This window comes from Pituophis catenifer, unplaced genomic scaffold (genome assembly GCF_029215685.1).
Source record: "Pituophis catenifer annectens isolate HBS135680 unplaced genomic scaffold, rPitCat1.0.hap2 SCAF_16, whole genome shotgun sequence".
Classification (NCBI taxonomy): domain Eukaryota; kingdom Metazoa; phylum Chordata; class Lepidosauria; order Squamata; family Colubridae; genus Pituophis; species Pituophis catenifer.
This window is the reverse complement of record NW_027256896.1, coordinates 1,062,004-1,124,197: the sequence shown is the minus strand read 5'-3', so window position 1 is coordinate 1,124,197 and position 62,194 is coordinate 1,062,004. Positions and strand designations below refer to the sequence as shown.

Here is a 62,194-nt window from a genome sequence, read left to right as displayed (position 1 = left end):
CTATTAAAGTAATATGTATTACATTATTTTCATATAATAACTCTTGAACAAGCCCAAAACTTCATGGAGGGGTTGATGGGGGACAGCTAGATTTTTTTTATTTCTCTTTTTAGCCTTTTATAAATCACTTAAGGTGGTGAATGTAACTAATCGTCCTTCCACCTCCTTGTTTCCTCACAATAACCCTGTAAAGTGGGTTGGACTGTGAGAGGGACTGACCCAAAATCATCCAGGCAGCTTGCATTTCTAAAGTGGGACTAGAACTCCTAATCTCCTGGTCTGTAGCCTGAGGTCTTAACCACTAGACCAGGGGTGTCAAACTCACGTCATTGTGTCAGAGTCATGTAACATATTGGGACTTTTTCCCCCTTTGCTAAACCAGGGGTGGGCATGGCCAACACATCACATGACACATCCAGCCCGCAGCCCAGGAGTTTAACACCCCTGCACTAGGCTAAACTGGCTTTCTGTGATAAATAGATATCATATATCATATCATCATAGAGATAACGAATTTGGGGGACCCTGGTCTTTATCTTCCACTTCCCTTAGGTTTTGGCAGAGGCAGAGGAGAGAGCGATTACATTACATTGTCATGAGGCATATGCAAGGTTTACGTGACTTCCACCAGCCCTTGCCATCTGTGTTTCTCTCTTTAAGAAAAAAGGGGAAAAAAAGAGAGTGTATATCCTGTGTATTCTATATTTTCCCTTAGCTTGGCCACCAGGGAGCGCTGTGGGAGTCCCAATATAGGATGAAACTGAGGGAGTCCTTGGTGCTGTCTGAGCTTGGTTGTTTTCTTGCAGATGTTTCATTAGCCAAACTAGGTAACAGCATCAGTGCTAGAAGTGGGTGGGTGAGTGCTAGAACAGAGAGCAAGCCCCATTCCCTTCTAGCACTGAGGATGTTTTACCTAGTTTGGCTAATGAAACATCTTCAGGAAAACAACCAAGCTCAGATAGCACCAAGGACTCCCTCATTTCAACCCTGAGCTACAAATATTCTCTTTTAAAGACAAAGTTGGTCACGTATTGCCTCTTGCTGTCCAGATCAGACAAAACAGCATCTGTTAAATCGTCTCCCCATCTGTCCCCAAAATGTAGCTCTCTGGGTTTGTGATCACAAGTGGTTTGGACAGATGTTTTTGACAAAATCACCTTGTCTCTTCTCATACCATATTGTTTCAAGTTGTTTCAAAGATGTTGAGAGTTTGGAAAAAGTTTAAAGAAGAGCAATTGAGATGATAAAAAACCTGGAGACTAAAACATGTGAAGAGCAGTTGCAGGAACTGGGTATGACCAGTCTAGATAAAAAAAAGGACTGGGGGGGGACATAGTATTTGAGAGGTTGCCACAAAGAGGAGGGGGTCAATTTATTTTCCAAAACACCAGAAGGCAGGCACGGTCTGACCTGCAATATTCAGCTATTATCGCTTTGCAATAAAAGTAGTCCTGGCCTATTTGGCCTTGGGTTGCTCATCTGGTCTCCCTTGGCAGATTCATCTGTTTATGATCTCCTGAATATCAGTGTCCAACTGACACAGCTGTAATTTGCTGGAGGTGAGGGCCACATTTGCTCTTCTCAGTCAGTTTCTTCGCTCCTGCTCCTTCCTTGAGTCAAGACCTCCTGGCACTGAGGTCATGGACAGATTCAGTTTCCTTTTCAGTGTAGCAGAAGCATTTGGCTGTCACTTTTGGCCTTATTTATTTATTTATTTATTTATTTATTTATTTATTTATTTATTTATTCCAAAAATTTATATGCCGCCCTTCTCCCTAAGGACTCAGGGCAGCGAACACAGGTTAAAACATACAATAATAAAAGGTAACATAATTAAAACCCAGTTAAAACAACGACAATAAAATAATAAAACCCAAGGATCAGGGTCAACCCATTTGTTGAAACAGCCAAGTCTTTAAGTCCCGACGGAAGGAGCGGAGATCAGGCGCTGTCCGAAGCTCGGTGGGTAACTCATTCCAGAGGACAGGAGCGCCTACAGAGAACGCTCTAACCCTGGACGTTGCCAGCCGACATTGTCTGGCCGACGGTACCCTGAGGAGGGCAGCCCTGTGTGAGCGGACAAGACGGTGGGAGGCAGGTAGGAGATGGTCCTGCAAATACCCCGGACCTAAGCCATGTAGGGCTTTAAAGGTAAGTACCAGCACTTTGAAGCAGATCCGGAGGACCACTGGTAGCCAGGAGAGGTGTTACACGGAAGTAACGGGGAGCTCCCGTAACCACCCACGCGGCCGCATTCTGTACCAGCTGGAGCCTCCGGGTGCACCTCAAGGGCAGCCCCATGTAGAGAGAGTTGCAGTAATCCAAGGAGAATTTCCTAGTCTTGCCTATAGCCTGAGTCTTCCATTATTCCAAGCTTTCATGCTTTGCTTCCAGACTAACCAAGGTCAGCTAGATGCAATGTGTACTGATGCTTTGAGTAGTAAGAATCTCAAATTTTCAAAAGTGGGGGGAGCATTAAGTGGGTGCGTTAATATTTTACTTGTTCCAAGAAATCATCTATGCCAATGAAGAGTAAAATGGGGAAGCCACATCCGGTGGTCGCTGCCGGAGTTCCAGCAGGAAATGTCATGGTGTCCCCTTGCCTTCTCTCTCCATTGTACCCTCTCTGTAAAGATCTGTCATCCTACCCACATTGCCTGGATGGCTGCTGGGTGCCAAAGAAGCCACTGCAGCGCCAGGCAAGCCTGGTCTTTGGAGAGCCCTTTGCTGAGCGAGAGGCCCTTCTGGCTGAATGGCCCTGGAGTTTCTCATCCCATAATTGACACATCCCTTCAGCTCCGCCACAATCACAGCCGGGGCTGAAGCACCTCAATGCAGCCAATTAAGCCTCTCAAATTGGTTTTCATCTCCCTCTTCTGCTCAGCCATCTCCCAACTTCCGATGATAGCTCTCTTGCTTTGTCGGCCTTTCCTGAGAAGGCTGCGGTTAGCTGCAGAAGCTGGGGCAAACGCTTGACGCTCGGGGCTTAATGGCTCATTTCCAGCAGGTGCCATCCAGGAGGACTGTCAAGGGCCACTCATGGCCAGAGGTGACGCTTAGCAGGCACTGAGAGCGAGCAGGAAAGGGAGTGATCTGCCCAGCCCTAGGTGGTCCCCAGGGACAGCTGGGGGCTTGGGGGGCAGGGACCCCAGCTTTCCATGTTCCCCTTCTCCAGGGGGTGAAGAAGAAAAGCATTCCATCACAGGCAGAAACCCAGGAGAAACGGATAAGGACAAGCTAGTTTACACCTTGTGCTAATTATGCTAGGTTGTGTGTGTGTGTGTGTGTGTGTGTGTATGTGTGTGTTTTAAATAAACCACAATTGGCTGGATTGGTATCTGATAGTCAACCATGGCTTATGAACCTCAATAACTGGATTCACACAACAGATGAAGCTGTGATGAGGGGGAGGGGAGGGAGGTGTTGGGATATCACACAATCCATTTATTGGGGCTCAGCATGATGCACAAAGAGGTTCATTTTAGCTCCAGATTTGGTGCTATATGACAGCAAAGCCAAAATGTTCTGGAGGTGCTCTGGAGGCCTGACTCTCTGCTGTCCGGGGAGCCATGCACATCCTGCTGGTGTTGTGATCCACCAGCAGCCTGCGGAGCTGGCAGCGGAGTTGGATGGTGAGGAGGCTGGGGAGGAACATGGGCCAGTCCTGGAGTCAGGGGAAGGCCCGGTCGGGTCTGCAATGGAGGCAGAGATGGGGCCAGGGCCATCTGGGAGTGATGTGCAGACTCCGGAGCCTCCAGAGTTGGACAGCAGAGAGGCAGAGGAACAGGAGGAGCCTGTTCCTAGTGCACGCATGCACAGAGCTACCAGAAGGCATGAAACAAAAGGCCTGGAGATGATTGGCCCCTCTCATAAGGCTTAAAAGAGGAGCAAAGTCATGTGGGCTCTTTGCAGGAAAGCAACATTGTTAATTCTGTTCCCAGTCAGCATCTCTGTTTGATTCTGGAATTCGTGTGGCTTTGTCAAGTATGTCTTTGGCAGCGTGTCAAGGGAGATAAAGGTTGGTGATTATCCCGAAGGACTTCTCCTGAAGGACTTTTTGCAACTAATTGGGACTCAGCTGTGAATGAACATAATTCACAGCTGTTGCAATAAAAGAGGTTTTTGGGACTACGTGTGTGTTTTAATGACTCAGAAAGCCTCGATCGCAACAGCTGGGGCATCTGGCCCTGATCTTGCAGGTTTTGCTGTTTCCCAGCCTTGGCCACCATGTGGACTTCAACTCCCAGAATTCCCCAGCCAACTATACTCCCAATCATCTTTGTTGCTCTTCTCTGCACCCTTTCTAGAGTCTCAGCATCTTTTTTGTATTGTGGCAACCAGAACTGGATGCAGTGTTCCAAGTGGAGTCCAACCAAAGCAGTATAAAGTGGGATAAACACTTCATGTGACGCTATCCCTCTGTTGATGCAGCCCATTGGCTTTGCATTGGCTTCTTTGGCAGCTACTGCACATTGTTAGTTTGGCACATGACGTGAGCAAACCTATGCATGTGGGAGCAAGTATAAATAGATCCTGGGTGCAAAACGGCCCGGTCAGTCGCTTCTGGTTCCCAAGGTTGGGCCCAGCAGAATGGCAAGCTATCTGTGGACATCAATGGGTGGCCCTGTAGAGCCACAGGAGGTGGGCATTGCTGTGGGAAAGGCTCAGTGCCCTCTGGCCAGTCCTTGGATCAAGACCCCGTTCTCCTTGTGACTGGCAGCATAAATGAGGTAATTCATGTCTCCTCCAGGAGGGAATTTCAGCCATTTCCTTATTTAAGAAGCTGCTGTGAGGATGAAGACTTGGGGGCTGACAACCGTTTCCCCAGCCACTGGCCGGCCCAGAGGCCAAAGAGTTTGTGCTCCCTACAACTGCTGTTTTACCCCAGGCCACAGAAAGGAATGATGCAGACCGAATTGGCGCATTGGATCTCCCTCCCCCTCTTCTTCTGGAGGACTGGCACATTTGCATGTGTCAGACGATCCTGTGCCAGCTGACTTGGCATTGGGGTATTCTGAGGCTCCTTGTCTGTAAAGTCTTGGCACCTGTGAGCCCTGATCTCCTGCCCCAAAGCAGGGGGTCTTCTTCCTAAAATCCAGCCACCGCAGCACAACTGAGGCCCACCCCAAGGTCAAGGAGCCTTTCCAAGTAGGAAGGCAGAACCCATGGGGCAGACTGTGGGAGGGAGTCGAGCAGTGTGGGGGAGGTCTCAGAAGGGAGGCTGCTGGAGGCTGCAAGCACTTCCCTTGCAGCTGAGACCCACAGAAAGCCTCGGGGCCCAGATGTAGCTCTCTTGGCAGGTTTCTCTGGCTTCTGGAGGCCTCGGGGTTTTGCAGCTTTCTGAATTGGCTGCTTACAGGTTCTCTTGCCCTGCCCACATTTGCTGTTGTCAATTAACTTTATTAAATCCTTGTGTGTCCAATCGCACTTGGCCAATAAAAATATTCTACAATGTTTCTACATTATAAACCACTCAGGGAGTGCTGTAAAGCAGAGGTTTCCAACATTGGCAACTTTAAGGTTTGTGGACTTCAGCTCCCAGAATTCCCCAGCCAGCAGTGCAATCACCAGTTACAGCATCCTGCAGTCAATGTGAACTGTGAATTACCTTTTTGCCATTTTCCAGCAAAATTTCCATTGGACAAGCGGATTCATTTAACAACCCTGGTGATTCACTTAATGATTACTGTAAAAATTGTCATAAATTGGGTATGACTCAACATATGACCATAACACCTTATGATGGATATTCCAGCCACCACAACAACAACCCTATGAGGTAGGGTGAAATGAGATTGAGGGACTGGCCCGAAGTCACCCAGCTGGCTTTCATATCTAAAACAGGACTAGAACTCATCGTCTCCTGGTTTCTAGCCTGGTGCCTTCACCACTAGACCAAACTGGCTTTCTCAAACTTACTTCAAACTGGGGTTGAAGGGGAATGCACCTAATTCATGAATCAATGGTATTTATCTGGTTAAGCAGCCTGAAAAGGAACAAGAAAGTAAAGCCTTTCCAAAGGAATTTGTCTTGGTGCATATGCTCTCAGTGTACATAAAAGAAAAGATATGTTCATCAAGAATCATAAGGTACAACACTTAATGATTGTCATAGGGTACAAATAAGCAATCAAATCATATTAGGAAACAGTCAGTAACAGTTATGCAGTCATTAGTGGAAGGAGATGGGTGATAGGAACGATGGGAAGATTAATAGTAGTGCAGACTTACATATAAGCATGAATTGAATACATAAAATGAATACAATTAAAGGGAACATTAGGACAGGGACGCTGGCGCTCTTATGCCCCTTACAGACGTCTTAGGAATGGAGTGAGGTCAACAGTAGACAGTCTTAGGTTAAAATCTTGGGGATTTGGGGAAGAAACCACAGAGTCAGGTAGTGCATTCCAGGCATTGATCACTCTGTTGCTGAAGTCGTATTTTCTGCAATCAAGTTTGGAACGGTTCACAAGTTTGTATCTATTGTGTGCTCGTGTATTGTTGTGGTTGAAGCTGAAGTATTGACAGGTAGGACATTGTAGCAGATGATTTTATGAGCTACGCTTAGGTCATACCGAAGGCGGGGTAGTTCTACGTTTTCTAAACCCAGAATTTCAAGTCTGGTGGCATAAGGTATTTTGTTGCGAGCAGAGGAGTGGAGGACTCTTCTTGTGAAATATTTCTGGACTCATCCGATTGTATTAATGTCTGATATGCAGTGCGGGTTCCAGACAGATGAGCTGTATTCGAGAATTGGTCTAGCAAATGTTTTGTATGCTCTGGTTAGTAGTGTAATATTACCGGAGAAGAAGGTACATAAGATTAGGTTTACAACCCTTAATGCCTTGCTGGCGATGTTGTTACAGTGGGCTTTGGCACTTAGATCATTTGATATGAATACTCCAAGGTCTTTGACAGAATGAGGATCATCTACAAAGTCGTGTTCACTCAGCTTGTATTTTGTGTTCTGATTCTTTTTGCCAATGTGTAAGACAGAGCATTTGTTTATTGAGATTTGGAGTTGCCAATTGTTTGACCATTCCGACACAAAGTCAAGGCCTTTTTGAAGGGTAGCAGCATTGTTGGTGGTGTTAAATAGTTTTACATCCTGAGCGAAGAGAACACAGTTGCTTATAATATGATCACAAAAGTCATTTATGTATAGTATGAAGAGTGTTGGTCCTAGAACACTGCCTTGGGAGACACCGCTATTAACAGGTGCAGGATTTGATAGGGCGTTCCCTATTTTGACCACTGGTTGTCTGTTTGACAGGAAGGAGGTTATCCAATTATGTAGGGGTCCAGAGATACCATAGGATTTTAGTTTTAGAAGTAGTTTGTCATGTACCACTGAATTAGAGGCTTTACAGAAGTCTATGTAAATTGCATTTATTCCTTTGCCCTGATTAAGATTTGTAGTCCATATGTTTTTAAAGTCTAGAAGTTGTAGATTACAGGATAATTTTTTTTCTGAAACCAAATTGTTTATTAAAGAGTTGTTTGTTTGTGGAGGGTAATGATGATTGATTTCATGACTTTGCAGGTGGTGCAGTTTGGTCTGTAATTTTCGACTAGGTTGGGGTCTCCCTTTTTGAAGATAGGGATGACCGTTGTAACACCAAATTGTAACACCAAAGCTATGTGTGTGGGAGGCCTTCACATTGGCAGCAAATGCAAGATTGTGGCAGAAGGCATCCTCATACCACCCCCAGTGTGTGAAAAGGGAAGGATTACAACAAGCCTGGCACAAAAAAACCCTCTCCACAAGGGGAAGGGTCAAGGAGCAAGTCTGCTGGCAAGCGACAGGCAGAAGCAAGGAAGATACATAGGATACATACATATCCTATATATAGGATAGGATACATAGTCCATGCCACTCATTCTCCAGACAGGAAGAGCTCCTCAACAACCAGGGAATGGACAAGCCAGGAGGCTGAACAGGCCTCTGGGGCCTTAAGGAGCAGGTGGGATTTCTGCTTCTACTAGCAAGAGAACAAAGGGGAGACCATAGGAAGATCGTGATTTCGTATTAAGAAGCTAATACAGGTAGACCTTGACTTATGACCATTCATTTAGAAAACGGCATTTATTTGCAATGGATGCCTTTGTTTCAGGCAATAACTCTTTTGACAGCTGATAAATCATTTAAACAGTGGCAAGAGGATATATCTAAATTTTGTGGCAGGAGAAAAACCACAAGTTAAATCTAAGGTGTTACAAGATGCAAAGGAAAAAGCAGGACAAGGTTTACTTGACTGGAAATTGTATTTTGCAGCTTGCTCTTTGGCTTCTATGAAAGAGCAAATGTTACTGAGAGACAGAAGCCTCTCGGAGTTAGAAGAGCCCGACCTGAGATCTGAGGAAGCATGAAAGTCAAGAAGTGGCTCCTACCAACCCACTGTGATTTAATCTCTCTCTCTCTCTCTCTCTCTCTCACACACACACACACCAAAACTAATGCAAAAAGGGGTTGGGGTTCCAATTAGGTGCTCATGCCATCTTGACTTTTTTGGTCCCCTTAGTGACACCCTGCAAACCAAAAAGGAAGGTTAACTCAGGAAGTAGAAAAAATAGAATTCATTCAGTTCATTAATTCATTCAATTTATTTAGGTGTCCATCACACGTAACTCTGGGCAACCCACAATTAAAATATAAACAGTGCAAAATAAATAATTATTAACAATACAAAATGTTAAAACAATTATAAACACAGTATAATACATAAAATGTTTAATAAGGAAGTTATTTAATAAAACAACTGTCTTAAGTAAGCTGACCATATCTAACACTTCAGGTGGGATCCACAGTGCTTTTTTCATGGGAGAGATTAGGACAGAAGCCCAAACAATACATTTCCTTAGTAAATGTGAGTTGTTGTAAATTTTTATGAAGATAATTTTTATCATTAAACAGGCTACTTCAACATCAGATAAAAATAGAAGAAAATATGACTTTCTAAACTGGAGAAAGACCCAACCACACAGGAAGGCCTTTAATCTGAGATCCCAAGACTTTGGGATCTCCCAAACTCATCAAAGTTTGGATCCAATTACCTGCCATGTTTAATAATCTGAGAAGGGGAAATTATTAGTGACATGATGATTACTGATATGAATCAGTCTATCAATCAAATCTGGTGCTTGTTATGACTCATGAAAGAAAACCCTTGCATTTTCTTGGTCTAGTATCTTGTTTTCACCTGCTTTGTGCCAGCCTTTCTCCACCTGCGGCTGCAGAACAACGTTCCTCAGGAGAGGGAGGGTGTTTTTCTCCCTGACAATAATAGTCTTCTCGGGAGTAATCCAAGCTATCTCTACAATCCTGACTGTTGGAAATCAAAAGTGGCTGAATCAGAGAGAACCTGTTTGGACAGAATGGCACCTCCAGGCTGCTGGCCCAGCAAAGCATCTTTTATGGTGATCTGAAGGGATGATGGGCTTCGTGAACTGTAGGGTGAATCCTTGATCTCAGCTCACATAGAGGAACATGGAAGTGTAGCAGCATCCTAGGAGGGCCTAAAACAAACATGTGCCAAGGAGTAGAAGATCCAGAAGAAGGATGATTGATGGATCAAGCAACAGGAACCAGGACCTGAACTTCCATGATCAAGAATCCCAGGCCCCCAAATAGTCTCTTGTAAAATGTAATGATATTTCACAACAAAATGAATGACAACCAGCTGTTCTCTGGAACAGGTGTAGGGTGTGAGGTAGGCAGCAGGGAGAAGAGGGTCCGCTGGGAGAAGTGTGCAACAGGTGTGTATGCAGCGTGTAAGAGATTCTCCACTTTATAGCTTGCTATTTCATTTGCTGCCGTCACTTCTCGCTCTCTTTTTCACAATGGGACATCTGGGAAAGGAGCTGCAAGACAACTTTGGGTAATGATCTGATTACTAATTTAGAGGAGCCTCTGCTTACATTAGTTGGGAACTTCATGGGGATCAGTGATGTGTAGCTCTAATTAGTTGTGCTGGATCTGAGAACAGTAGTAAAAGGATAAGCACATCCAAGCTCTGATTCAAAACTGTTGTGAGATTTAAACATCCCAGATGAACAACTCAGGAAACTCCATGAACAATACAAAGAGCTTTTATTGTACCTTTTGCAAAAGGGACCCCTTTGTGCTTATGTGAGACACAAAGAGAGTACAGAATACTTTTGATTACAAGTTTAAATACTGTTTCAGTGTAAAAATCTCTTCCTCAGAACGCCACTTAATTACTTACTTAAGAAGTGTTTTGGCTAAATAACAACTGTTTTCCTGGATAAGAACATTCCCCTGATAATTGCCCCATCTTGGTCATAACAAAATGTTATGTTATCAATCTCAATATGACAACTCTCTTCCCTCCAATGTTAGCCTGACCTGACATGAAATGTGCTTAATCAAATTATGGCTGTTATTCCCCTCAAAAGCCTTGTAATCATAGCTGCCTCACATCTGGCGTTTTAGGTCATATAAATGATAAATATGGCTCCACTCTTCTTCTGCTTTTTACAGGAATAATCCATATTCCTCTCAACTGCGCAGTTGTGAACTGTTTGCGATTGGTGACAAGGGGCAGTCAGATTTAAACCATGGGGTGACGGTGTGGGTAGCCCAAGCGAAGGGCAACTTTGGCTTTCTGGCACATGCTCAGGAACTGGCATAGAATGGCTATGGGAGGAGCAGTCACTGGGGGTTTGAAAAAGGCTACCCTGGGTCAGCCAATAATCTTAGGCAGCCAAACAGCAATAACTTTTGTGACCTCGGCTTACTGAGTCATTAAAATCCACCAGTAGTCCCAAAAACCTCTTTTATTGCAACAGTTGTGAATTACTTTCATTCATAGCTGAGTCCCAATTAGGTGCAAAAAGTCCTTCGGGAGAAGTCCTTCAGGATAATCACCAACCTTTATCTCCCTTGACACTCGGCCAAAGACGTACTTGGCAAAGCCACACAGAGTCCAGAATCAAACAGAGATGCCGACTGGGAACAAAATTAACAACATTGCTTTCCTGCAAAGTGCCCGTGTGCCTTTGCCCCTCTTTTAAGCCTTATGAGAGGGGCCAATCATCTCCAGACCTTACTGCCAAGTCGTCCCTTTTGTTTTAACTGTTCGTGCCTTCTGGCAGCTCTGCGCATGCGCACACTAGGAACATCTGTCTCTCTGATGTCCAACTCTGGAGGCTCCGGAGTGCATAACTCCTAGATGGCCCTGGCCCCATCTCTGCCTCCAGTGCAGAGCCCTATTCCGAGCCTTCCCCAGACTCCAGGACTGGCCCATGTTCCTCCCCAGCCTCCTCACTATCCAACTCTGCTGCCAGCTCCACAGGCTGCTGGCGGATCACAACAATAACATTTTAGGTTCTTGGCTTTCAACAGATTGACCCATAGACTAAAATAATAAACAAACAAACAAACAAATCCCAATGTAAGGACAACCATGTTGATTCTTGTACCTTCTTTGAGATGAAAATATTTATATTTTTATTCTTGCCACATGAAGGTGGTTATAAGGTACTGAACTTTTGGTTCTTGCATTAGAAGGTATTGATGGGGTAGAGCACCTCAAACCTATATTTCGACCCCTCTACTGCCCAGGTGAGAGAGGGATTTGGTGGGGATGGTGTAACATCATGTTGGGAGGGCCAGCTGGTGACCTGTGTGGTGGCACATCGTTTAGAATGCAGTCCTGCAGGCTATTTCTGCAGACTGCCAGCTGTCAGCAGTTCAATTCTCACTGGCTCAAGGTTGACTCAGCCTTCCATTCTTCCAAGATCGGTAAAATGAGGACCCAGATTGTTGGGGGGAGGCAATATGCTGACTCTGTAAACCTCTTAAAGAGAGCTGTAAAGCACTGTGAAGCAGTATATAAGTGTAAGTGCTATTGCTATTGTATGTGGTTTGGGGGCATCTGATGATACTGGAAGCTCACATATGACCACTGCTTATGGCAGCTGCCAGGTGCCACTGAAGGTGCTGGCAAAATGCTCAGCAAGGGCCTGGTTATTTGTGGACCTTGCCTGCAAAATGTTTTTGCTCTTCTCCCTGGGTGGGCCTGGGCTGGGGTTGCTCCATACAATGTCTTCTTGTAGGGCTAACTCTATGGCAAAGCTCCCCACGGAGCTATAGATGGATGCCACCCCATTGGTCTTCTGCAGCATCCTTGGGCAATTGGCTGGTATGCAGAGCCAACCATCGGTATGAGCAGCCATTGGGAGCTTGATCTTCCAGGAACCCATCCAGACCCCTTTTTATACCATCCATTCTTCATTTCCACGACGGATCTCCCTCTGACAAGCTTCCACTCATTGTTTCTTGACTTATCCTCAGGTGCTTTGGAGAGTAAGTTGACTCCCTCATCTCTGTGGCTGCCGCTCCTGTACCAGAAGACATCTCTTAGCCTTTTCATTAGGCTAAAGGTATCTACTTCCCCTAACCATTCATCATATGGTTAGTCTCTAGACCCCCTTATCTTCTTCAGATATAAGGAGTCACAAATCATTGTGAATGCCCCTTTTTCCCAGTTTCAGAATATGCTTTATGACTTGAAGCAACCAGAACTGGAACCAATTCTTTTCCTCTTGGATTGTATCTAAGCATGGTAGTATTGTACTGTTTTCAACCCACTTCCTAATAATTCCAAGTGTGGGAATTCCAGCAGCCGCCTGTATTCACTGGGGGTGAAACTGGGCACATAAGTCTTTTCATTAAAAAATCCAGTGTGACTTTGAGATCTCTTTCCTGTTCAGACACTGACAATTCAGTTCCCACTAAGATAGGAGAAGCTTCTGACACATAACATGCACCATATTATGATTGTTTAAACTGAGCTGCACTTGAGATTATTTCAACTTTGATTGTAAACCATTGAGATTTTAATGAAAAGCAGAATACAAAATACCCATTGAACTGCTCTTGCCATTTCTGAAGCCTGTTAACAGTCGAGAGAAGCTTTTGGGGCCCTTGAATTTTGCCAAATTGATAACCTATCACACCCCACAGAAGTGGATTCCTCGCTGCAGAGTTCCAACGTTCAAACGCACACTTTGAGGGAAACGCTGGGTTTGAGGGAAAGGGGTTTCTGATAAGGCATTTTGCAACCTTAGTAACTTTAAGACATGTGGACAGCAAGCTGCCTGGGGAATTCTGGGAGTTAAAAGTCCACATATCCTAAAGTTGCCAAGATTGGGAAACATTGCTAAAATCCTTTGAAAATAATCAAAGTAGCACTTGAGTGAACCCAGCATGTTGTTGTTCCAAATTAAAGCAGGCTGGTATTTGAAAGGCTCCTGCAGAAACCTGCGGTAACTGCAACTGTTTCTAAGAGTTGTGTTAACTTTGAGTGGATTCCTTGAAAAAAATTTAAGCACTGTGGAAGTTTAGAAAACAATAATTGTAATGAGTAGCAGAAAGGGCCTAGACTCACATCAGAGCCATAGCCTATGTTATATTTCTCAAAGCAAACCCCGGTTTATATTTTCCTTCTATTCCTTAGCACTCCTCTTTTGGCCGTCCACTGTTTGGTGATCACCAGCTGCACCCGCTGACGAGAGTCCCATCCTCCTCCTCCTCCTCCTCCAATGTTTATCTAATCTTTTATTATGACTTCAAAGCGGGTTGATTACATTTCAGTTTTAATTAGTACAGTATCCCAGAGGGAAAAAGACAGAGTATACATCATATAGCAAAAAGCCTCAGAGACATCTGAAAAGGAATAACAAACTTCATATATTTCCTTCTTTCTTCTCCACTCTAAGATGTCAGCATGAAGTTGGCTAGAAGACAGGAGTTTTTTGCCTGCATCCAAGAGTTGAAAAGCAAAAGAGAATCAAACAGGAGCCTCAATTCCAAGGGCCCAGACTCTGTTTGTGGCCTCCAGCAAGTCTGGGCAGGTTAAAGGCAAGCGGGGGGGGGGGGGGGGAGATGGTTTCCTGGTGGGGGGGATAGAAGATGCAGGAACCAGAGGCTTTGCTCACATTCTGCTTCGCAAATCAGTTTCTGTGGTCCTCTGGTGGCATTTCTCAGGCCGTTCCTCCCATGTGGCTTCACGTGAAATCACATCTCAGGTGCAAAAATACTGAAAGGGATGAAAAGAGAAGCTGGTGAATTTATTTATTTATTATTTATTTATTAATTCAATTTGTATGCCGCCCCTCTCTGAAGACTCAGAGCGGCTCACAATGCATTTAAAATCATTATAAAAAACATTTAAAAATTAAAAACATTAAAAACAATTAAACCCATTCACACCATTCATGGCCGGATCTCGCTGGATTGCAAGAGCGAGATCAACAGCCCCAAGCCTGCCGGAAAAGCCAGGTCTTCACCGCTTTTCGGAAGGCCAATAGGGTGGGGGATGGTCCGGACCTCAGGGGGTAACTGGTTCCAGAGAGCTGGGGCAGCCACAGAGAAGGCCCTCCCCTGCGGGCCCACCAGCTGGCATTGTTTAGCTGATGGGACCCGGAGGAGACCAACTCTGTGGGATCTTACTGGTCGCTGAGAGTTATGCAGTAGAAGGCAGTCTCGAAGATAGCCTGGCCTTGAGCCATGTAGGGCTTTAAAGGTAATAACCAACACCTTGAATTGTGCCCGGAGACCAATAGGGAGCCAGTGCAGTTCACGGAGAATTGGTGTAATGTGGGTGTACCTAGGTGTACCCACAACAGCTCGAGCTGCTGTGTTCTGGACCAACTGTAGTCTCCGAACACTTTTCAAGGGTAACCCCATGTAGAGTGTGTTGCAATAATCTAATGGTGAGGTGACAAGGGCATGAGTGACCGTGACTGTGTGTCTTCGCAGCTGTTTGCATCTCACCAAAGGAATGCTCTTCCTTGTTTTGGTCTCTTCCTGGGGAGGGGCAAAAAAGTCAGGAAGGAGGCTAAGAGCAGTCACTCAAACCCTTTCCTCACAAACATCACACCCCACATCTAAGAAAGAATTTTTGTCAAGCTGTTGCAGCCATCTTCAGCTTTTTAAAACTTCCCCTGCAGATGCCCCAAATTTCCTGCATTGATAAAAACTTTTTAAACTTTTCCCCTTTCCGGAATGGAGCTCAACATTACAATAAATTATTGCAAAAATGGCAGCCTTGTGACACATCCATCACCAATCAGTGAGGTGTTATTGAAAACTCTCTCTTGTTATAGGAGTAGCCATCTCTCGCCCATGAAAGAGGAGATTCACTGCATTCACAATGCATCAGACTAAAACAGGAGGCCCATTTGTGAACCGTGATTCATTTCACACGGCATCCTAAATCTGCTTAACCAAACATGAGACATGTTAGTGGAACTTTGATTTTCTTCCTAGTGTTTTCCTGCAAGTGCAGAGTCTGCTTTTGTTTTGGTTCCATCGGTTGCGACAAGAACTGACCAACTGGCTTGTTGTCCAAGCTGGACTTTACGGGCTGAGAAAGAGGGATCGTCCAGCTTTCACGCCTAAGGTGGAACCAGAATTCGTGGTCTGCGGGTTCCTAGCCTGGTACCTTAATCAGGAAACCAAACAGACTATGTTCTATCCAAGCAAACTGTGCAACGCCTTGAGAAGAGGGTCTCCTCCCCAAAACAGGCTGCAGGAAACCCACTTAGTGGTGAATGTGGTGAATGAAGGTCAGGTCAAGGCCCAAAGGGGCAACTGGGACAGCAACCGAGGGGGGTTGAGCCTGCAGCTCTTCTAGAGGGCTCAGCTAGGCTGTCCCAGGGGGGGACTCCAGCTCCCAGAATCCCCAGCCTGCAGTCTTCGTTTTGAAGGGAGGCTCCCCGCTCAGCCAGGAGGGCACCCAGCTGCCCCAAACAGGCTCCTTAAATCTCCTCCGGACCTCCGGCCGCCCCACCTTCGCCCAAGCGCCCCAAGGGAGGTAAGGGGGCTCCTCGCCCCTCCCCGATTTCTCTCCCTCCGCAAACGGCGGGAGGGAGAAAGTTACTTTTCCCTCGATGCGGGGAGGAAAGGGAGGCGACCGCAGCCAGCCACCGTCTTGGCGGAGCTTTTCGGAAGCGAAGGCCGGTTTGCGCGGCTTCATTTCCAGCCCCGCCGCCTCCCCCCCCCCCTCGGGGCAGGCAAAGGGGCAGAAGGCGCGCCTGGGAAAACGCGGAGGTGGGAGCAGCCCTCGAGTCCGGCCAAGGCCAGCCCGCCCCGCCTCTCGGAGGCTCTTGGCCCGCCGCGGGTTCGACTCTCTCGCCCGCCGCCGCCCGCATCGATTGGCGAGCCACCCGCGGGAAGTCGCCGGGAGTCCGCTTGCTCGGCCGCCTTTCCGTCGCTTTCAGCCGCCAGGAGCGGAACTCGACGGCGGGTGGCCAGAGGCGGGAGTGGTCCCACCGGAGCGCTTCGCCTCGCCTCTCCCGCCTCGACGGCTCCAGGCCCGGCATCCCCGGGACCCCCCCACGAGGCTCCCGCTTGCCGCGGCGGCCGGGACCTTTTCCCGGCAGAGCCGCCGCCGCCGCCCGCCACGCCTGGCCGTTACCTGTCGGGCGGCGGCTCCCGCGGTCCGTCGGGCGGCGTCTGCTTCCGCAGGGCCCGCTGGAGGGCCAGTCCGGCCCAGGCGCCCTCGGGCGGAAGGCAAGGCGGCCTCTCCAGCGGCTCGCGGCCCCAGCGGCTGGCGGGGCGGGGCGGGTCCGGCCAGGGCTGCAGGTGCGGCCGCAGCCACCGCGGGGCCGCGTCGGGCGAGGAGCTGCCGCGGGGGTCCGGCCCGGCCTCCTCCCGGCGCCACAGGTAGGGAGAGCGGCGGACGCCCATCAGCAGCCCCGACGCCCGGCCCACCGTGTGGTAGCGCGGGCTGGCCACGTGCTTGTACCAGGCGCCGGCCGGGCCCGGGAGCAGCAGCGGCAGCAGCAACAGGAGGAGCCCGCCCAGCCTTCCGTGCCCCGACGCCATGGGGCAGCCGAGCCCCGCGCCAGACCCGCAGCTCGCACCCGCAGCCGCCCAGCCAGCCGACCTGCCCCCGCCGCGCCCGCCCGCCCGGGATATAAGCCCGGCGGGGGGAGGGGGCGGAGGCGGCGCGGGCCCGTCTCGCCCGGCTCCACCCTTTTCCCGACGGGGGGAGCAGAGCCGGAGCGCCGCCGCAGCGCCCCCCCGCCTCTCTCCCCCGGGACGGGCCCTCCCGCCGCCCGCGTCTGCAAGCCGCGCCAGGCGGTGGGCGGCTCCTCCGGAAGGGTCGTCGGGGCAGCGCTCGGCCCGCAAGGAGATGCCCCCTCGGCGGTCTGGGCCCGCGGAGCTCAGGACGGATTTCTTTCCACTTCTTCTTTTCACTTCGTTCGCCGTTGCCTCCCGGCGCCCCGCGGCCGCATCTGCGAGGAGCCACCTTCACGTGGTGTTAGCGGGAAAGAGGGAGACTCGGCGGCTGCTTCCGCCCCGTGGCTTCTGGCGGCTGGCTGCCCTCTTCCCCTTCCTTTCCGATGCAGCGCCTCGCCTGCTGGCTTCTGCAAGCCGTGGCTGCCGCCAGATTAAGAAAACCCGAAGACCGTTCCACAACCCCCTGAAATACAAGGCCCCAAATCCATTTTAGCCCGGCTCGCTTGTCTGAAAACCCAGCTGCGGAGGTTTTGGTTTGTCGTTGAGGTCACCAGCAGCTGGGCTACTGGTCCTGGGATCCTTGCCCTGTTTAGTCCAGGTACAAACTGACAGCCAGCGTTTCTCGGCCTTGGCACAACTATAAGACAGGTGGAGGTGTGGCTGGGGAATTCTGGGAGGGGAAGGCCCCCTGCCTTATAGTTGCCAAGACTGGGAAACATTCCTTCGTGAAGTGCCCACCCCACAGGGATGTTACCTACCTTGGTAATCCAGTTTGGATTGCAGCATTTGCGTTTCTTTCACTGAAGAGGCCACTGAAAGAAGCATAACCATACATAGCCTAACCCCCTTGCTGGATCAGGACCCAGAGGTCTTGGGTCCATTCCCTGATTTCTAAGAGCTTTCAGCATTTTAACAGCAAAGGAGATAAAGTGGTGAAGGCACCAGGCTAGAAAACAGGAGCCGGAGAGTTCTAGTTTCACCTTAGAGATGAAAGCCAGCTGGGTGACTTTGGGCCAGTCGGTCTCTCTCTCAGCCTAACTCACCTCATAGAAAAATAGGTATGTTCACCGCCTTGAGTTATTTCTATCAATAATAAAGGCAGGATATAAATATAGATGAATGGATAAATAAAGAAGAAAGTGATACTTTGTCTTTTTTACGACCTACAGTAGGTGAACAACTTCTGAATAAGAAGAGTCCATTTAGCTTTTATACCTCTTGATAGTTCTCTTCCCCCTCGCCCAACAAATGTGCCTTGTCCTGTTTTGAGCCATGGAAGCTCTCACAGTGGAGAGCGATCTGCAAACCTCCACGCACCAACTACGATTTGTATGTAAAAACAATCAAGGTTTCCTTTGAATTCTGCTTCACCACCAGTGACTTGAAGGAGACAATTTTCTTGCCAGGATGTCTGCAGGGGGAATGAAGGTGGGGGTCCAAACTAAACAATGTCCCCCTTTAGCGTGTGTAACACATGTAACACACATTGGTTTCGTGTGTGCATAATTTATTCAATTCAATTTATAATGTCATATACTATAAGAAAAATAGGTCAGGCTTCAGTCACAAGGTCATGACCATTGTCACACACACACCATCCCTGCAATAATATGCAAGTGATTTACTACTTCTTGTCCAGAATATTTGTTTTGACTTCCCATCCAGCTGTCAGCCAGACCAAAACCAGAGCAAGAAGTCTCACAGGCAGATACTGGAGATCACAGCTCTTGATAAGACAAGTTTTATTGCAGCAGCTAGAAAAGACACTAATGGAAACCATTTATTACCAACTGCAAGACCCAGCTGTCTCTCCCTTCCTCTCTTTGGCCCCAGGTTCAGCCCCACTGGGCTCTCTGCTTTCCCTGCTCCTGCAGCACCCAGAGGTTGCCGCCTCCTTGTAAGGAAGTAGCCTTAGAGCTGGTAAAGCAAAACCTCGCAAGAATATCTTTCCCAGGCAGAGGGAAGCAGATTAGTTGTAATAAAAATATGAGGCCACAATGGAAAAAAAATCTAGCGACTGTTGTGTTTCACAACACAGTACAAGCTGTATTTATGACAATCTGTGTTCAGATTCCCTGATCTTCTCAACTATTCTGTGTAAAGAGCTGGAGGCAAATCTCTTTGGCGCAGGAAACAGGTGTCCGTCTGCTTGTCCTCTGTGAATGGGGCTTATCCAGGGCCACTTTTATGCTGTTGTGAGAACTTTGTGATCACCCCATCCCAGTCTGCCTTTGTAACCTCCCCTGTAAGTACTGATCGTACCTGACTATTTTTGGCTTCTGTGTCTAGAGGAGGCTGCTCAGGTGCTAATACCGAAGCCCAGAGAGAAAAAGCCCTCACTAATTTTGGAAACCTCTTTTCCCCAAGACCCCAACCCCTTGCATCTTAGCTTTTCTTCATAGCAGAAATATTCTGACCTCTGAAATTTCAGTGGCTTTCTTCTATGATATTTCTGGCTCAGTGTGACTTTCATGTGAAAGCTGTTTCAATAAGATAACCCCTGACCGTTGTACCCAATTCCTCTGGCTGTCTGGAGATTCCCACGGCCCCTTCCATCCTTCCTGCGTGGACATAATTCCACCTTCTGAAAGCTGAAAAGAGAAACAAGACGATTGCTCAAAAGTGAGCATTTCCTTAAATTGCACTGTAACTTTGACACAAACCCACCCAGACACCCCAAAAGTGTGTGTTGCACCCATTTCCCACCTCGGGCTGTGATGCACAAAGAGGATGATCCCCTGCTGATCAAGGCATTCTTAGGCAGGAACCTCAGGGCCCCATTAATTATGTGTGGTTCAACATCCGAGAATGACTTGGGCTTTGCTCATCCATGACAGGGGTGCACGTCATGTTCCTTCTTCCTTAGAAGGGGGAGAGGAAGAGGCAGGATGAGAACAAATGGCTGATCCCAGAGAGACAGCCCAGTTCTGAACCAAGAGGGAAGGGAAAGAAGCAGCTCAGGGTGAGCAGCAGCTGTAGTTTTGACAACAAGGCACTAATTAATTTAATTCTGTCCTGCTCTTCCTCATCCAGGAGCCCCAACTCAGTTCCATCACTCTGGGGCACTGGTGTGTGGGTGAATTGAGGCCCTGCTTGTAGTATCCCAAGAGAGGGAAGGGGTGAGTTGCCTCATCCTCTCCCCTTCCCCACAACTGCCTTCACTCCAGCTTCATCCTCCTCTCCTGTTGCCTTGTGGCTGCATTCTTGCCAGAAGGATCACCTGGAGGGGGCCAGGAGCAACCCAGAGATGAAACCATGTTCATCCATGGGTCTCTCGAGAGCCAGATTGCACTTCCTAGGAGCCCCTTCTCACTTGGTTCGCCAGAATTGGAAAAGACTTTGCTGACTGGGCTGCACTAAACATCCCCAGGGAACAGAGCCAGGCTGGAAGTGGCTGGGCTGAGCTTGCCAGGGCTTTCCAGGCTCTGGGCCTGGAGTTGCACCTGGGTTGAAACTTGCTTTACATCCACAAATGACAGGAAACCAGGCTGCCAATGTTCAGCAAGCCTATCACAAAATTAAGTGGTGCAGTCCGATGGTTGAGGGTATCTGGTTGCAGACCCAAGTCCCCTGCGCTCAGGCTTTGCAGAGCTTAACAAAAGAAAAGCTGAAAGCAAAAAAAAAAAAGAATGGATTGAAGGGAAACTGAACATTCTGAAGTGCAAACCCAGCCCAACAATGACTAGACCAATCCAACCAAAGTTCAGCTCTTTATTTGCTCACACCAACAGACGGAATCTTGCAATCTAAACCTCTCAGATTTACTCTCAAAGACTCTAGAACAGACCTGGGCATTTTATGATCCGTGAGCTGTATGTGGCCCCCTGGTAGTCCCAGTCCTGCCTGCAGTGTCAGCAGCGTTGTGGGGGGCAGGGCCAGCACACAGAGGGGTGTGTGTGCAATGGCAGTCCTCTACAACAGTCCCAGTTTCTCATATGGCCCCTTGGGAAAATTAATTGCTCACCCCTGTTGTATAGGGCAAGGTTATTTTAACTCACTTCCTATGCTTTGAAAAATAAAATCTGTAACTTTTTCTGTAGGGCAATGAGAATTCAATTTGAGTTGTTTTTTTAATCTGGCAGCCTTAATTTATCTCAATAAAATTATAAGGTGTGAGTCAGTGGCTTTTTTTATTGATCAATATGGCAGAATTTTTCTTCTTTCATCTGTTACATGTGAGTCAGGAGTATAATAGGTCCAGTTGGTCTTGATTTGGAAAGGAGGTAGAGTCCTGAAAGGATCTAGGTGTCTTCCAAGGGGCCTTTGCCCACTTCCTTCCCATGAGCTATTATCCATGTCCTTTCAATTGATCTGTACAAGCACCAAGAGATACGCTGTCAGCTTTACAAGGGAGAGAGACAGGAAACCTGACCTGGTGAACTAATTCTACTTGATCCTAAAGCTATGTTGAGAGAATCTTGCAAGTCTAAAAGTACCTTCTCCCTCATCTCCTTTACAGTCCAGGATACTAGGAAGGGTCCCTTTTGAACTGTTACCAATCTCTGGGCTCTGCTGTCTTTTATCTGACCATTCCCTTGGCTGGCAGTGTCTCTTTGCCTAGTCTACAAGGTCTTTCCTGCATATTATTACCCATGTAAAACTTTTAGTCATTCTGCCCGTTTTATAGGAAAAAAAGGTTCTTGATTTGCAGTATTTTTTGCCAATGAAGAAATTGTCTTAACAATTGTGTGAGTGTGTGATTGACATGCACACTGGAGAAAAGTTTTTAAAAGAATCTCCCTTGGTGGGAAATGATAGCCTCCCCTCCAAAATAAGCAATTCAGAAATGTAGGCTTTTGCTGAACAGCAGTATGCATTTTCAAAAGCAAACACTAAAAAGGAAAAACAGACATTTATAATATTTCAAGACATTTCTAAACATTGTAAAAATTTGTCCTGGCAGTGTATATTAATTTAGTTCTTCATTGGAATATGTTCATGTACCAAGAAAGCCACATGCCCACTGACACCACAGCCTAGAAGACAACCCAACGTTGTTATGCCAACCCCACGGTTCACTCTTATTATTCTATCTGAGGAGTCCTTGGTGCTCTCTGAGCTTGCTTGTTTTCTTGTAGACGTTTCATTATCCTAACTAGGAAACTTCATCAGTGCTAGTAAGGAGTGCTGTTTGCTCTCAGTTTATATTCTGGGATCTTGCCTGTCTGTGTGGGTGGGTGGGGGCTTCTTAGAGATTCTTTGATTGGGCTGTTTACTGATGGCTCTTTGGTTGTTTCTTTTTTTTCTTTTTATAAAGTTTTTGTTAATTAAAAATTACGAACAAACATAGATACAACAATACAACATACAAAACAAATAAACATAAACAGAGTCTTACGACTTCCTTTTTAAAGCTATCACATCGGTAGACTGTTTTTATATACTTATCTATCTATCTATCTATCTATCTATCTATCTATCTATCTATATTTAATTTGATTTATATGCCGTCCTTCTCCGGAGACTCAGGGCGGCTTACAATGTGCTAAGCAATATATCTATATATTTACATATAAGACAATATGATAGACTCCATATTTAATTTGTTATGTTCCTTAGTTGGTACTCAATTTTTGTCTCTAGTTTGACCCCTCTTTTGTGTCCCTATGTTTATATTCCTTTCTTTTTCTCCAACCAGTTATACCATTTTTGCCATACTAAATAATAGTCTGTATCGTCTTTTTCTTGTAATTCTTTTGTAAGTCTATTCATTTCTGCACATTCCATAATTTTGGTGATTATTTTGTTTTCCGTTGGTATGTCTTCATGTTTCTAGTTTTGAGTGAAGAGTATGTGTGCTGCAGTTAGTATGTGGATAATTAGATATTTTATTTCTTTCTTGTAATGGCCTGTAATTATTCCTAGTAGAAATATTTCCGGTTTCATTTCCAATTTCTGATTTGTGATTTCTTCTATTTGTGTCCTTATTTCCTGCCAATATTGTTTCGCCTTTTGACATGACCACCACATACTGTATTATAGTAAGTTCCTTTTTGTGATTTACACTTCCAACACATTGGGGAGGTATTCGGAAACATTTTTGCTAGGTGCACCGGGGGGAGGTGCCACCGGTAGAACATTTTATACAAGTTTTCTTTGTAGGGTATAGATATTGTTAATTTATAATTTACATTCCATAATTTTTCCCATTTGTCCAATTCGATGCTATACCCAAAATTTTTCACCCAAATTATCGTATTTTCTTTGACCACTTCTTCTTCTAATTTATATCTTAATAAATAATTATATATTTTAGTTATCATTTTCTCATCCATTCCTTGTAAAATTTTGTCTAATTCATATGGCTCTTTTTGGTATCCAAATTGTACCAGGTCTGTCTTGTACCTGGATTCTATCTAAATATGGCCACCAGCCAAGCTCTTTGGTTATTTCTTGATTGGGGTGGTGCTTACTTGATCGTTGGTCTGAAGTTAACCTTGCAGTTAATCTATGCTGATCTGGGTGCTGATCACTGGTGGAGAGGTGCTGGAGTCCTTTTCTCTTTTGGGCTGGTTGATTGTCTCTTTTGCATAGTGAATAGATATTGTTAATGTCTATGTGTCTGTTGATGGCTGATTTTCAGATTACCAGGCTTCTAGAAATTTTCTGACATTTTTGGATTTGGCCTGGTCTAGGATCGTCACATTTTCCCAATTGAAACTATGGTTAAATCTGTCTATATGTTGTGAAATTAAAGAATTTTCATCATGCCTTCTGACTGCCAGTTGGTGTTCATGGATGCATTCTGCCAGTCTTTTGGTTTGTTTAGACCCAGCAGCCCTAGAAGAAAAAACAGGAGTCATCTACAACATACAATGTAAGGACTGCCACAACCAGTGTGTAGGATAAACAGGCAGAAGGCTGGCAGAACACATCCATAAACACCAACTTGCAGTCAGAAGGCATGACGAAAATTATTGGGAAATTGGCAGTTAAGAAGCAAAAAAGAAAATTGTTGGGGAACAGTGTTGGGAGAGCAACAGTGGCATCTGCAGGGAATGGCTTTACAGGAAGGGTACGGGGAGGCAGAACAGACGGAAGCTCATATGATTTTCACCTTGCTGGTCAACCCCCCTTTCCATCACTAACAGGATTGTGTTGCTTGACGCACTCTAGGAACATTGAGAGTGTCGAGTACAGTCGGAGGCAGAATCTGACAGAGGTTTCAGAACCTTGGATAGTTCCAAACAGCAATTGCTTGAAAAGGCCTGGAAACTCCCAAGAGGTCCCATCATCCCCAAATACACCTTTTGACCTCATTGAATTTGCCCATCTGAAGTACTTGCAAGCGTAAGGGGGGGCCTCAATGGATGCTGAGCCTGACGGAGAATTTTTTTTTTCCAGATGGAGGCAGCTGCCTCACAGCTTATTAGCAAACATTGGCTTACCTAGTGGCACAGTTCAGGATGCTAGGAGGAGGCCAGATCCCACCCTGCTTTATAATTTGCCGGGTGGGATGGTGGTGTCTATTTCTTTGCCCAGGATGCAAAGAAATAGACACCCATAAGGGGGCCAAGGAAGGTGGGACTTTCAAGTACTGCTGCAATATGCATTTCTTTGCCAGCTACATTTTGCCAGCATTCACAGCTTTAAGCCAGAGGTGAGGAACCTGCAACCCTCAGGATGTTGCTGGATTGCATCTCCTCACAGTCCCAATCAGTTCACAGAAGGATGAGAGATGCCAAGAGCTCTGATTCTGGGACCCTGGAATGATAAACTCCTTGTCTCATTGAAAGTCTCTTCCTGCCCCTCACTAAGAATAGAAGGGAAGGGAAGGGAAGAGTTGGAAGGGACCTTGGAGGTCTTCTAGTCCAGCCTCCTGCTCAAGCAGGAGAACCTATACCTGTGATGGTGAACCTATGGCATGTGTGCCAGAGGTGGCACACAGAGCCCTCTCTGTGGCCACACGCGCTGTCGCCAGCTGCTATTCTGGTTTCTGGTGCATGCATGTGTGCCGGCCAGCTGGTCTTTGAGTTTTCGGTGCACGCATGCATGTTCCGGTTTAGCCACTCGGTGCCAAAAAGGTTCACTATCACTGACCTATACAATCTCAGACAAATGACTGTCCAGTCTCTTCTTAAAAACCACAGGAACATTTCTTCCTATTTTTTATTTATTTTTCACTCTCCTCTGCTATGATTCCTGCTTTGAAATACAATGTTCCTCCAAGCCAACACAGTCATCATATCTGGGGTGGGTAATCCTGGTAAGACTGTTGTCCATCAACAAGGAGATGTTATCGACTTCCTTCCATCATTCTTTCAGAAAAAATTGTCTTACATTAGCAGTCACAGAGAAGTCTCCTTTATAAGTCTTTCAGGCAATGGCTTTATTTGTGAGAGGTGGCTATCTTTTTCAGCTTTTTAAAATTCTTGCACATGTGAATTGCAATATTCATATTGGTGTGTCGATAAAATGAAACACGTTTTAATGGACTGTATTTTATTTCTTAAATGTAAGAAAGCAAACAAATATTTCTGTGATCTGTGAGCAGGCGGTGGGGGTGCAGACAAAATCTCTCACAGATCTTGCACAGCTCGGTATGGACAGAGTAGCCATGAGTGGTCGAATTAAGCATATCAAGTCCATCCCAAACAGTCATCTAATGGCACCTTTTCTCTGTGAGACCAGGATGACCTGAGCATGACCCAAAACTGCTGCAACCTGACAGCCACCTACTTCACTAGTGGGTTGTGTGGAGGTCAAAGTGAACCAAAATTGGATCTGATTCCCAGCTAGTTCATGTGTGGGAATTGAAGTGAATATGGCAGATGTAAGAAGAGAGACGAACTAGGCTGTGGCAACCAGACATTAACAGGAGCCTGGTGGCACCTTGACTATCCTTTCGTGACCTTCTACATTGATTGTTAGAAATGGTTCTACCAGACATCTTTGGATTTCTGGCTAGTAATTGTTCAGAAAAGCCTAAGAGAAGCCCTTCTTTGGCCAGGTTCTGTGTGGCAGAGCACTGTCCCCGCGTGTCTGCCTGACTCCATCATTCAATATTATTCTTTCTTCCTTCCCCCCCCCCACCCCCCGAGTGATAGAAAATGCTGGTTCTGTGCTAATTCTCTTGCTAGTCAGAATCGAAGGACGTGGCCACCACTTTAAGACATTTCAGTAGTTTGTGAAATAGTACATCTAACCAATATAATGCATCACAAAGCAAAAATAAACTTGATTTCTTTGTGGAGGTGTTTCCAGAGCTGTAGGGAATATTGCAAGACAGAATTCTTTATAATAAACACATTTAATTTAAATTACAAGATTCCAAACAAGTGTCTAGTCATCTTGCTTTGTTATTACAAAAAACAAAGATATTTTTTTTGGAGGGAGGGGTTTGGATATGACTCCTATTGTCTTGAATGTAGATGTTCGCAGCTGGTCCCCGAGCAGAATATAATCTTCCTAAATTACACTGTTAAAAAGAATAAAATATGGTGCTAAATAACACATAACATAAAAATGTTATTAGTGCATTCTCTCTCGGCAACAAATCTATTAGTACAGCACTTTTTAATTTTGCCTGTTATTCAGCAGAACAATTTATATCATCATTTTTCTGGCAGTATTTAAACTATTTAACAATTTTCAGAGATGACAAACAGCAACAGAATTAAATACAGTGTAACCAGTTTTAAAGCATTTGTATTTACAAAGTTCTTCAGAAACCAAAACCCAGATGGATTCTTGAGAGATGTCAGATTCTTTTACCATTCATTGTTTTGTTTAAACACTTCAGTTGCTGGGGGGGGGGGGGGGGCTTGTTTTTTAAAAAATATATATATATCAGGAGACAGCTGCCTTTTAGGACATGGATGCCAATTGCCATTCTGGGTTTTAAAAGCAAAATGCTTTGGACCGGAGGCATTTCAGATTTGTATAAAGTGGATACAGCGGAGATCCAGAAAGTTATGTTCATGTTATGCAAGGGTTGTAATGCCATTTAATATTTATAAATGTATGTAGATATGTAGCTCCCTGTTACTGTTTTTGTTATCTGTGAAACTCTGTCTAATAAAAAATGAACAAATCTGAATGTGAAAGTATCAGGCTTGTTTTTTATCATACCATCTGCCACTCTCTCAACCTCAGGAAATCCAACTAAGACTCTGTTTTGATAATTTCTGACACCATTTTGATAATTTTATTGTATTTTATTTCCAAAGTTAAAATACAACTTCAACAGGAAAAAGGGAAACAAGAAACCAAAAACTAAGACAAAAAAGTGAATAAAAAATAAGCCTACACACATATTGTCCCGTCTTGTTGAATACTGATATATTTCAACAATAATAATCAATTATTTAATCTAAAAGCTGACTTCACAAAACAATGCAAAGAAAAAAAATATTAAGCCTAACTAAGTTTAGCATATGGTATAAAGGTCAGTACTAGTTTGTAGCTGACTGTGCTGTCCCACTTACACACACACATAACTGTGGTTTAATGAGTTTATTAATATTCCCCTGCAATTCCGTTCACAAAAATCCCAGAACTATCCCAATTCAGTCCAGCCAAAGTCTAGCTCATATAGAGCAATGGCCAAGGAGACCACAAGGCCCTGGAAAGTTCTTAGGTTGATGGTTGCTTCAGAAGAGAAGCAAGGACTTCCAGCTGACATCATGGTGAGATCGGAGGTGAGGGGCGGGTCTCTGTGCTCCCAGGCAGAGTTCTCCCTGTTGGAGGGCTTCGAAAGGAGCTAAAGCCACCCTGTAGGAGTGGTGAAAAAAAGAGGGGCACTCTGCAGGTCACAGAGAGAAGCAACTCTCCTGCTTGAACCAGCTTCTTCCCTCTCATCCACAAGAAGAGGAGGCAGCCATCATGGCTGCCACGAAGCTCAGACAGCTGAGGCAACAAAGGAATGTGCAGGAGCGGTGTAAATGAACAGTGACTGGAACTGAGTGGAGATTCCATTTTTATTTAGACCCTAACTTTAAAAGAAAAAAAAGAGAAGAACCAAGTCCACTTAACAGCAAGTTTTTCTTCTTTCTAATATCAACCACATGGAATGAACTTTCTTGTCATGTCAAGAAAGAGAAAAAGTTGTGGTAATAGTAGTATAATTATATTGTGACTAAATTTAATTGTGATTTTTTTTAGTGTTCAACACAGAAAAATCCAGGAAAAGACAGATGAGGATCTCTTACTACAAATAAGGAAGGAGGCCAAATGAAGTCCTTCCACTGTCATAGACTCAATTAAAGGCAAGCTAAACCTGCCCGATGTTAGCACTTCAACCTGCATTTACTCTAGTGCTGACATAGAGACGATATCGAAACCTGACACCCTAATCTTAGCAGCTGCAGTTAAATAGTTAAAGTATTGAAAAAGAAATTAGACATGTATGTAAAGCAAACACAAATGCATTGTCATCTTCATTTATTCACTGAATAAATCTGAGCATACATGGATTTTCAAAGCTGTCCACTGAATCCATAGTTGAAGAAAGAGAGTGAATAGTTTCACTACATTTCCCCAACTTTACATTTCTCAAAGAAATGTAAATGTGCAATGTGTTTGCTGCTGAAGAACAACTTGGGAGAATCCACTGTCAAGACTGACTGGAACTTTCACCTATATTCCATTTTGCTCGCAGTTTGACAAAGAATGAGGTGTGTGTGTGTGGATTGGAATGCAAGGGTGGGGGGAATGGGCTCCAAGCATCATTGGTTCCCATGAGACATTGCTCCCCTCCTCAAGGACACCCAGAGCAGATGCTGCAGTGTGATCGGCTGATTCCCAAAACAAAATGAACAGAAGTTATTAGTAGACATAATGGAGTCTGGGTGGCCCATGGAGAAAGGGGAAATGAATTATGCGTGTGTTTGTGCAGGAAGCCCAGAGCTGGTTTCTCTTTTTTCTGTGCCAATGTGGATTTATTCAGTAAAGTTTATACTCTTGATAAAATAATGTCCAAGCAGTTTCTTTTTCTGGATTCTCTTTGATCCCAATAACTCTTAGCCTTCTCACGTGACCCCCAAAGGGGAGACAAGAGCCTCCTTCTCCAGGCACAATGACTCAGAACTATAGACCAGGGATGGGACCAGAAGCCCCTCGAGAATTCCCACAATGAATAGTCCCAAGTAGCATTTTGGGTGAAAGAAATAAACCAGCATTCCTGGCCAAGTGCAGTGAGTGGGGGGAAACTGGCTTGGCTCCTAGAAAATGCACTCCTGTTGGAACTAAGAAAAGGGGTGCAGAAGTGACACTTCCTTCTCACAAAAACCTCCCAGAGGGAGATACTGTCGGCCATACCTTAAGTCCCCTTGCAATGGGGAATGCCAGGCAGGGGGCCAGGAGCCGGCACTGCCTGTTGGAGGGATTCTCAATTCCCACATGTGCAGCTCAGTTCCCGGCTGATTTATTCATTATACACAGAAGCAACCCCCAACTGCCATAAAGGGAGGCAGTGTGGTCATTAGCCTATAACCATGATGGTGAACCTATGGCATGCGTGTATTGGGATTTAGAAGGAAAGGAGCTTTTGATCTCCCACTTCTGGGGGCTCCAGGTAGCTTCTCTTCAAAAAAGAGCTCCGGCTTTTGGGGGAATCACTGAAAGTCAGCTGGGTGTTGCCTGGGATGGTCAAAAGGCAGGTCGGGATCCTTCAGACATGCAGAAGCCCAAGGCAGGTGTTTTCACACAGGGCTTCGCTTTCTACACATTCACCAAACTGGTACTTTGCAGAGGCGCCGAGATGAAGAACATCCTATTTTCCTTCTCTGCTTCAGAGGAGAAGCAAAAGATTCCACTATTTTGCCAGTGAAAATATGGTAACTGTTCTTGCTAAAGGCTTCTGATAAACAAACCATTTCTTTCCAACAGTTGTATTTAATCAGAGTGCCATCAGCCTTTCTCTACTAAATTCATTTTCAGGCTACTTTCTATTATCCTGACTGAAGCCTCAACAGATTGGATTCCAGTTCTTGACAAACTGCATCTCAGCCTTCTGGACATTCGGCACTGAAGCCTCCCCCTTGCAGTCCTTGTGCTGCAAAACTCAGTTTATATTCTTCATAAATTCTTAATAAAGATTCAGTTTACATCTTGTAGTTGTCAGAAACATCTAAAGCAGGGGTGTCTGATCTTGGTGACTTTAAGACTGAGGATGAGAAGCACGGCTGGGTGGGGAATTCTGGGGCTTGAAGTCCACAAGTCTTAAAGTCGCTGAGGTTAGACACCCCGGATCTAAAGTCTTTTTCCTATAGGGAAGATGATCTAGGAGACAGCCAGATCATTTCAGATGCATCTCCAAGTTGAAAAATACTCTCTTTTGCAAGGTTTTTTTGCCTTCCCTGGCCTACCTCACAGGAGGCACGGAGCAAATGGGTGACTTGTCTCCATCCAATCTGTTTGGCAATACGATTGCCAAACAGATTGGATTGCCTTGCAATGAGAGGAAGAACTGAAATATTGCTGCATTGGATTCGAAAAAAGGGAGAAATTCACCTCCCCAACCGTCACTGCAAATTGGCACTAGGTTGATGTTTCAGAGAAAATCAGGGAAGCTTCCGGTTGGATCCATAGTAGGATGAGCATCGCCTGAGCACAGAAAAGGGAGTGAGCACAGTGCTTCATTAGCAGTGGTGTATTTCCAACCGTCCAAACTGCAGGATGCATCACTTCACTTCTTGCGTCTTTCATAGACAAGTGACACTTATGATGGGCCATTCCTGTCTGTCGCTGCTTGCTCGTTTCGTGCTAATTGCCTTCCCAAATTGGACTGGTGCTCTTGTGACATGAAAAACAACCACCAAAGTATTGTTCATCCAGATAGAGATGGAGGGTGGGAAGGTGGGGGGAGCAGTAATTACAACCCTGGCGTTCTTTATGGGATAATTAGAATTAATACCATGCCGTCATCATTCATCACCTCTCCACCCTCCAACTTGTCTTTTTCACTCCGGTTGCCTTTCCCTGAAGGCTGGTGAGTGTTGTCTTCTCACCAACTGAACATCTATATCCACGGACATCTTTACCACTGAAACAGACAGGATTTCAGGTTTTGCATTTATCTAAATTGCTAAAACCACAGAGTCTTCTGCAGGGTGAAGAGAGTTTCCATTTTGTATTCCTGTCCATCTTTTTCTCCCTGCCACTTTGCAAAAATATGCTCAGATGTAAAGATCAGAGAAGCTTGCTCCCCAATAAAATAATTGAGTGTCCTTTTAGGCAGTTTAATTAATCCGCTTATTTCCCAGCCTTTATTTTTGTCACTTGCAGCATGTTGATTTGCATGTTGGTTGCTAATTGTTGGTTCACAGGGATGTTGGGTGTCAGTTGAGAGTTGCTGAATGGCAAGGTCTTGAATACATGAATACGTAGCCATATTCATGTAGTTGGCAGCTAATGCTTCGGCTTCTGACTGGATCAGATTACCAGTCATAAGACAAAAAGCCCTCTTGCTATCAGCCCCTCATCCAGGAAAGGACAAAGGCTCCGGGACCTGCTTGGACTGGGAACCCTGACACCTGCTACCCAAGAAAATGCCCTTCCTGCTTCAAAGTGGCCGAGACAGGCTCTCCTCCCCAGGGCCCAGGCAGCCCCAACTCAGTGTGACTAGTTGCTTCCTTCCGATTGGTCCTGGTGCCACTGGTTCTCCTGGGACCCCAGCAGTATCTGAGCCAGATGGAACCAGTTCTCACGTCTTAGGAAAAGGACGGAACGCAGCCATGCATAGATCCTGGGCATAAAAAGAACACTTGACTCAAACCATAACTGTCCATCAGTGCCAGTCCATATATGAAATGCCGTAGCAGGCTAAATAAATGAATGAATGTCCATTAGTTACTCTCGCCTGTCTGCAGTTCTCTTCTGTGGTGCAGCGGAGCTCATCTGCTCCAGCTATTCTCTCCTGCCCTTTTCCTCAGTGGTTTTCAACCTCGGCTGCTTGAAGACGGGTGGCCTTCAACCCCCAAGGCTGGCTGGGGGATTCTGGGAGTTGTAGTCCACCCGGCTCCAAGCGGCCGATGTTGAAGAGCACCGTCTTAACAGCGTGAGCTCAGATTCCACGCTGCCAGCACAACTTCCTGCCTGAAGAGGGCGCCAAACGCCGCGCCGGATTGCTGCGGGTGCTGCGTGGTGGGACTTCAAGGATTGAGCGGGCAGTCGAGCGGGCGGCAGGCGGCGCTAGAGCAACTTCGAGCGAAGAGTGGGCGGAGAGAAGGGAAGCCAGCGGAGGAGGGAGACAAATCCATATAGACAGCTGCTTGCATACCGAACTTCCGGGTATACCTACCAAGAACTGTTCAGAGAAGCTGCACTGGCTGACGTATTGAATAGCGCTCCAAATTGAGAAGGGCAGCAAATCCCAATTTTTCAGGAAGGCTTAATTAAGTTTTCCTGCACGTTGCAGAGTAAATGATCCTTGTGGTCCCTTCTGACCCCAGATGGACCTGGTGGGTCCCCAATAACTAAGCAGGGTCAGGTTAGGATATTTCCCTGGAAGGGGCGCTACGAGGAAATCCCGGGGCGGCCCCCAGAATAAAGCAGAGCCCGATTTAAGGCCCGAGGAATGCAAAGTCGTCGTTCCCGCCGTGAGGTGCCTGGCGGGAGGTCTTGGGCAGACCAACCACGAATTGCTGCCAAATCCCGAGGCTTCCCGTGGAGCCTTCTGGCGGGGCGCTCGAGAGAGAGAGAAAAAAAGAAATAAGCGAGGAGCCCGGAAGTGACTGGCCAGCGCCCTCCTTTAGGGGCGTGGCCGTCCGGCTCTGCGGCCCTGCGCGGGGCGGCGCTCTAGGCTTCCATCTTTATGCGGGCGAGGAGTGGTTGCTAGGCTGCGCGCAGGGCCTAGTAGGCCGCAGGAGCGGCGGGGCGGCGTGGCCGTCCGGCAGCCGCGTCGAGTCGGGCTGTGGGGCGTCATGGCGGCTTCGCCTCCGTCGGAGTCGCGTAGCGCGGAGGGCCCGGGCAGCTGCGTCCTGTGCTGCGGCGAGCTGGAGGTGGTGGCCTTGGGCCGCTGCGAGCACCCCATCTGCTACCGGTGCTCCGTGCGGATGCGGGCGCTCTGCGGGGTCCGCTACTGCGCCGTCTGCCGAGAGGAGCTGGCCCAGGTGAGCGGCGCCCGCCGGGCAGGGGCGGCGGAGGGCGGGACCGGCAGCCGCCAGCCGACCACGACTCCCCTGGGCCTCCATGAGCGCCGGGGCCGCTGCCGAGAGCGAGGAGGCGGCTGGGGCGGGGGCGCCGTCTACCCGGGCGGCCTCTGCGGCGGGGAGGCCTCTGGGCCGGCGGGCGCGGCGTCCCGGAAGGGCTTCCCGCGGCGGCTGGGGGCGCTTTGGACGGGCTCCGCCTGAACCGCGGCGGCTGGGAGCGGGGAGGGCGAGCCTTGAGCCGAGCGGGGACGGGGGCGGAAGCGGCGCTCTCGGCCGAAAGGGCTTCCTCGGAAGCCGCCCTCCGGACTGGCCTTGAGGCGGAGGCTGCTGCCGTGGCAGGGCGCTCGGGCAGCAAAGCGGGGCGGCGCTTTGGGAGGGGCATCGGCCGGGGCTGCGCTGCCGCCAAGCCAAGCAAGCCCGGTGCCTCTTTTTCCGGCCTTCCCACCATTTTTGGCAGCCCAGTTTCTTCCCACCGGGTTTTCCTTCGCCTGTCTGCTGCCTTTGGCCTCTGTGCTCCTGGGTGTCCTCTGGCCAGGCCCAACTACAGTGGAGGCTCCCCGTGTCCTCCTCATCTTGAAAATAAGGATTCAGCGGCCATTCAATGGTGGATATGCTCAAGAACTGCTGCGTGGCAGTTGCGCAAACATGCCTTAATTCTTGTTTTGAAATTATAAAAACTTCATTATCAGATTATGAGAAACCTGTGGATATAATTTACTGTGATTTCAGGATAGTGTGTGGCTGAATAGCCAGTGACATCCTGATTAACCAGGTAGGTAAACATGGCATTGTGATAGCCTGTTAGGTGACTGGAAAGGCCTCCTCAGCCGGTTCAGATCCAAGTGGAGAGAGCTTTTAAAAGAGGATTCAGTCCCGGGACTGGTGCTTTTCAATGTTTGCATTAGTTGCTGCCCAGTTTTCATCGGTTGAAGAGTGAGGAGAAGCTTGTTAAACTAGTAGATCATACAAAGCTGAATGCGATAGTCATAAAAGACAGAAACACAGCTCCAAAGGATCTTGATAAGTTAGAGATGTGGGCTGAAAACAGCAGTGAAAATTAATAGACAGACAAAGACAACACCCAAGGCACATAGCGTAGGACAGGAGTGGGCAAATGTGGCCCTTTTACAACCTGTGGACTTCAACTCCCAGAATTCCCAAAATGTATAATGACATTTGCTTCTCCAAATAAATACAGAATAATTTGTATTATTTGTCTGCAGTCTATCTTTTCTAAAGCAGCCTTTTTGCTTAGATATGATAAACTACAGTCCTTGCTAGGCAAGCTGGGAATTGCCATCTAGCACATTTTTTTTTAATTTGATTTATATGCCGCCCTTCTCCGGAGACTCAGGGTGGCTTATAATGCGTTAAGCAATAGCCTTCATACTTTTGTATATCTTATACAAAGCTTATTGCCCCCACAAACTGGGTCCTCAATTTACCTATCTTAGAAAGGATGGAAGGCTGAGTCAACCTTGAGCCTGGTTTAAAGTTTAAAATTTAAAGGGTACTGAAGTGGAGGGAGGAGGCTGTGTTAATGCCCTGGTGTTATTCCAGTCCAACTTTCACTGATCTCCTGATCCTTGTCACTCTCCTACTCACAAAATTTAACCTTCCCTTATAAGAATTGGACCTCGCAAGATTTCGGTGCTCATCTGAATTTTGTCATCCGAGTCCTACAAATGTAGGGTTGTCAGATTATGCAGGGAATTTTTTTAATAGTCTTCTTGACTCAATTCTATAATTGTTCAATGTTTTGAATATCAACATGGGATTTGGCACACACCTCCTCAGGTGTGCTTCTCTGCAGGGCTTGGGACCCTCTGTCTCACCCGCAGTGAGTGTCGAAACCCCCAGACAGTTGATTCTGTTAATTAGGGCTCCTGGAATTCATCAGTATGACACTGTTTTGTGTCATACTGAGGGTCGGTTTCCTGACTTGATCCCTCTCTAAGCAACTGAATCTTCTCTTCTGTACTGAAAAGCCCCTATATAGCCTCTCCTTGTTTAGTGGCTACCTTGTTTACCAACCATTCACAAATACAACAGTATTTTTTTTAAAAAAATCATTTTCTGAGTCATGGGTGCCCAAATTTCTGCACACCTGACAAACACACACACAAGAATGAGAATAACATTTATACTGCTCATTAGAGAATTTAAATGGAATGGCAGCAATCAGTGATTTTCAGTCTCACGCTCAGATTTTCCACACACTGTTTCTCTTTTTCTCCTGTGTTTGCCTAGCAACCATTTCACTGCCAACTTAAGGACCAGATTGCAATCACGAAACAAAGAGGGAATAAGAAGTCCTTGCCAGCCCTGTGCAGAACCAGCCTTTTCCTTGATATTCCTGGGATATTTGGGAATCTGCTTGGTACTGTAGTTATTTTAGCAAAGAAGTATGAACATGAGTGGAATAAACGTTGCCAGTGGGCTTCTAGCTAGAGATGTCCTACTGTGGAGCTGTGGCTATTTATGCAGGTTCTTTAGTGGGGAAAGTAATGGTTGTGGTGGTGCTTTTTTTCTCCTTGGCTTCCATCCAGGCAGAAGTAAGTCAATTTTGCTCTGGGAGTAGCAGCTGCTTATTTCTTGTTTGAGAGTCAAGGTCCAGTGAACTCTTTTCTTCTGCCTCAGGAGGCCTTTGCCTCTTGACATTTGGGGCTTTTCAGGTCCCAGTCTATAAAACAAGGTACATTTGCATATTTTACTTGAGTGAGGAAACAGATCTAAAAAGGCTTTTAGCAGGCAGGGAAGAACAGGAGGGACACTGCCCCAGAAGGTCTGAGAGGACTATGAATAGAGACTGACGTTGGGTGTCATCTCTCATTTACACATTTAACAAATAGTACTATAATATGTAATCATATTTTATACTTAATGTATTATTTATATTACTATATGAATTGTAGAATGATTTCCAATGAAAGGTGGTATGAAGGTATGAGTCGGATATTTTCTCTTACCAGCTTTTTCATTGTAAATGCAATTTTTTAAAAATCAAAATAGAATTGGTAACAGGAAAAAAAGAATGGGATAGATCCTCAAAGAGAAAATTCCATGCTGGGAAGAAGAGAAAAGTGCTGGGATACTTCCTGTGCGTTTCCATTTGTATTTCTTGTGCTTAATTGAAAGGCGGTATACCATTATTTTCCTTAATTGTGATCTGGCTTTTCCTCTTTGTGTTTGTAGCACAATATTCTGTTGTTGCTCCTTTTCTATGTCAAAATAGAGGTGTGGATCTTGGGCTTTCCTTGTACTGGCTCTGCGGTGGGCAGAACTTTGAATATTTGTAATAGCAAAGGGGGTTAAATTTGGAGGTGGGAGAATACCCCATTTCGCGGTCAGCATCCACCCAGCAGTGCCACAACAGGCTGGGCCGTCCAGCTGTCCCAGGCTGGGGAAGAAGCTCCCCTCTCCCTCTGGCCTTGGCAGGAAGGCTCTTGAGCCATTTGGGCCAATCTGGCTCAGACCCGTCCTTGCCCCCTGTAATTGGCAGAGAGTCTTCAGAAACATTCTCCCTGTTTGTTCCTTCTCCCCTGCTACTAGGGAGTCCTGGGGATTAGGCTTGAGACCTCTTACATAGCAGTTTAAATTCTGCTGCTGAACCATTCCATCATTAAGGAAGAGAAAAAAGGAGGGAGCATCATGTGCAGCCTCTGGACCACTCAGAGGACGAGTTCCTTTCAGTCTTTCTGTGTCTCTCTTGGCAGTGAAGATGTGTTTTGTGTGGGCTCCATTATTTCTGACTTGAGAAGTACTGTATGCAAAAGACGCTCAGTCATTATGAAAACGGTGGGTGCCCTTGGCTTGTGGTCCCCGTTTTTCTAGAAAAAGTTCTCTCCTCTGTGTAGTTTCTTTTGCTCCCGTCATCTTCTATGACTTGTTCTGTCGGGGGTTTTCCACTTGTGTCTGATTAAATGATGCATCCCATTTATTCCTGGAAGAGTGTGTCACTAGCCAAAGGCATCTCCTGTTACATCATATTTAAATTGTGGGAAATGGAACCTTAGCCAAGCTCCTCACCTCTAAAGGAGGTGGGGTGAGCAACAAGTGGATCTCTGTAACTTTCTTTTAGGTTCCCACAGGGTGGATTTGATTTAAATCGAGTTGATTTAAATCACAATTTAAATCATGATTTAAATCACTAGTAGAAAGGCTTGTTTTAAATCAACTCGATTTAAATCATAATTTTTAAAGAGCAACTGTCATCTCTGCTACTCCTTTGACCCACTGTTGACTCACCGATAGTCCCAGTGTTGCAGAATATACAGCCTCATGCTACATAACTAAGCTCCATTTCATGCTGAATAAACTAAATTATTTATGTATCTTAAATAGAAAACTATCTTACGATAGATTTTTACCACAAAAGTTTTTTATTAAAATAAATTCGATAAAAATCAAAAAAATCCAATTTAAATAAAAAAAATCTGATTTTTTTGATTTTTTTAAAAAAAATCATTGATTTTTATCCACCCTGGGCTCCCATGAAATTGATGAAGTGTAATCTCGGTTGTCTCTTCAGAATAGTGAAAGCCCCCCTCCCCCTAAATCTTGAACATATGATTGTTGTTGTTGCTAACCTGAGGTGTACGAGTCTTGCATTAAGTTAATGTGATGTCTCCCTTGGACGACTTCTCTGACTCTTCCTCAGAGGCTGGCTGGAGGGAGGATGAGCTCATTATTGGCACTTCAAGAACTGGGTTAATTAATGACTCTGTAACTCCAGTCGAAAGAGATTTATGGGACACAGGAGGCTTCTGCTGGGGACAGCTTGCAGGTCAGTGAAGAAGAGAAGGAGCTGCCTTCCATGGTGGATCCGAGAGCACGCAGGGCAGAGAAAAAAACAAGAGCAACGGAGATTTGCCAGATGACTCCAATGCAGCCCCACCCATCTTGATGGGCTGTACCGGAAAGCTATTTATCATGGTGGGCAGAGGGAGGCGTTGCTGGGAACAACGTGTTGGGTTTATTCCTCATGTTTCCTGCTTGATTTTGTGCCTTGAAGACTGAACTTCTCTTGCCAGGTGAGCTCTCGTGGATGTACTTTTGGTTTTGCCTGGTAGTGATTTAGGTTTGTTTGGTGGACTTGTTGGAGCAACATTCTATTGTTTTATGGACTATCAGCCATTGCCTTGTGGACTAATCTTGGCCTGCTTCTGGCTGAATTTATTCGGGACAGTTCTGAGGCCGGGGTGAAGGGAATTGCTGGGGAACATTAATGAACTCTCTGAACCACACTTACATGTGTGTGTTTGTATGTGTGTGAGTGAGTGAGTGGGGCAGCACAGTTTGGGGAGAATGAGATTGTAAGGGAGTGGGCTGGATACAACCCATACAACCTCATATCTGTTAGGGCCAGGCAGGACATCCATTCCTTCCACAAAATCTGTTGCACAGAAGGCAGCTGGGAAAGATGCCTTCTCCATTGCCACCATGTGGCCTTTCTCCAAAAATGGAATTGTCCTCTGCCTTTCCACGTGATGGAAATACACAAAGGGCAGTCCAGTCCTTCATCAAGAAAAGTACTTGGGATTGGAGAGAGGGAAGGAAATAGAAAGTGATTACGCCTTTTCTATTTCCGGTAGAGAAGAGCTGAAAAAGAGCAGAAAATTCCATTCTCACACTCCCAGCCGTGAAGACAGAGGGATAGCATCAAGAACACAAGAAGCAGTAGTACCGCTTTATAAGGCCTTGGTAAGACCACACTTGGAATACTGTGTCCAGTTTTGGTCACCACAATATAAAAAAGATGTTGAGATTCCAGAAAGCATGCAGAAAAGAGCAACAAAGATGATTAAGGGGATGGAGGTAAAACATATAAAGAACAGTTTCAGGAATTGGGTACATCTAGTCTAGTGAAAAGAAGGACAAGGGGCGACGTGATAGCAGTCTTCCAATATCTCAGGGGCTGCCCCAAAGAAGAGGGAGTCAGTCTATTCTCCAAAGCACCTGAGGGTAGGACAAGAAGCAATGGGTGGAAACTAACCAAGGAGAGAAGCAACTAAGGAGAAATTTCCTAATTAATTGTGAGATTAATTAACAATTAATTGTGAGAACAATCAGTCGAAGGGGTTGCCTTCAGAAGGTGAGGCTGTTCCATCACTGGAGGTTTTTAAGAAGAGACTGGACATCCATTTCTCTGAAACACTACAGGGTCTCCTACTTGAGCAAAGGACTGGACTAGAAAGGTCTCCAAGGTCCCTTCCAACTCTGTTATTCTATGTTCTCAGTGGCAGTTTCCCCAGACCTTGCTGGAAAGTGTGAGAACTTATTTGCTCTGTGCTTTTTCAGTGACGATTGCCCAAGTTATTGGGCCACTTATTGCAGCTATGAGACAAACCTCTAATTCACTGAAAGCGATATTTGAACTTCTCAAGATGCCTGTGTATTTAATAGCTAAGCCCAGTGAGACCACCACTTCCACTCTTCTGGGCCTCTTGAGAGAAATGTGTGCTGTGGGCCTGTTCAGTTTTGTTTTTTCCTCCTTCAACTGTGCAGGATAGATTGGGATGGCATTTATTAGGGATTTGAGTTCCCTATATTCTTCCTCTGAATGATGATCTTCCTTGTGAATATTAATTCTGCTATCACAGGTGCCCCGTGGAGCCTCCTTGTGCCGCAAGCTATTTGGAGCCTGGACATTCTGTGTTCCTTACCTCTTCCCGCTTCTCTCCCCACAGGTGGTTTTTGGGAAGAAGCTGCCACCTTTTTCAACAATCATACTCAGCCAGTTACAACATGAGAAGAAATATGACATCTATTTTACTGATGGAAAGATTTATGCTCTTTATGGGTAAATGTTCTGTAGCTTATTCTCTTAGGGTAAAATACAGGCACACTGGCCAGTCAGCAAAGGAACAACTATGATTTTCATATCAGACAATTTGAAAATTGTCTGGAGAGTGGATGGAATGAATGACTTTTCCAGGAGATGCTCTGGGCAGCACTTGCCAGACCCTGTAGCAACTCTTAGGCTGGAAATGATCAAGAAACGTGTCTCCAAGCTCCAATTAGTATGAATTAAGAAAATATAACGTGTTTATACAAGAATTCCAACAAATACTTTTGCTTTCAAATGTGAAATATTTCATGTGAGGCAAATGAGGGACTTTCACCTGTCCCTCTGGCTACTAGCCTTTTTGTCAGTGTGTTTAGGAGGCAGCTAAGCAAACGGAAGGGAAATGGCTCTTGCACTGTGCAGAAAGAATTGTGCAAAATAAACTTACTTAGCTTTTTTATGCAAAAGCTTACATTTATGTATTTATTTAATAAACATCCTCAGACCCTAGAAAAAGAAAGGAAAAATGAAAGTGTGCCCGCAGAGGGAAAGATGCCTCAATGTGAGAACTGGTATCAGTGGCTGAAGCATCCTGCAGTATGTGGCTGTTGTCCCTCATGTGTGTTTTTTCCCCTCCTAGGAAACTCCTGCAACACGAATGCCCTCTGTGCCCGGACTCCCGGGCCTTTCCTGCCATTGTGGAATTGGAACAGCACATGAGGAAGCAGCATGAGCTCTTTTGCTGCAAGCTCTGCGTGAAGCACCTGAAGGCAAGCAGCGGGGAGTGAGGTAGGGGAGAGGGGCAGAGGGGGGATCTGTTTCTACTGAAAACGTGAAGGACATTCCCTCTTACCTTCCAGATCTTTACATATGAGCGCAAATGGTATTCCCGCAAGGATCTTGCTCGGCACAGAATCCATGGGGATCCTGATGACACATCTCACCGGGGGCACCCCTTGTGTAAATTTTGTGATGAGCGATATTTGGATAATGATGAGTTACTAAAGCACCTGAGGAGAGACCACTATTTCTGCCACTTCTGTGATTCCGATGGAGCTCAAGAATATTACAGGTCTGTGATTCCAGCTGACTCCCAAGATTGATGCTAGAGAGTAAGAAAGAAGATTTCGATAAAAATATCCAGATGGCTCAGACAGATGCCTCCCTAATTCACTGAACTCTAGAAAGAAGAAGGCACAGCATAATCAGTCTTGTAATATTTGTAATATTTATTGAGCCAGTCTCAATAAAAAATAGATTTAGCCTTCTGGTGGAGTTGATTTCCTAGTGTGGTTGATTTTCTAAGTGGGGCTGACAGCAATCTTGGTGCTGTAGTAGCTCCTCCTCCTCTCCCCCCCTCCCCCCTGATTTAGAGAGGTGCCTGCCTGAGCGACATCCATGTGTTGTCTCGTCCTGGACTTTGAAAATGTTTCAGTAACTTCTGCCTAAGTAACGGGTCCTGTATATTTCCATCAAGACCATCTTCTTCACTGCTTATAGTCACAGCCTCCTATATTTAGGGCCTTGATACAGGTGGCTTGTTCCTTTGGTAAATGGAGTATAGTAGGTCTGGGATGCTACTTTTATTTTATTTACTAAATTTATACGCTGCCTGTCGAGAGCAACTTTGGGCAGCTTACAGTGCAGTAAAATAACATAACATTCAGTTAGAAATACAGAAACAGTTAAAATTACAAGAATTAAATAGAGAAAATGAGTAAAAATAACCCCAAAGGCTCACATGGAACTGGAGTGGCACCTCCTGTCCCCAAACCAACCATTTCCAGCCTGAAGCGTCTCCACTGGTGCTCCAGGCCAGCCGGCAGAGCCAGGTCTTCAGGGCGGGGGGTAGACCTCACTCACGTCAGCAGAATGTTCCCATGTTGGAAAAGAGTCCTCTCCTAGACCTTCCAGCCAAAATTCCTTGGCTGATAGGATCCACAGCAGGCCTCTTCCGCTGGAAAGGCAGGGGATGGGCCAACCCTATTTTACCACCAGTACAGCCTTCAGCAGCCTGGGAACACTTGTGAACTCGCAATTATTCTTGGCTACAATGCTGGAGGGTATCCTGGTTGGGGCAAGGTTATCATAGTAGTTGCTCACATGACATCATTGACTCTGGAACAGTTTGCAGGATCCCTCTGAGCTGCTACTGGGTGAGAGAGAGACAACAGTAGCTCACAAGAGGAAGTGCTGTGCCTTGCATTGCCATAGTCTTCATGCTGATAGTCAAGCTAGGCTTATTTCCCTTCTTTTATTTGCTTTCTTTTTTTTAAAAAAAAAATAATTTTATTGAAAAGATAGTGCCATGTCAGGATAACAATGCAAATAAAGCAAAGCCAGAGAGATCATGGTAAATCTTAACATACATGCTAATAACTATAACTGTACTATGTTAACAGTAAACAGATGCTTATGATGTAAGTTTCTACTTACATTAGCTTATTTACAAATTTTTCCATATTATATCCATAGTTTTATGCATCTTTGTTTTACTGACATTCATAAACTTCCCTCTTATTTCTACCTCTTATCTCTATCCATTCATAAAATATATTCCATGTCCTATATATTTCAATTATCTTTAATTTTTAAAGTTAATCTGTCCATTTCAGCACAATCCCAAATTTTCCTAATGTCATCCGGTGGGGTGTTCACATTTTTCCAATATTTAGCATATGTAATTCTAGCTGCTGTCAATATATGTAACACTAAGTAAATGGTTGCTTTGTCATAACTTTCTGACAATATACCTAAGAGGCACTTTTCTGGTTTGAACTCAATATGTTGCTCGGTTATCATTTCTATTCATTTATGAATTTTCTCCCAGTAACTCCTTGCTTTCTTACATGTCCACCACATGTGGTAGTATGTTCCTGGAGTCTGGTTGCATTTTCAAAATTTGGCAGAGGAGTTCTTACACATTTTGGCCAATCTTGCTGGTGGCAAATACCACCCATAAAACATTTTGTAAAGGTTTTCTTTATATGCCGTGGCCGTCGCCAATTTGTAGTTTCTCTCCCAAATTTTTAACCATTTTTCTAATTTTATGTTGTATCCAAAATTCTTTGCCCAGGCAATCATTGTTTCTTTAACTATCTCTTCCTCCATTTTAGAGTTCAGTAAATAATTATATATATATATATATATATATATATATATATATATATATATATATATATATATATATATATATATTAATCAATTTATCATCCGTCCCCATTAAAATTTTGTCCAATGCTGCTTGTTCTTTGTTTATACCCCATAATTTAACAACTTTTTCGTGTCTTGCTTAGGTCTGCAAATACGGCCACCAAGATAAATCCAATTCCTGCTTCTGCAATTGTTGTCTGGATTTAAGATCACCCCTTTCATTTAAAATATCCTTGTAACATACAATTTTCCCCCAATTTATAAGATTTGGATATATTATTGTCTCCATTGGAGAGAGCCAGACTGGTACTTCCCTATAGTATTGTAGTTTGATTTTTTCCCAAATGTTAAGTAACACGTTCCTCAAATAATGCCTCTGGAAATATTTGTGCGCCATATTTCTGCCATACCAGAGAAAGGCATGCCAGCCTAATTGTAAGTCGTGCCTTTCTAGTAATAATAGTCTTCTGTTATTCAAGTTTACCCAATCTTTTAGCCAGGTAAGAGCTGCAGCCTGGTAATATAATTCCCAGTCTGGGAGCCCAAAGCCACCATTATTCCTAGAATCCTGTAAAACTTTCAATTTTATTCTCGATTTTTTCCCTTGCCAAATATATAGCAGTGTCATTTTATTTAGTTCATCAAAAAATTTCTTTTCTAATTTTACTGGTATGGTTTGAAATAGAAAGTAGTTTTGATAGTACATTCATTTTCACCACTGCAATTCTCCCTATCATCGATAACTGTACATTCTTCCATCTTTCCAAGTATCAGCTTTGTATAGTTGTCCTCTTTGACTGTCCCACACCTAGCTGGTAAGAAAATACCAAGGTATTTAACCTTTTTTTTCTATCTGTAAGTCAATTTTCTCTGTCAATTCCTTTTTCTGTTTGTTGGTGAGATTTTTGATTAATATCTTGGTTTTATCTTTATTTATTTTCATCCCTGCCACCTCTCCATATTCCTCAATTTTCTTTATCAATTTAGGACCAGTTTCTATGGGTTCTTCTAATATAAACACTAAGTCATCAACGAAAGCTTGGAGTTTGTACTTTTCATTTCTAATTTCCATTCCTTTTATCTCTGTATTTTGTCTTATGTTCTTCGTCAATACCTCTAATGTTAAAATAAATAATAATGGGGAGAGGGGACAATCTTGGCTTGTTCCTTTTTGTATACTAAATCTTTCTGTTACATCTCCATTAACCAATACTCTTGCGTTCTGTTGAGTGTAAATTGCTGTAATTGTATTCCTAAATTTTCCATAAAATTCCATAAAATTTAATTGTTGCAACATAAATTGCCAATTTATATTGTCGAAAGCGTTCTGTGCATCAGGAATATTAACGCTAGTTGTTTTTCATAATGTATTTCATAATATTCTAGTACATCCATGATTATTCTAACATTTTTTATTTGTCTTTTTGGTAAAAACCCATTTTGATCTGAATGAATGAATTCATTTAAAAAGTTTTTTAATCTTTCCGCAATTATTGATGCGAAGATTTTATAGTCTGCGTTTAGTAATGAAATTGGTCTATAGTTTTTAATTTGAGTTATATCTGAATCTTCTTTGGGGATCAGGGTAATATAGGCCTCTTTCTATGTGTTCGGAATTTTAGCTTCCATTAACACTTCATTGTATATTTCTAGCATCGATAGACTCAAGGTGTCTTCTAATTCTTTATATATTTCTACTGGTAGACCATCTGGTCCCGGGGTTTTATTATTTTTTGCTTTTTGATTGCGTTCATTAACTCTGCCATTGTTGTTCTTTCCTCCAGCCTATTCTTAACTGTTTCTGAGATTTTAGATAAATTGGCTTTCTCCAGATATTGTATTAATCTCTCCTCTTCTATTTTATCAGCTTCGTATAATTTCTCATAAAAATTATGAACTATATCTCTTCTCTTTTCAAGTTGGCTATGTAATATGCCTTCCTTGTCCTTATCCAATTCTTCTTTTTTTCTTTTTTCAATCTATAGGCTACTACCTTCCCAGTTTATTGGCATTTTCAAAGAAATTTTGCTTCGTTCTTTTTATTTGTTGTGCCAATTCCTCCTGTCCTGTAAGATTTAATTTGTGTTTAATCAGCTCCATTCTATGTCTTAAATCTATTCTTTGTGGCTCTTTTTATGATTTTAATTAAAGTTCTTTATATTCTTCTTCCAAGGCCTTTTGATTTTGTTTCTTTTTTTTTTTCTGTGCCATATAGTTTATAGCTAATCCTCTTATAACTGCTTTGGCAGTATCTCACACATTCTGTAACGGAGTCTCTTCCTTTCTATTTTCTTTAAAAAAAGAACCCCAATTCTCTTTCCATCATCTGAATGAATTACTTCTCTTTTATTATTGATTGGTTTAAAGTCCACCTTGTTCTCTTCATTTGTCCCTTCCAACTAATTTTTAATGGGTTGTAGTCTGCCCATAAATTTGGTTCAATTTCAATCTCTTGTACATTTCCACATAATTCCGAATTCATCCAAATCATATCTATTCTGGACCATGATTTATGTATATTGGAATAGAATGTATATTGTTTTTTCCCCGGATTCATTTCTCTCCATGTGTCCGGAATAAATAATTCTTCTATCATTTTAATCAATGTTTCTGGTAAAGTCCTTCTAGTTTTTTTTATTAATTTTACTACTTCTGTAGTCCAGTTCATTATTGACAATTGTGTTGAAATCTCTCAAGTGTGAAGTTTCATTGTGAAGTGTGAAGATATATTTTATTGATTTATTGATTTATTGATTTATTGATTTATTGATTTGATTTGATTTGATTTGATTTGATTTGATTTCTATACCGCCCTACTCCCGAAGGAGCACAGCCAAAACAATAAAACACATACATACAAAATTTAAAAGTAGAATTAAAATCAAATTAAATAGTTTTGGCCCAGACAAATTAAAACCCCGAACTATTTAAAACCAATTTTAAAATTTGAATATATAAAATACTAAAAGATATTAAAAAATTAAAAATCTTTTATAAAAGAGGGAGAAAATTAGGCCAGGCCTGCCTGGTGAAATAATAAGGTCTTTAGAGCGTGGCGGAAGGTGCGCAGATTCAGGATCCTCCGTATCTCCGGGGGGAGCTCGTTCCAGATAGTAGGTGCTATATTCATATTTCATATTTTATCTCTAGAATCTTTTTGTGAAGTTGTTTATAAAACTTCTCTTGTCCAGTATTTGGTGCATAAATAATTTTAAGGGTTTGCTTTTGATACAGAGTCACCTCCAACATCAAAATTCTCCCTTCTTCATCATTAAAAATTTGTTTGGCATTTATTGTTTTTCACATAAAGTACCACCCCTCTTTTTTTTTTTGGCTGTGGTATTGAATAGAATAGTTTTCTCAATTTAGAATATTCCAGTAATTTATATTGTTGTCTCTTAATGTACACTTCTTGAAGTGCTATTATATCTAATTTTAATTTCAGTAATTTAGATAAAGTCTTTCTTTTTGTTGGTGAATTCAGCCCATTAATATTGACTGAAAACACCTTTATTTCTTCTTGCATTCAATTATTTATATCTAGGCTTTATAGTTCTAGTTGCTCTTACTTCTCTAGGTTTCTTTCTTATTATGGTGTTAATCTGACTAATTTTCAATATACTCGAGAGATTGCAGTTCTTTAAAAATTGAAAATTAATAAACAGAAGTTTACAGGAAACAGAATATATAAAGTGCCATTATACTGCTATTTTATTGTAGTGCAAATACTTAAAATTAATTCAAGAATATAGATTCACAGGAAAATGGTTTGGATGTTTTACTAGATCACCGGTTGAATGAGAGACAATGGTGTGGCATAGCTGCTAAAAAGCACTGTCTTGAGATTCTGTATTAACAGAAACTTAAACTCTAGATAATGGGAAGCAGTTCTACTGGACTCTGCTCTCCCTCAGCTCTCGTGTGGAATTCTGTGCCTGGTCTTGTTGTCAAAGTTGACAAACGAGCAAATTCAGAGATGAGCTTCTCAAAAGGTGACTGGACCTATGAGGAACACTTTAAGAAGCTTTATATACAATATGTGTAGTCTGTGGATTTAGCAGATCCTGCATAGAAGGGAGGTTGGGGTTGGACTACCTGTCTTCTGTCCCTTCTAACTTTATGGTAAAAAATACCTGTGAAAAGGTGAGCATTTTAAGATTTGTACTGAAAATACAAATTGCAGGATGGTTCCAGAAATTGGTGCAGTGGAATAACTTTGGGGTGACCTCCCTTTCTATCACTGCCTCCATCTGAGAGCAGCGTGGAGGAGCCCACAAGCACCCCATGCGCTGTATCTCTCTCTTGCAGCGATTATGAGTATCTCCGCGAACACTTCCGGGAGAAGCACTTCCTTTGCGAAGAAGGTCGGTGCAGCACCGAGCAGTTCACCCATGCCTTTCGGACCGAAATTGACTACAAAGCCCACAAGACGGCTTGTCACAGCAAAAACCGGGCTGAAGCCAGGCAGAATCGGCAGATTGACCTGCAGTTCAACTATGCCCCGAGACACCAGCGGAGAAACGAGAGTAGGTCGGGGCGGAAGGGAGGGCAGGGAGTCTCTGGCGGCTGCACCCCCACCGGGTGGAAGTGTCCTTTTGGGCATGGTTGGGCATCGTGGTTTTTCTGATGGGCTCTTTACTCTCTCACCATTCCTCATAGAATAGAGAAAATAGAGAATGCCTGTTCAGGCAGACGTTTAGTGAAAAATGCCAAAAAGTTTTTCCAAATCTTAACTTTGCTGCTAGTCCTCCACTTACGATCACAATTGGGACCAGAATTTCCATCATAAGTAGTTGTGGTCATAAATGGGAACCAATTTTATGACAATTTTTACAGCTGTTGGTAAGTGAATCTTGTCATTGTTAAGCAAATCCAACTTCCACAATGAGTTTTATGCCAGAGATTGCAAAAAAAAAAGGTTGCAAGTTGCAACTGTGCTGCAACTGGATGTAAATGTGAGCCGGTTGCCAAGCATCCAAACTGCGATCCTGGCACTCCAGAGGTGTCCTGTGTGCAAGTACAGACCGAAGGGCATTTTTTCCCAAGGCCATCGTAACAGTGGGGGGTTGCTTGGTTCTCCCCGGTTCTTGCAAACCGGTAGTGGAAATTTTGAGTAGTTCGGAGAACCGGTAAATACCACCTCTGCCTGGCCCCGCCCCCAATCTATTCACTGCTTCCCGAGTCCCAGCTGATCGGCTAGAAGGAAAAAAATCAGGGCTCACTTCACAAAAAAGAGGGGAAAAAAAACAAGACACCTTAGCTTTAAATTGAGAAGCCAAGAAGCCTCCCGATTGATCGGCTAGAACCGATCGGCTAGAATCGGCTCCTTGTAAACTGCTCAGTGGTGGTAGATTGGCAATTGAGGCCAAGCTGCCTGAAAGCGGTTTCCAATGCTCTTGGTGGTGGCAGAGCAGCAAAAAACTGTTTAAACTCTTGCCAAGGCGCTTCAAAGGGCCACCCTACAGCTGATCAGCAGTAAAAGGCAGTGTGGTGGTAGACCAGTGCGCTCCAAAAACAATTAGGTAGATCGGAACACTCCAAAAAGAAATGGGTAGACTCTGCAAGCAGTTAAAAGCCTGGTAGACCAGTACCTCTGCTAAATCCTAAAGAATTGTTTGTCACATCAAACCACGCCCACAAAATAAGCCATGCCCACAGAACCGGTAGTAAAAAATTTTAGAACCCACCCTTGCATCGTAACTTTGAACCATCACTAAACAAATGGTCATACATCGAACACTGTCTGTAGTATTTCAAAAGTTCATGTTTCCATCCTGATGGGGTGAAGGGTTTGCCTGGTGAAATTGGGGGTGCCAGGATGCCAATGTCTCCTGCGCTCCCCTCCGACTAGGATAAATACGTTAACTAACTTGACTTGCACATAGGGCAAGCCTAGAATTCAGCTTTCTTTTTTGAGATTGTTTTAGTGTTGTATTTATGTTCCAGGTGTTGTGAGTGGTGAAGACTATGACGAAGTTGATCGGTATAACAGGCAGGTGAGAGGAAGCAGGTCAGGAGCCCGAGGTGGGCAGCAGAACAGGAGAGGCAGCTGGCGATACAAGAGGTAAGAGCAACAGTGGTTGGTTGGGGGTTTCCATTCAGATGGGCAAACTGGGAAGGAGCTGCTAGGCTTCAGCAGGCAGAGCCAGGCCAGGAGCTGCGCAGAGAGGCCAGCATAGAGGAAGCTGGCAGTAAACACTTCTCACTTCTCATGGCATAATCCATTTTATCGTTTTTTGTTTTTGCCTTGTGCTCTATAAATTAACCTACAGCAATGCTTGCTTTAATGGAAAACCTACTTTAAATGATAGCTTCCCCTTCCAGTTTCTGGCCGTGCTTAATCATGACTGGTATTCAGGGCAAAATGAAGGGCGTGCCTAGCCACTTCTGAATGTTGTGAGCCCAACAAATACAATACATCAATACAAATACATTCTTTCCAAAGTCTCAATATCTTTTTGATAATAATGTGACCAAAACTGGACACAGTATTCCAGATGTGGTCTTATTAAGGTTTGATAAAGTAGTACTAATACTATGATCTTGACTTTATCCCGCTGTTAATGCAGCCTAGCATTGTATTGACTTTTTTTGGCTATTGCTACACGCAGCTGACTCATATTTAAATGATTGTCTGCTAGGACCAAGATCCCTCTCACAATTACTGAGAGTCAGATTTTGAGTCAGATTTCTGTACTTGTACATTTGGGTTTTCCTGCCTAAGTGTAAAATCTTACCTTTCTCACCATCGAATTTCATTTTGTTAGATAGGGCCCAGTGTTCAGATCTGTCAAGACCTTTCTGGATTTTACGCCTATCTTCCGAAGTGTTGGCTATTGCTGCTAGTTTAGTCATCAGCAGATTTGATGAGTTCCCCTCTATTCCCTCATTTATGAAGATATTGAAGAGTCCTGGGCTTAAGACAGAACCTTGGGTACCCACTGCTTATTTCCTCAAGAGCTACCCTTTATCTTCCCTGCATCAGATATGCAGACACTTGAGAGCAGGTTTCAAGAATTGTCAGGCACAAATAACCAAAAATATCCAATGAGTTCAAAGCACAGATGGTTTTATTATTGCTTTTGATACACAAGAATTTAGTCAACTAACGGTCAAGCCTAAATTGGTGCTAGATAAGAGTTGATGGAATTTGGGGGGAGGGGCTGGACTTGGGTTTCTTGTGGCAACACAATGACTCTAAACTGATGACAAATTTAACTCCACCTTCCAGCTCAGCTGGTTCTTCTCCTACAGAGATTTCCTTCCGTTTAATGCAAAGTGCTAGCAGCAGCAGCAGCAAAATGCCAAACACAATCCAAAGCTTATCTGCAAAGAGATCCAGGCAGCAGGCAGAAGTGTTGAGTCATAGACCAAGAGTCCAGACATTGGTGGGTAGTTGGCAGCTGGTCCAGGATGAGAGTTTTTTTTTTTTTTTTAAATTTGATTTATATGCTGCCCTTCTCCGGAGACTCAGGGCGGCTTACAATGCGTTAAGCAATAGCCTTCATTCTTTTGTATATTTTATACAAAGTCAGCTTATTGCCCCCACAAACTGGGGGGCATTTCACCTACCTTAGAAAGGATGGAAGGCTGAGTCAACCTTGAGCTTTGGAGAGATTCGAACCAGCAGAAATTGCAGGCAGCTGTGTTAATAACAGGGTGCACTAAACCACTGTACTATCAAGGCTCTGTGAGTGACAGGTGCAGGCACACAATCTAAATTAGATGGTTGTTTTCAGCGGGCTGTAGCTGGGCAACTGTTGCTGGGCCAGGACTTAAGACCAGGACTGACCATGTCAGGTGAGACCTACTAAGTGCCTTTGCTGCTCTCAGTGTGGAGAGTAGCATGCTACGCTACAGGACTGAAGTCGCCTGGGATCAGGCTCCTGGTCATCTGGCAGCTGGATTGAGTCATTCTGGACAATTGCCAGCAGAGTCAGCTTCAGGGTCATCACGGCTCCTTTTTCTCTCTCCCCCCCCCCACACACACTCCCCAGATCCTTGGAGTTTGAGCTGGGCTTGAGGCTGCATTTCAGGTGCATGTGGCCACAGCAGCTTTCTATATTTGGGTGGTTGGTGGGTCCCCAGTGTTAGATATTATAAAAGGGCTTCTGGCCAGAGGATGTTATGGAGGCTGGTTGTTGGGTCTCCCAGCTGGGATTCAAAGGTGGGGAGATGTCTGGTTTCATAATTTCTTCCTGGTGTTATCCATCCCCTTCCCCATAACAGGTTGCCTTTCCTGCATCTTGCCCACAGTATCTTAGCATTACTTGTTCCCCTTGTGGGAAATATGGGAAAGACCTCTCTGTGACCTCTCTTGGTTTTGTTGATTTGAAAAATTCTGCAGAGAGGAAGAAGACCGAGATGTTGCTGCAGCCGTTCGGGCCTCAGTAGCTGCCAAAAGGCAAGAAGAGAAAAACCGGGTGGAAGACAAAGGGGACAGCTGCCGTGCCAAGAAGGAAGATGCCAAAGATCCTGAGCCAACAGTCTCTAAGCGAGGGGTGAAGCCTTTATCCGAAGAACCAGGTGAGCCCTCGCTCTGTCCCCAAAAGCCGTACTGGGCTTTGTCTCAGACAGTGGGCTTCTTCATGTTGGTGAGATGATGGCCTTGCTGTCTCTTGCTGGAGTTCTTGGTGGCCTTTTGGTTAGATTGTGTTCTCTGTTTTTCCCAAGTTCCTAAGGAAGTGGCTCCCAAGGCTGCCTTAAGCAAAGATGACTTTCCTGCCATTGGCTTGCCAAGCGTGGATTCTGTGCAGAGGTGAGTCTTTGGTAGCGTGGAGAAATAAACTGGCCAAAATGTGAACAAGACCTTGCAGAAAGAGATCAGACTCCAGTCTTCAGAGGCCCCTTCAAGACACCTCTCCCTTCTCTAGTTGGGATGGTCCTTTGCTTGGTCCTCACAGACACCCGTTTTTCCCTTCAAACTGGCTCCGTTTCCTTATGCCAGCTTGAAGCTTCAGATCTGAATTGGGAGGCAAAGGTCAGTGTGTGCTGTAGGAAGCCTCCCTCTAGCCTTGGAGTCTAATGCCAGCAATGGTGAGGCTGCTTCTGCTTACTCCTGCAGCTGTTGTGGGAAAGAGCTCGGCCTCTCGTGTTTTCAGGGCTGCCCCCCGAGACTAAAATTGCTGCTCTCTGGGAGTCCTCTGAACAATTGTGCCTTTAAAAAACAAGGCACATGGAGTGTTTGCCTTGAAACCTTCAGTAGTCACCAATGTACTTGGTTCTAGACTGCCCTTCTGCTCTCTACCCTCCGAGCCCCGTCTGGCCTCAGCTGGGCTTGGAAGGAATGTCTCACCCCCACTCCCACCGTGATTGGAATCACGGATGGGCACCATGGAATGGAATGGAATGGAATGGAATGGAATGGAATAAAAGAGAGTTGGAACGCACCTTGGAGGTCTTCTAGTCCAACCCTCTGCTTAGGCAGGAAACCCTACACCACTTCAGACACATGGTTATCCAACATCTTCTTTAAAACTTCCAGTGTTGGAGCATTCACGACTTCTGGAGGCAAGTTGTTCCACTGATTAATTGTTCTAACTTTCAGGAAATTTCTCCTTAATTCTAAGTTACTTCTCTCCTTGATGGTTTCCACCCATTGCTTCTTGTCCTGCCCTCAGGTGCTTTGGAGAATAGCTTGACTCCCTCTTCTTTGTGGCAGCCTCTGAGATATCAGAATACTATCATGTCTCCCCTAGTCCTTATTTTCATAAGACTAGACATATCCAGTTCCTGCAACCATTCTTCATATGCTTTAGCTTCCAGTCCCCTAATCATCTTTCTTGCTCTTCTCTGCACTCTTTCTAGAGTTTCAACATCTTTTTTACATCATGGCGACCAAAACTGAATGCAGTATTCCAAGTGTGGCCTTACCAAGGCATTATAAAGTGGTATTAACATTTCACGTGATCTTGATTCTATCCCTCTGTTTATGCAGCCTAGAACTGTGTTGGCTTTTTTGCCAGCTGCTGCACACTGCTGGCTCATATCTATCTATCCTGCCAGCTTGGTGTCATCTGCAAATTTGATGAGTTCCCCATCTATCCCCTCGTCCAAGTCATTGATGAAGATGTTGGGATACTCCACTGCATACTTCCCTCCATGTAGATGCAGTTCCATTGAGGACTACACGTTGAGTGCGGTTGGTCAGCCAGTTACGAATCCATCTGGTGGTGATGCTGTCTAACCCACATTTTTCTACTTTATCTAGTAGTAGGTTATTGGTCTGTCAAATGCCATACTGAAGTCCAAGTAAATTATATCAGAGTGGCAGAGAGAGGGGTTGTCCTGCATAAGTTTTTTTTTTTTAATTTGATTTATATGCCGCCCTTCTCCGGAGACTCAGGGCGGCTTACAATGCGTTAAGCAATAGCCTTCATCCTTTTGTATATTTTATACAAAGTCAGCTTATTGCCCCCACAAACTGGGTCCTCATTTCACCTACCTTAGAAAGGATGGAAGGCTGAGTCAACCTTGAGCCTTGGAGAGATTCGAACCAGCAGTAATTGCAGGCAGCTGTGTTAATAACAGGGTGCTTAGACCACTGTACCATCAAGGCTCTGTGCTTGATGATAAGTGCTTTCTCTTTCAGCTCATCTCAGTTGGCGCCAGTAAAACTTGATGAAGAGGACTTTCCCAGGCTCTCCTTCTCCTCTGCTCCACTTGTGGTCTCTGCCACTCTGCCCTTGTCGTACATGGCTACAGCCCAAAAGACGGGCTTTCAGGAGGAGGACTTCCCTGCCTTGGTCTCCAAAGTCCGACCAAGCAGTAAGATGGTGTCGACCCTCGCCTCGGCCTGGAGTGGTGGCTCCAGTAAGAACATGGCCCGAGCCATCACGGCCACAGCCAGCCAGCCGGCCAGAAAAGGGCCCCCTCCCAGCAGCAGCAAAGCAAGCAAAAAGAGCAAGGTGGTATTCCCTGGCAACTCTCAGGACAGCAGCGGCAGCGTATCCTCTCAGGAGATCCGTAGTGCGCCAACAATGGTGGATGTGTCCTCCTTGCTGGCAGCCTCCAACTCTCAGACTTTTGCCAAAGTGGGTAAGAAGAAGAAAGTTGGGACTGAGAAGCTGAGAACAGCCTCACCCTCCGTCTTGCAGGAGGTGTCAGCCGCCCCCCATTCTCTCGAGAAGGCAGACGATGCTGAGCAGCCCTCATCCGTCGCTGCCAATCCTGACCTTCCCAGCACATCTGCCACTCTGGTGAACGGTCACTCAGAAAAGCCCACACTGTCATGCAGGGCTTCCAAAGAGCCCCCTGGCCTTAAGAAGCCACCTGGAGGTGGCCAGTGCCTGTTGCCTCAGGAAGACTTTCCAGCCCTTGGGAATGCCGGGCCACCTCGGATGCCTCCACCCCCAGGTAAGGGCTGCGGTGCTCCTCAGTCCTAGGTTTGGGGAAGGGCCTGGGGAGCTGTAGGAAAGCAAAATGGCAGTTGAATCTGGCTTTGGGAAGCAAGATGGGTTGAGGACATTTGGCCCTTTCCTTAGCCCTTCATTGAGAGCTGGTCAGGCATGCAGTAGATGCAGCTGCTGGGTCAGGCTTTGACCCTTCATTCCGGGTCATCTGCTCCTCCAGATCATCTGCCTGGGATCCATTTAGCAGGAGTCACCCTGGGATCTTGCCACATAGCTCAGACATTGTCCACCACTGAATTGCATATGCTTCTTACACCTCTTGGCTTTATAAAAGCTTTACTGAAGTGGGATTAGGATTAGGGTGGATGGGGGGGTAGGACTCAACAAGAGCAAGAGTGGTGATTAATAGGCACCTGCGGGGGCCGTCAGTGTCTGCTCTAACTGCTGCATAACTTTCTCCCTCCTGTTTTTTAGGTTTCAATTCTGTGGTGCTACTTAACAGCCCCCCACCCCCTCCTGGGCTGTCGGTGCCTCCTAGTAAACCACCCCCTGGCTTCACTCCCATTCCAACCACCAGTACTTCAGAAAATGCCCCAGCTCCAGTGAAAGAGTAAGTGTGAGAGTAGTCCTTCTGGGTAACTGGTGCTTTCTGCCTCTACTGAACAGCTCCAGTGCCAGTTTTCCTGGTCTCAGGTGATGGTGCCAGGAAGGAAGGCCTTTGGGGCCTTAAAGGGAAAGGCTCTCCCCAGAAGGATCAGACTGGGTTTTCTGCTCAAGGTTGTAGAGATTATATTTATGCTTGTCCGTTTTATATTTATACTTAACAGCTTAAACAGCTGTTGCTAATATTTTGCAGCCAATTTCATATTAAAATTATTCAATTTCAAAACAATATCAAAACAGATGATAAGAGAGCAAGGAGGCTTCCTTGAATTTTGAGGACATGGACAGATCTCAGATTTTTCTTAGAATAATTATTTATAATAATAATAATTTTTGTCAACAGCATGCAAGTGGTTTGCCATTGCAGCCTTCTACAACTTCCTGGTCTTAGCCTGTAGCCTTGGAATTTCTGTGTGGTCTCCCATCCAAGTACCAATTTGCTTCACTTGTCACCTGCAGAGAGTTTCTCTCTCTATGTCTACATGTCATGATGTACCAATTGGCACGTCCTCAAAACAAATCCATAGTTTTTTGGGAGATGTGTGACAACAGGTGCACGAGTTTGTGGACAAGTGCCACAAGGCTTCCTTGCTGCACTCCGAGTCACCATTTGAGTTTCAAATCTTCCATAACTCTAACTTTTTGTGCCTGTTTTTGTCACATTCTACAATGAGGATACAAGTCATTAAAATCTGCTCTTATTTTCTGAAGCAAACTTCCCCTTTCTAATAATGGGTTAGAGGGATCTGTGATAACCGGGGTTGGAGGGTGGGGATATTGCACAAGAGTCCTGAGCGCCGCGCCCCCCCCCCCCCAAAAAAAAAAAAAAAAAAAAAGTAAGGCCCTTTGCAGCAGAATGTTGACGAGTCCTGGCTGTGCGGTTGTTTGGACACGCTTCTGTCTGAGATGCTTGGATTCTGACCCTGGGCAAGTGGTGGCCTCTTCTACCTCTAGGAATCCTTGATTCTGGACTCTGGCATCCGGTTTAGGGATTTCTGACAAGGGTATTCATCACAGCTTCATAGAACAACAGCAATAGATCACCTGGCGCTTCTTTTTGTAGATAGCTACGTTTTTCTTTTTCTGAAACAGGCCCAAACTCTGTCAGGGACCCTATCTGATCCTGGAAAACTTCCAGCAACGGAACATCCAGCTAATTCAGTCAATCAGAGAATTTCTTCAAGAAGATGAATCTCAGTTCAACAAATTTAAGACGTATTCGGGACAGTTCAGGCAGGTGAGTAGCCAGGAAATTAATTTTCCAGTAATTTCGTGGCAACAGCTGATGCATGTGAGGTTTTCCCCGGAATCTGTCTTTAGGTGAACATTTCTTTGTGGGAAACTATTCATTATTGTTGATAGAAGTGAGACTGACATAGTGATCAACCAGCCAGCACTCTGGTTAAACAGGAATATTGCTTTTCAAACAGGCTAACTGACCGGTCTCCTTGGGGGCTTGGCATTAGCCTCAGAAACAGGGCGAGAGCTTGTTGTGCCTCAGCAGAAGACTCTGGGGGGAAGTGGGACTTTTGCCTTTGATCCTGAGTAGGATCTGTAAGTGAGAATCGGATCTTCCTGCTGCGAGGAGGAGCCATGCTTTAAAGCGAGGCCTGACAGGAGGCATGCAGTTCTCCGTGGCGTGGGTGACAGCGGGGAGGACTTCTCCCAAGCGAGCCTTTCTCCACGCTCAGGAGATGATGCCCCTTAACCTCAAGAGGAGACAGAGGATGACAGCTACTGGGGTTTCTTGGACCTGATCACTAAGGTAGAAACTAGGGATCAGCCCAGAAGTGATGCTTAAAACTAAGAGGCACCCTAAATAGGACTGTCATTTCAGAACCTGCTACCTGCTATCTGTTGTTTTTATCTGCTTCTGCTTCATTAAAAATAGTGATGATGTGCTTCAGATTTATTAATTACTTAGTAAATAGATGAGAGTTGAAACCTTGACATCCCTAACAAACTGCAGTTGGGGATGATCTGGCTCTTCCTGAGTTCAATACATAATAGGTTCCAGAAGCTCTCAGAATTGAGGCTGTGGTCCAACATGAGCACTCTGATTACAGAGAGGATCGGAAAGCTTTTTTGGTTGCTTTTAGTGCCTTTGACTGCTTTGTTTACTTCTTAGCCTTGTCTTCCTGACATTGTATTTCAAGAAATGGCTGAAGTTTTCATGGTAAAGTATCTGCCCTGATCCTGGCCAAGACCCAGCACACAGAGACAAATGGCTGTCTAACCTACAGGAGCCTCATCATCTTGGTTGCTCTTTGGACTCTTTCTAGGGGCTCAGCATCTTTTTTGTATTGTGGTGCCCAGAGCTGGACCCAGTATTCCAACTGTGGTCTCACCAGCGCAGCATAAAGCAGCACTAACACTTATCATGATCTTGATTCTGTCCCTCTATTAATGCAGCTCAGGTGACTGCATTGACTTTTTTGGCAGCTGCAGTAACAGCTGGCCACTAGGACTCCTAGATTGCTGTTGTGCCAGGTACCGTCTATTCTATACCTGCACATTGGTTTTTCTTGCCTAAGTATAAAACCTTCCTTTTTGCACCACTGAATTGCATTGAGTTGGATCGGGCCCAGTGTTCACGTCTTCTAAAGTGTTGGCAATTCCTCCCCCCACCTTAGTGTTATCTACAAATTTGATGAGTTCTGTTCCCTTGCTTTCTCCTGCTGGAATTGCCAAATCCTTATGCAAAGTAGGAGAAGGATCGGTTCCTGGATGACTTCCTTGGAGAAAAAACTTCCGTGGGATCTCTTCTTCATTCTTGCACGTTTGTGATCTAATATGTTTGTGCCACCCACAGATCTGAGCTTCCAGTTTGTGTCAACTCCAATTCAGGCTTAGCTTTTTTCATTTCTTTTTCCTGACTGTCCAATTTCTCTTCCTAGGGTCTGATTTCAGCAGAGCAGTACTACAAAAGCTGCCAGGAGCTCTTGGGTGAGAACTTCAAGAAGATCTTCAATGAGCTCTTGGTCCTCCTGCCAGACACAGCCAAGCAACAGGAACTGCTCTCTGCATATCAGGACTTGAAGGCCAAAGCTCCAGCTGGCTCCTCCCCCCCCTCCTCCTTGACCTGGTCCAAGAAGAACCGAAAGGGGGTCTGGCACACAGAGCCGCCTTCTGACCTTGACTGCTGCGTCTGCCCCACTTGCCAGCAGGTGCTGACCCAGCAGGACCTCGTTTCTCACCAAGCCCTGCACCTGGAGGAGGATGAGTTCCCTTCCTTGCAGGCCATTAGCCGGATCATCAGCTAGCTGTCCCAGGTGACCAATAAAGTTAGTCTCCCTCTGCAAAGTGGCTCTTCTCAGGCAGGTTCTCTACCCAGGGGAGAGGAGCCAGCTGTGTGTGTGGGCCAAAGGGCCTTGGGACCTGAGGAAGAAAAGCAGGGGGAATTAAATGGTGACAGACCAAAGGAAGCCATAGCTGTTATCAAAACCTGGGGGCAGTCCTTCTCCCCTGCAGAATAGGATGGAGCAGCAGGGTGATGGGCCTTAACTCCTGGCTGGCCACAGAGGGATGCAGCTGCTTTCTGAAGAGGGGAAGGTTGGGCTTGGCTGCTGGGAAATAACGGAGAGCGGCTCACAGGGTTTGTCCCAAAGGATTCCAGAAGATGGGAGAGACAGGATTGGGCAAAGAATGCTGTGGGGCCTTTCTCTATCCTTCTTTCCCTCATTCTTCACAGTGTTTTGCGGAGAGGACTTTGCGGCTTGTCCCAGCAGGGAAGAGTCCTCAGGCAGAAGAGTTGCCCAAGAACTCAGAATCTGTTTCTCTCAAGTTGTTTCTAAAGGAAACCTTGGCTTTTTCCTTTTGTTCTGTTAGACTTGCATGCAGGGGAAAAGGTACCATTCAGTGCTTTCTTTACTTCTCACTGTAAGTGTGGGTTTCTGTCCAGTGATGTGAGTTCAGTTATTTCCATGGTCTTGAGTGGTCGTGGCTCATTAAATGCTGCTCAGCAGTGACCCCTTCCTGATGCCTCAGTGCCATCCTGGCATGTTCTTGAAAAGGGCTGCTTGCCTGGATCTCTGCCCCAGTGACATTGGATGCCCAGGGTGTTGCCAGCTGCTATCCATGAGTTCTGTCCTGTTCTCCAGATCATCTCCAGCAGCAGAGTTGAGTTGCTTCCACAGAAAGGTTCTTGAGACTGTAAAGTTGGTCAGAGGCACCACTAGCTTTTTACATTCAAGAGTAGACATTATAAATATGATTTACAATTATCTGTCTTTTTTCTCTCCCCTCTCCCCCCTCTCTTTCTCTCTCTCTCTCTCTCTCTCTCTCACACACACACACACACACACACACACACACACACACTGCCACATGTGAGTATTCAAGACCTAGCACAGGCCCCTTGAATTTTCATTTTGCGTACATGTGTATGTATGTGGCATATAATTGGACTGTGCTTCTTCCCACTGCCTCTATTTAAAGGGGGAGACGACATGTGATGTGTCTTGCAAAGCAAAACTGAGTATAATCTACAGATCTGCCACATTCATTTTTGTGGGCTGTCTTTAATTGCTGAGGATTTGGTGTTGCAGCCCCTCAATTTTCAAGAGCAAAAATGGGCTATTAGTGTTTTTTAAAGTCACTATTTGCAGAGCATTTTGCTGTATCAAGTTGGCCATTGAGTTCAAAACTGAAATGAACGTTCTTTTATGTTGGCAATGCTTGTAAGAAGACCTGTAGCCTCAATCTCAGACAAGTTTATTTTGTCATTAGACAAAGTTCAATTTACTGTTTCTGGGTCTTAAAATTTGTGCTTTTCAGCCAGCTTTTTTCAATTATTTCCACATTTTTCAGTGCAAGTATAATAGAATGTAGGGCTCCTTTCAACTTCAGCCCAGGCATGGGAGTGCAAATCGGTTCAAGGAAGTCCTTTTACCTAGCATATTCATGGATCATCTTCGCCCATCCCCACCCCCACATTGGGCCTGTTCCTACTGGTGGGGACATTGCCTTTTCTCACTTCCTGAATGCCCTGCAGTGAGACCTTGTATGGGCCCTGAAGATTCTGTGGGGCTGCTTTTTGCCCCAAGTTCCTGCTTCTTTGAGGATCTCCCTTGAAAGGAATGACTCATGTTGTAGAGTTTTACCGTTGAGCAGGAAGACAAAGAAGCTGCTGCTGCTGCTTCACTGCACACCCCCCCCCCAAAATTCGGTTTGACTGGGGCTCCTTGATCCATGAGAATAAGACTCATCAGGTCTCAGGCTGGGTAGGATAGCTGCTCCCGCTCAGTTGCCTGGCATCCAGGAATGCTTTTGCCATGGGTGACATAAAAGAAGCACTGTTGGCAATGCTGTCCTGCCCTCCTGAGAGGATGGCTCTCAATAAGCCTGCACCAGCCGTTTGAATCACCCCGTGGCTTCCCTTCCCCAGGAACATTTTGACAAGTTTCAGACTCTTCCTTTTAAGCTCTTTATTGGAAAATAAGTTGTAATTGCAACACCAACAGTTAAATTAGCACAATCACAGACTAATCTGTTGTTCAAAATGTATACCTATAATTATATACATAAGAATGTAAACATTAAAAAAAATTCACATGGTCCACTTTTCTGTCACAGTGCATGTTGGATTACTTACAGTGGCAACTTTTTTCCTGCTGTTGATGATAAATGGAAGCCTCTTCGAACTCCGAATTAACCTTGACAAGAAACAAGGAGAAGCCAAAATGGCATTGCAGCAATTCCAGACTTTTCTCTCTTGTACAGGGATCGCTCCCCTCCAACCAGGCCTCTGCCAATTGTGGTCGTTTGGCAGGACACAAAATGGTTGCTGGGGTTAAGGGGAACTGGAACCTACTGCAGGTAGGAATCCTGTCTGGGGAAATTGGCCGCCTGCTCTGCATTAAATGAGGGACTCCTCAGGCAAAACAAGGTTTTCTTGCTTGGGCAAGAGAAGGCCAAAGTGCTGGGCCATAAAAAGGGAGGCCTTTTGCAGCTGGGATTGATCTAAAGGGAGAATTAACCGGTTTCTGCTTCTGCAGCATTAACAACACAATGTCATCCTTGAAATGCCAACTTGCCGCTTGCTGGGATGTAAAAGGGGCTGCTGGATGGGCTGAGGCTGCTGCTCGGCAGACTTCCAGCTGCCCCAAAAGGCTCCAGTTCAAGCTGTATTGGCCTTGGGGCACCTGTGTCCCTGCCTGGAACTCCACAGGAACCACCTCCCCGTCTGAAGTGGTGATGGTTTGTGTCGTCATGCCCCTCCATCCCTGCAGTGCTCTGGGACAATTGCAGGTTGAGATAGAGCTGGAAAAAAGCCAAGGAAGAAAGGCCGATGGCAAGGGTCCTTGGATTGCGTTTGGGATCTTTTCTTTTCTGCAGAAGGAAAGCGGCAGGAGAGGATGGGTACTGTTTTGGCAGTGTGTAAATGTACGCATGGGATTTTGTCTTGGAATTCAAAGACAGAAGAGTGAAAAGGAGTAGGAAATGAATTCAAAAAAGGAAGGGATATGCAGCCCTGGCCACATCTATCCATGGAGGACTGAACGGGGAGTGAAGAAAATACTTGCAGGTGAGCTGCTCTTATGGCTTCCAGGACCTGCAGCTGTGGACCTGGCTGGGGCCAAGAGCATCATGGAGGGTTTGGGTCTGGCTCTGCTCCCCTATCACCCAAAAAACTTAGCCTACTACTTGTCTTGTGGGTCGTCCTGCTTAAGCGGCATTTGTGTGGCTTGTATGGCTGCTTCAGCTGTGGAGGCAGACCCTGCCCCTCTCACACCTTTGATGGTGGGCAAAGGCCACATGACGGGTGTAAAGCCTGATTCTGGGCAGGATGGAAACCTTTTGGCTCCCCAAGAGCAAATCGGGTGCACTGGAGCTCTCATTTTAGAACATTATTTGGGAAAGTTATAACAGCCCCACAAAATGAGTTTTGGAACTGGGACAATCCTAACATAACAGATTATATTTGCAGGGGGGTGGGTGGGCGGGTAGGAAGTTGTTCAGGATAAAGCCCCCAGTGAGAAAAAACTGCCATTTTCACCACAGCTAAGGAAAGGATTGCCACAGAATGCAACATGGCTGCTCTGACCCATTTGCTACAAGTTTGTGCTGAGAAATTGTGCCTTGATGTCATCAGCCGCTTGGCCCTTGACGGGCGTGGGGAGGGGGATCCGGAGCTCCCACACTTCCAGCCCACC

The 62,194-nt window shown here is 45.2% G+C and overlaps 2 protein-coding genes across 4 annotated transcripts; one reads left to right on the top strand and one right to left on the bottom strand.

Moving 5' to 3' along the window:
- Positions 1 to 13,866: 13,866 nt before the first annotated feature.
- Positions 13,867 to 16,857, bottom strand: NPW (neuropeptide W). The gene is made up of 2 exons (XM_070955305.1): positions 16,448 to 16,857; positions 13,867 to 14,065 (listed from the first exon to the last, which is right to left on the bottom strand). Exons 1-2 carry the CDS (start codon positions 16,855 to 16,857, stop codon positions 14,044 to 14,046), a joined length of 432 nt encoding a protein of 143 aa, XP_070811406.1. The 3' UTR covers positions 13,867 to 14,043.
- A 15,908-nt stretch (positions 16,858 to 32,765) lies between these two features.
- ZNF598 (zinc finger protein 598, E3 ubiquitin ligase) lies at positions 32,766 to 60,598 on the top strand. Of its 3 annotated transcripts, XM_070954916.1 has the most exons (13): positions 32,766 to 33,047; positions 39,776 to 39,888; positions 40,514 to 40,643; positions 40,734 to 40,945; positions 47,335 to 47,552; positions 48,973 to 49,090; positions 51,374 to 51,552; positions 51,700 to 51,784; positions 53,618 to 54,381; positions 54,852 to 54,987; positions 56,133 to 56,277; positions 57,938 to 58,312; positions 58,732 to 60,598. In XM_070954916.1, the coding sequence occupies exons 1-12, from the start codon at positions 32,859 to 32,861 to the stop codon at positions 58,301 to 58,303; spliced, it is 2,655 nt and encodes an 884-aa protein (XP_070811017.1). In that variant the 5' UTR covers positions 32,766 to 32,858; the 3' UTR covers positions 58,304 to 58,312; positions 58,732 to 60,598. The 3 variants fall into 3 exon arrangements, with proteins under 3 accessions (XP_070811017.1, XP_070811016.1, XP_070811018.1); XM_070954915.1 differs by having other exon boundaries at positions 57,938 to 60,598; XM_070954917.1 differs by lacking the exon at positions 32,766 to 33,047 and adding an exon at positions 33,799 to 33,858 and having other exon boundaries at positions 57,938 to 60,598.
- The last annotated feature ends 1,596 nt before the right edge of the window (positions 60,599 to 62,194 follow it).

Excerpts from the sequence above, each read along its gene's own strand:
- NPW (XM_070955305.1), bottom strand. The coding sequence starts at position 16,857 with ATGGCGTCGGGGCACGGAAGGCTGGGCGGGCTCCTCCTGTTGCTGCTG. Across the intron at positions 14,066-16,447 it reads CGGGAGCCGCCGCCCGACAG|TATTTTTGCACCTGAGATGT; the intron begins GTAACGGCCAGG and ends CATCCCTTTCAG.
- ZNF598 (XM_070954916.1), top strand. The coding sequence starts at position 32,859 with ATGGCGGCTTCGCCTCCGTCGGAGTCGCGTAGCGCGGAGGGCCCGGGC. Across the intron at positions 54,382-54,851 it reads TCGGATGCCTCCACCCCCAG|GTTTCAATTCTGTGGTGCTA; the intron begins GTAAGGGCTGCG and ends CCTGTTTTTTAG. Across the intron at positions 56,278-57,937 it reads ATTCGGGACAGTTCAGGCAG|GGTCTGATTTCAGCAGAGCA; the intron begins GTGAGTAGCCAG and ends TTCTCTTCCTAG.